This window comes from Uloborus diversus, chromosome 1 (assembly GCF_026930045.1).
Source record: "Uloborus diversus isolate 005 chromosome 1, Udiv.v.3.1, whole genome shotgun sequence".
Classification (NCBI taxonomy): Eukaryota; Metazoa; Arthropoda; class Arachnida; order Araneae; family Uloboridae; genus Uloborus; species Uloborus diversus.
Window position 1 is genome coordinate 79,599,100 of NC_072731.1, and position 72,089 is coordinate 79,671,188.

The 72,089-nt window shown below is 33.5% G+C and overlaps 1 protein-coding gene across 1 annotated transcript; it reads right to left on the minus strand.

The window, feature by feature from the left end:
• Positions 1-27,905: 27,905 nt before the first annotated feature.
• On the minus strand, positions 27,906-54,025 carry LOC129230624 (dentin sialophosphoprotein-like). The gene is made up of 2 exons (XM_054865043.1): positions 53,558-54,025; positions 27,906-36,212 (listed from the first exon to the last, which is right to left on the minus strand). Exons 1-2 carry the CDS (start codon positions 53,757-53,759, stop codon positions 35,044-35,046), a joined length of 1,371 nt encoding a protein of 456 aa, XP_054721018.1. The 5' UTR covers positions 53,760-54,025; the 3' UTR covers positions 27,906-35,043.
• Between the last annotated feature and the right edge of the window lie 18,064 nt (positions 54,026-72,089).

Genomic DNA, 72,089 nt, shown 5'->3' on the forward strand with positions numbered 1-72,089 from the left:
TAATTTTTTTTTACTTAATTTCTTTGTTACATAGTTTTTCAAGAATTTCTTTCTTTTTTATTTCATTCCTTTAGTTTCTATTTATATATGAAACGAATACATAATCATTTAGTTATATTAATCTGGCATGTAAATTTAGACGTTAAAGCATAAACATATTCATCAGTCTTAGGAAACCGACCTAAATATTACATTCAAGGCAAAACTACTTTATTTTTCACATCAAGAAAAGATCAGTAGTTCTGGCTTTTCAGTTTCCTGTGTGTACTCAAGGAAGGCCTAGCAAGGTAAACCGGTAGTTTCGCCAGCAAAACGATCAACCTCAACGAAGATCACGTTTCATTGTAACCTTGTTTACAAAGTTGCGTTTTATTGTGTGTTAATGCAGTCGAATTGCTAGCTATCCATTGCTGTCAGCTTCTGAGAAGCGTCGTTAAAAACGTGTACTTCGTTATAATTGGTATGTAAGAGAGCATTTAACTTTCCATTGTTTTGCAACCGTAGTACCTTAGACACCCAGTTTAGAGGTCGTTGAAGCATAACTAAATGAAATTGGTGTAAATTAGTAGATAATTTAACAGAAATCGAGGACCCGCTTCGGCTTTCTGCGGCCCCCATATGGAGTTATATACCCTACTAGTGGTACCTGCACGGCTTTGCCCGTAGCAGAAACTTAAAAGGTCTTTTGGTTCGCCTGTATATTTAAAAATAATGTATGGTGCATTTCTCGCCAATTAGCTTGCCCGTGTTACGGTTCCACGTTATGATAACTTGGTAATTTACTCGTCCATCTTATGATAATTTTGCTCGGGAAAATGTTCTTAAAATTGGAATAGAAAAAAAAAACAGAATTTTCGAAAAATCGCTTCGAGGTGCACTCCCCCATGCTACAAACTACTTTTGTGACAAATTTCATGAAAATCGGCCGAACGGTCTAGGCGCTATGCGTGTCACAGAGATCCTGACAGACAGAGATCCAGACAGACATCCAGACAAAGAGACTTTCAGCTTTATTATTAGCAAAGAAGATAACTGCACTAATGATATGCATCTGACTAATTACTGAATCTGTGGTACCTTAAATAAACGGACTTTCGGATCACATAGATACGGATTAACGAATTTCCATTGTGTTGCAATAAAAAAAAATCATAAAACGGTTCATGCTCATCATTGCTGAGTATATTTTGAAATACTCCTCTAGTATAGAGCCCAGTTTCCCAAACTATGGTCCGCGGACCCCCAGGAGTCCGCTAGTCAATGACAGGGGTCCGCGGTGCTATCCAGCTAAAGAGTTAAATATAATTGAGATTGAAGGACGAGTAACGATATTTTAATTGAAAAAGAAAGCACATTTATGAGGGGAAAAAATGTTCTAGAATGCAGCAGCCACCCCTCCCCCCCTCCCCCACGAAACTCTCGGAAGTAAATGCACTGCACATTAATTAATTCTGTGTACATGACGAAGTTCATATTGTTACAAAACTATATAAAGTAAAATGCAAGCATTGAGGCACATTTTTTCAGGTAGGATATTATACTTTAAATAAAACTTTTACTCCAATATTTTCAAGACTCATCCATTTACATCCAGTTAATAATTGAAATCCTAATAATGCATAAAAATACAACTCATATGAAAAATTAACACGCTTAAACTAGGCTAACAGTGTTTGGTTCACTAACTTCAAAAGTTATTTTTATTTGTAAACTTGTTGTAGAAATTTGGTATTAACATTTTTATTTCTAATTGAGTTTCAAATAGAATTTTGCTTCCATAACTCAGAATAATAATGTAAGAAATGAAAACCCGACAAGAGCTCTGAAAAATATTCAGAACAATGAAGAAATTTAGAAGAAAAAAGCGTTAAAATGTATCAGAAAAGAAAATAGATTTAACTGTGTCAAACCACTTTTTTTTTTGCACGCGCCGGGGAGGGGGGGAGGAGGGGGTCCGCGAACTTAGTAATTTTTTGGGAAGGGGTCCGGGGGGGGGGGGTTCTGAAGTTTGGGAACCTCTGGTATAGAAGTTTTTTCTTTTCTTTTTTTCATCTTCTTGCTAATAAACAAAAGAAAAGAGAGTATCACTCATAATTTTCAATTCGTTATTTCAATGCGTTTTAATTATTTCGCAATGCTTCTTACTTCAGCAATTAAACATGAAATGCTTACGAACATTTCAAAAATTTTCCCTAATGGATTCTCGTAACCCTGAAACAGGTGTCTGCAATTCCTAATTGCTATTTGTTCAGTTTTAACATTGTTATAATGCTTTTAACTCTTTTCAAAGTGCAGACATTTTAGTTATTCTATGGGCAGGCATTTTAATTATATATTACTTTATCTCTCTCTCTCTCTTTTCTACTTACACCTTTAAGACTATTAGCTTTTCTCTCTTTCTCTTCGTTTGCCTTAATTGTTTTCATTTGGGACAGGTCAAAACACGACAAATAAAGTAATAATTACGCTCATTCCAATTAAATCCACTATCCCTGTGCGCAGGGGCGGCAAATAGGGGGGTCAAGAGGGGGCGGTCGCACCCCCAAATTTTTTGAGCAAAATGATAGAAAATGGGTGAATTCAATTCATGTGAGTCGGAAATCAATGTTCATTTTAAAAAAATCTCGCTGGTTCTTAGTAACTATTTGATGAAACTCTCAACACATTTTCAGACTGGAAAAAGGGTTTTTCGTTATTTGTATGATGACTTAGAAATTCATGAAGTATTTTCCGGCCCTTTCAAAACAGAGAAAACTGATAGAGAACCATGGTTAATTTTAACTAAAGAAGACATTTCCTCATATAGGCTAAATATTTTCATACTTCTGTGCCCCAGTATGGTTTGTCTAATATGAGAGGCTCGTGTAAAGTGGTGTGGCTGCAAGGTTTTCGCAAGAAAATTCCTTGATATTTTACATTCACATTTACGCTCATTTTTTAGGTGTATAAGCTCATTTTTTAAGTATATGGTTTAATGAGTGTTCATCGCTTTCTTCTGCTGGAAACACGTTTCAGCTGCTCAATGCATTATATGCTTTCATAGAAACTTCTTAAAAATGCGTGTGATTATTGAATAAAAAAAAAACATATCAACAAATACCTTTTATGAGGCTCTATAATTATGCAATCTCGCAGTGACACAAGATGGTCTTCAAGAGTTAAAACCATAAAAAGATTTCTTTATAACTTCAAAGCAGTGATTTGACGACTGGAAGAATTATTACAAAATGATTCTTTCAATGGTGAAAAAGCTCATGCCCTTTTTTCATGTATGACTTCGTTTGAATTTTTATTCAATTTGTTTGTATTGAAGAACGTTTCTGAAAAATGCTTTACTCTATCAAAACATCTTCAATCCGCTACGCTTAATTTTCGGACTATTCAAACCACAGTTCAATCCATAATTGATCTGTGCATCATACTACTATAGTTCAATCTATAATTGAAACTGAACATGGATTTTACATAGATGTATATTTCAATCCATCGTGAAACTTTTCAAAAAAAAAAAAAAAACTACCTCCGAGCCACTTTTAAAAAGGCGCAAAAAAAAAAAAAAAAAAAAAAGTGACAAAAATCCACATGATGATGTGAAGTTAAACATTGATTTTTCAATATTTTGTATGAAGTAATAGATTTAGTTTTGAATGAAATTAACACAAGATTTGATGATAATTATTTTTCTGTATGGTTGGCTCTATATTATCTGGATTGGATTTTGAAAACGAAAAATAAAATGTTTCAATTATGAGTAAAATTTTTAGCATGAGGCAGGAAAAATTACAAGCAATATACCTAAAAAATAGTTATCACATCCAGAGACTACAGTTTGTCCTTGTAATGGACTCATCAGTCTGGAATAGTGAATAACAGAGCTGGAGGCAGATGATGTCTCATTGAAGCTGAGAGCGCCCACGAGACTAGATTATTCAATGATGAAAAATTAAGCCCCTAACAATTTTTGAAGCTGCCTGAGTGATTTTGAAGAGCAAGATATAGAAGGAGTTTTCATACATAACTTTGTTACTTTAATTGTTTTTTTAACTATTCCAATCAGCTTAGCTAGTAGAGAAAGATTTTTTTTGTCTCAGCAGATTAGACTTATTTTCGAAGCACAATGGACAAAAAAAAAAAAAAAAAAAATCTATTTAGCTATACTGGCAAAACACAACGGCACTGGGCACTGATAGATTAGTAACACGATTCCATGCTATCCCGAATTCCAAAAATCATGCACTAAAAGTTTTCCAAAAGGTATAAAAAACTTTAGTATCGAGATGTTTTGTATGGTAACTTCTTAGAAAGTGAATCAAAATTTTAATTGTTTCTAAACACTAATTTTTATTCGTATTAAACCAATTTTTTTGACTACTTCCTGTTACCTAATGTGTGTTTGGGAGCGCACTGTGGTAATACATATTAAAAAAACTCGACCCCCCAAATGAAATGCTGAAATGCCGCCCCTGCCTGTGCGAATATTTGTTGGTGGTTACTTACACAGTGCAGACAAGTTGTTTTCCTCGCATTGGCACTCCGCTAGATGAAAAGCACCTTTTACAGATTTCATTGTGATTTCTATTCGGAAAATTATCACACCAGAGGCTTGGCGACAAAATTGGTTGCTAAACCAGCGATGGCAGCATCTTTCGGAAAATATGGTGGAAAACAAAATGTTGCCAGAAAAGAGACGGGGGGGGGGGAGCGGGGGGGTTTAGAATAGGAACTCTTTGTTTCACCGGTTTCCGCAAACAAATTACCCAGGTAGCACCACTTCGTTGCATAAAACGCTTTAAAATACTTGACAACCGTTTAAATCGTTTAAAGGAAACATGATTATGCGGTATTGGTATTTACTATGTTCTCTCCTCACTGTAAACACACTTTTACGTAATTGTAATTTTGCTTTTTTGATGGATCCCAGTGCTCGTAACTTGAAATTTCAGATGCCAGTCTAAAATCATTTGTTTAAATTTGAGGGGTGCTATTATTTGTATTTAGCCAAAGAAGATACCTAAATTTTCCTCTGTACGCTTAACGTTCTTAAACGCAGCCAAGAATTGCGCTTCTAAAACTTCAGTTTTTGATAAATTTTCCGGGAGGGTCCCTTCGAGCCCCCCCCCCCCCCCCCCCCCCCCAGTATCAGCAAAGATAGCTTTAAATTTCGTTTCAGAAAATTCCTCGGGAGAATCCCCGAACCTTTCTTCTTTACATACAACCTAAAAATGACTTCTTGGGAGATATTTTGGGAAGGATGGAGGCCGGTGAGTCAAGAGGAGGCAGGGGATCCTCTTTCCTCTATCTTTCCCAAACCTAAACCTTAAGTCGAATGTTTAAGACCTCAATTTTGAAAAAATTCTGGAATAAAGGTAAAACGCATCACTATTTCTTTTTCTAACTAAGAAAATAGTTTAATCGTATAATCCATGCATAAATTCTGAAGATATGTATCCCTTTTAAAAATAACTCAGAATCACAAATACGCATAGGCGACTCGCACGAGGGGGGTAAGGGGGGAAATTGCCCTCTCACTTTCAGCAGTGAAGGGATTTTGCCCTCTCCCCTTTTCTAAGTTAAAAACTAAGGGTCGAATAAAAAATGATAGTGATGATCCATTCACGTGTTTAAAGAAAGAACTGACTTAATAAGTGCTTGTTTTATGCTTTTTTCATGTTGTTATTCCGTATAAATTAAAATGGAACTTTGATTTTGTAGGGGGGGGGGGGAATCTTTTGTGGCCATCTGGTCCCGCTTTTTGAGTCCGTTCTTCTCGAATTTTTGGAAGAAGGTCAATTCATTAATAGAAAATTTTGAGTTTTAAATGTGTGTTGACCACCAAACCTGCACCTCCCCCCTCCTCCGCACCTCTTTGGATCCCCACTTTCTTGAGGCACCAGCCGCCTATGTAAATAGGAGTGTTTTGGTGTTTTATAATTAAAAATAATAATTAGCAGTTAGCAGTAACTATAATGGTCTATAATGAAATCTATTTAATTATCAATTTAACGACAAATAGTTAATGTGATAGTCTCTTTGAGATAAGAACCTGGGCTCCCTCTCAAACAGAACCTTGGCTACGCCACTCGCAAACTATTGACAAAAAACTAAGGGTTCCACGAAAAAAGTGAGCATTTAAAAGCGTTCCACTGATCAGGGAAATTAAGAAAACGCTGCCCCTAGATCATAGTTTAAGTAGCGACATGTCCGCCATATTTGGGGTTAAATGCTGGTTTCTTCCTATATCTGCTGTAATGAAGTAGCCAGTAGCGTGTTTTTCTTCTTGATTGTGGATTAAGATTGTGGACAGGAGGTAATAAGAAAGCACAATCAAAAAGCAAAACAAGCTACTTCTCCATAGTAGACATGGGAAGAAAGCATCGTTTTAGCCCCAAGATGGCGGACGTTGTCGCTACTTTTTCAACGATTCAGGGCTTTAGTTCCCCGAAATATTTTTTCCCCTAACTACGGCACTGTAATACAAGAATGTCATACGATGTCCATATCAGACATTTTTGTACGGCGTTGTATACACATCAATAAAATTTTTAATGATAGTAAGATTGACCAATACTTTGTAAAACAATGCATGAGCCCTCCAAATAAGGCATATTATATTTTATCACTCGCTTTGAGACGAAAAATAACATTTATGAGAAAAAACTATGCTAAATAAATTCATATTCTCGTCAAACAGATAAGGATATCGTATCTAATCGTGTATTCAAGAAAGTAAATGAGCCGTCTATAATGTTGTTTCATCTGACACCTGTTATTTCATGGACTTTTGGGTAGTAAAGATAATGAAATATGAAATCCATCAGATTAAGCGTTAGAAAATGGCTCTCAGTACGGAAATGTGTTATGATTAAGCACAATGTATCTGAACGTTTCCAGGGCGCTGCCTCCTTTTTCCAGTGATATTTTGCCTGAAATGTCAAGTGAGATGCTTCTATAATATTTTCTCTACGTTTATATTTTCTGACATATTGTTTGCATGATTCTAATCAGGGTTGTTTGGTTTAAACCACATTGGTTTAACACAAGTGTTTTTTTTTTTTAAGAAAACCATTTTTTTTTCGTTTTTAAAGAAACCATGTTTTTTTCCCAATTCCCTCAAAAGTTTTTTTTTTTTTAAACTTCTCCGTTTTCTCCCAAATGTTTTCATAAACTTTACAAATTTATTGCAAAGAGTAAAATCTAATTAATGCAAAGTAACTAGCAAAACTTTATTGATAAATTAGATTTAATAAATTTCGAAACTTATATTTTTTAAGGTGATGCAAGTTTGCTAAATAGTGTTTCTTTTGTTTTTGCTTTTTTTTAAATCAATGTTTTCCTATTAGGTACATAAATATACAAGGCAGACCAACTAAATTTTCTAAAATTACATGGAGAAAAATCCAAGTAGCTCTTTTTTTATTCATTCAATTATCATTCTTTTTCAATCTTTTGCATTTCAAAATAGTCCAAAAAGCATATTTCAACCAAAACTTCATTTACTACCTAATTTGCTTGATTACTTAAGATTTATTGAGATTATGTACCATTGAAGCGATGCATAGTGTATGTAAATCTTAACGTGGAAGATTTAAATGACAAGAGAAAAAAAATAACTAAAGAAGTCCAAGAACACTTAGAGTAGGCGTAAAATTTCGCTTATACCTGGACACCTTTTGCATCCCCGATAGACGATGCAGTCAGAGCAAGAAAAGGAAATGTAAAATTATGCAAACAGAAATTACGTATTCATGTAACTCAGTGCTCTTATTTAAAAAAAATTAATGCCAAATTTTTACCGTTCAAAAATTTTTTTTGATCTCAATACAATAAAAGAAGTCTCATGGTGGAAGAATCAATAAATATTAATTTTTATAACAGTCTTCATTATTAAAATATGTTAATAGATTATTTTCATGCTGATGCTTTTAATTAAAATGATTTTTTTTCTCTGATAACAAAATTATATTCCGAGATGCATTAAACCAGGAGAAATAATGTCTACAACGGAAAACATAATGATTTTCTTAAAACCTAATCGTCCTGTTTCTGTAATTGTTGTCACTGATTCATTTGGTAAATAAATTACATGATTTGTAATTTTTTTTTAAATCTTAAACACAATATGTGTTGATCTTTTGATTTTTAAAGTTCTGTAATGTACATCAGACTTGTGATTCATTTGTAGATACAGCAAAATACTTTCCATATTTAGGAATGCGTGATTTTAGATTTGCTTTTATTTTTTAATTTATCTTAGATAGCTATAGTTATGAGGAAATCAATTTAAAAGAATTTATTCTTGGTTATTTGTAATTAATAATGTCTGGACTGTCACAGTAAATTATTTCTTTGATTATTTATACCAAAGCCCATTTACGTATTGTATTTTTAAAAAGATTTTCAAACAATATTCTCCTATAGAAATCTCTACGTATGAGGAAATAAAATTGCATGATTTTGGACTTAAATATTTAATTAATTACGTAAAAATTAGGTTCAAATACGAGTATTAAACATTCCTTAACTATTAATTCATAAAATCTTCATGATTTTCCCAAAATAAAATAGTTTTTCTTACAAATAGTGTTTAAACCAAATAAACCCAGTTTAAACTTTTAAAAAAATCCTGGTTTAAAAAAAAAAAAAACTGTTCCCCCCCCCCCCTTCAAAAAAGCCTTTTTTTTCAACCAACACTGATTCTAATACGTTCTTTTAAATCAGGAGCAAACTAAAAAATGTTTCTTTTTCATAATTGCCAATATTTGAATTGTGTAAGAAATGGTATTTTGCCAATGATGCAATTAGCATGCACTCTGACCACCGATGAGATGGAAAGGCGAACATTCGGTTTGCAGAAAGAAATGGACACATTTATTAGTTTTCAAGGATGCCAGCTGATGATGCAGAACCAAGCAGTCACTCTGAATTGACGGAGCGCGTGCATCAAATTTTTACTTTTATGCAGATCGACTTCTCTTTAACTGGATATTGCCAATTCCATATCATCCGTGGGCAGACTGTAGTTAATTTTTTTTTAATTTTTATTATTTTTTAATTTTGCAATAAATTTGATAAAAACAGTGTTTCCAACCTGCGGGTTGTGACCGTAAATGGGATTTTGAGGCATTTTTTATGTGATCATGACATTATTCTTATTTTTAAAATACATAATACTACAGTTTTATAACCATTACACCAGAAAAAATAGCATTGACTTATACAGTGACTCCCAAAAGTGTTCGTACACCTTGAAATTTCGTAGTAAAACCAAAATAACGCGAAACTGAATTCGAATATTCAAACTGAACGCGAAACTGAATTGGTCCATTTTTTTTCCATATCATTCCTATGCCACTTCAAATAAAACCCAGTAGTTTTTTTTTTCTTTTTCAAAATATTGCCTGATTTTATTTTTGGAATTCGTCAAAAAACGAAGTGACAGACAAACAATACGCCGCAAAAGTCATCGTACACTGAAATATTTTCAAATAAATTCATTGTTAAAATTATCATATGTCGTTTTTTTATTATTATTATTTTTGCATTGTGTTGACCCTTAAAAGTCATTCGGCTTTAATTTTTGTTTTATTCCTTAATATTGTGCTTATTACTTTAAAATTGCTGGTATTCGTTAAAAACCACAAACACCATTCGAAATTTGAATTTCTTCCTCACAGTAGCGATAAATTGGTTTGAAATGTCTCTAAATTAGTTGTTAATTTATTCCATTCTATAGTAAAGTGCTTGTTAAAATGCTTTAAAGAAAAGAATCGAACCGAAAACAAGTTAAGAAAAGGTCAACCGGCAAAGTTGACAAAGAGTGATCGAAGATTTACAGTTAAAACATTTATGAAAAATACACATTTGAGAGCTGCAGAAGTTTCTGCAGAATTTAAATGAAAAAACTTACATTTAATTTTCACCTAAAATTGTTCGTCAAGTTCTCTGATTAGCTGGATTGAATGGGACCTCTTCCCGCAGGAATTTTCTTGGCCGTGCGAAAAACAGCTTACGCTTTTCGTCGCAAAATCAGTGATAAATAAGCTCAAAACGTTTTGGAATTAGGTCTTATTAACAGATAAAAATGAATTTAACATTTTTGGTTAAATTCTTGCATAATTCTAAATAGAAGAAAAAATTAGGAACTTAATCTTAAGAACTTAGTTGGATCAGTTAATCAGGACGGTGAAGGTGTTCTTGTGTGAGGGTGCATATCAGCTTCAGGACTTAGTAGTTTGGAATTTTTTGATGAAATAATGAATCATGCTGTTTGTTTAAATATTTTAAAAGCCAATTTTAAACTCTTAGCCAAAAATTTGGTTATCGGAAACAACTTTTTTTTTTTTAAATCAAAATAACGATAAGAAGTACACGGTTTTCAACGTTTGCGTCTAGTGCCTCAAAAATTGTCCTAAAATTTAGAAAATACCCCTTCAGTCTCCAGATTTGAACTTATGTGACATATTTAGAGATATCTAAAGGCTAGAATACGAAAATACGGCTTTGAAACTAAAATAGACCTAGAAACAGTAAGACTCGAAGTGTGGTTGAACACTTACTCAGAAATTACGCAAAAAAAAAAAAAAAAAAAAAGAATAAAATCTTTATTCTCAGACATTTAAAAGGTGTTGTTGATACAGCATGATATTCTACTAAATAATAACGTAATAAAAAGTTAGATTATTCAATAATATACAGACATTTTTTAAAGTTTAGGAAGACTTTTGTGAGATAAAATTTCCGGCACTTTTTAGTTTTTGATTTTTAAAAAATGCAAGTTTTAATATTTTTAAAAAACATTTCATGTAGTTTTGTTGAAAATTTATCATAGATCTTATAATTAAATGCCTATTCTGAAATATTAATTCTAACCAAATGGATAGGGTCCTATTTCATTGAAAGTAGTAGGTGTACGATCACTTTTGGGAGCCACTGTATTTTTCTTTGTAACGATGTTCTTTGAGGTTAATTTAATAGTACAAGTGGAATGCCTCTTTTTCCCCCACCATAAGTTTTCATTGATTCCTATTTTAATGAAAGTCATTGTTATGAGTATTATTTTTCAAGCATTTAAAATATTTCTTTTTTTTTTATTTTTTTAATTCGTATTTGGCATGTGTGGTAAATCGGAAAATGAACTGAGTACATGAATTTTGATGAGTGAAGTTATGTTATATATTATACTAGCTATATTTTATTGATTTCTGCACGCATATGGGGCGGCGGATCTTTTAGATGGTCAAAGACGGACGCGACTGCAAAAGGTTGGGAACCACGGTATTAGGATTATTCTTACAAAAAAGACAAAGGACAAAAGTTTTTTTTTTTTTTTTTTTTTTTTTTTTTTTTTTTTTTTTACATGAATACTATATGAAAGGTTTTAAAATGTTTCAACCACTCTGTTACGCATGGACCGCTAAACTTAAAAAAAAAAAAAAAAATATGTTCTGAGCACAAAGAAAATTTACAATTGGATAAATAGAAAACGAAGCAGTGATTCTAAAACTCCCTCTGATTTGCACCTTCAAGTGGGGGGGGGGGCTTCTTTTTTGTCATTAATATAAACGTAACATAGTGAATCTACGATAGCTCAAATTCAGAAAAAAAAGAGTTAAGATTGTGTTTGACGGCAGGTGGAAATTTCAAGATATCTGACTATAAATGAGCTGATGATAATTACCTGAAAACAGATTCGGCCACAAATGGCGCATGAAAGACATCCTCGTCGAAGTTTTTAACATGAAACAGCGAACATAAAATTGACTATAATAACATCAGTTTATAAATATTGGCCTGTTTAAAATACAATGTAGAATTAAATAGGTCTTGATAAAAATGAGTTTGATTTTTTTGCTGTGAGGAAGTTCAATCTATTGAAAATAAAATAAATTTTTATCTCATCAAAATCCACAAAAATAACCTTCTAGTAAGAATTGAGATTGAAAAAAAAAAAAAAATAATAATTTGAATTTTGACATCTTGAATCTAAATTATGTTTTTCGCAATCACGAGTGTGTGTATGTAGGCGTGTGTGTTTGTGTGTGGGGGTATGTGTGTTTGTGTGCAGAGGTATGTGTATGTGTGTGTAGGCACGTGTGTTTGTGTCTGTGTGCTGGCATAAGTGTGTGTATGGGTAGTTGTGTGTATGAATGTGTGTGGGGGGGATATGTATGTAGGCATATGTGTTTGTGTCTGTGTGCATGCATGAGTGTGTGGGTAGTTGTGTATGTGTAGGTGTCTGTATGTATGTGTTTGTGTGTATGTATGTGTTTGTGTATGTGTGTAGGTGTATGTATGTGTGTGTGTTTGTGTGCGTGTGTAGTTGTTTATGTATGCGGGTGTGTGTAGGACATGGATGCAACCTGGAGACGGCTTTCGCTATAGGGAGCAGCATCGTCAGGAGCCGGTCGACGGTGATGGTCCGGAGGGTGGCAGTGGGAAAATAAAATGTTAGGACGCCAAAAACAGTCAAATGAAAGCAATAAGCAATCGTGATTGCTCAAAACAAAAAAAAAAAAAAAACTCTCCAAACTCACTTGTAGTATTTATTTGAAATTACTCAATTATTACAAAACTATACATACTTAAAGAATTTCAAAGAAAGAAAAAACGATTTGAAAGTGGAATTGTAAAGCACATTTATCGACACAATTTATGCAATTGCAAGTTGCGCTGAAATGAAAACAACAAACTCATACTCTAAAGAAACGACATTTGTGAGTAATGTGGGGCAAAAGAAAACAGCGAGGCAACTTAAGATGGTAAAATTTTCATTTTGTTTTTAGCGCCATTTACCTGGTAATATTTTACGTGTAGTAAAACATGTAGGGGAGACCGGGACAAGATGACTAAGTTAACAGTTTTTGTTGTTTTTTAATTTATTTTTAAGGATAGTAAAATTAATTTTAGATGAGCTCTTAGGGTAGTCCTTTGTAATATTAAATATATTACCATTTAATTTTCAAAATAAAAATAATGTAGGATAATTTTATTTTTTCAAAACCTTAACAAATCGTCGATGACTTTGAACTAAGGAGGAGGGACAAGCCAGGCTCTTGTCCCGGGCGGCAATTTCTGGGGGCGGCAAATTTACTCTGTTTCTGTTGGATTTTTACGTTGAAATGTGGTATAAAAACTTGAAGAAAGATATATAGGGCGGCAATTTCAAGATTTGCCCTCATCGGAAAAATCGTAGATGCGACACTGCCAATTGTCCAACCAGAGAGGCAGCCATATCCGAGTCGCTTGAATCGTTTGGCACCCGGCATTTCCGGCGGGGAATTAAGACTGGCGGAATTGCATTAAGACTAGCGGAACCAAAAGGTATTTCACCAGCTAAACGAAATTCCCATGAAAAAATAAAAGATATTTTCTTTTTCTAGGGATTTAGAAGAATGTTACTGAGAAGAAATAAGTGAACTGATCCACACTAATAACCAACTATCTTTAGAGCTAATGCTATTCATATAATGATCGGGTTTCGTGCTGACTCTTTTCTTCCTTTCTGTTTTTTTTTTTTTTTCCCTGAGTAGCAATGATTGCTCTCTCTCTCTACTAGGGCTTCTTGAACTTTTTATTCAATTTAAAAGTCAGTGCTATCTAAGAAGAATGGCAAAGTGAGTGGAGGGGTGGGCCTAAGGTTTATAATATGGTGTCATAAATAATTAAGCTTCACAATATAGTCGAGCAACACCAAAGATAAAATATTCCTTTTTAAGTCTCTAAAAAAATATCCCCATCATCATTTTTAACTGTCATTATTACATTTCTGCGGGAAAGTTTTCTTCAACTTTTTCAATTATTACGACTTTTTATACTACTTTACTAACACTACTTTTATTGCTACTTTCTTACTCTTTATTAACTACGATCTGCTTTTGCTCTCCAAAAGGCTCTCGCACAGTTCTTTAGATAGTCAAATCATCTTACATTGGGACTTTTTCTAGACTCTTTCGATGTGTCGAGGATACTAATCCGATACCACAAAGTGAAGGGGTCGTGGTTCCCCCCAGTCATGACTTCATGACTGGGTCTATTTCTGAAACTGATGCGTCATATTCCATAAGTGATTTAAAAGAAAAAATCCGAAAGCTTATTTTAAATATCCATTGTGTTATTCGCGAAATTTTGGTCCTCCAATGAAGTACTGCGGAGGCTCATTTATTAGTGCCATTTCATCAAGCATTGATTTACATCAGTGTCCATTCCTCTTGAGAAACATGATTTTGATGCCATTGTATAAAGACAGTGAATGTTTCTCCTGCGTGTGGTAGATACTGTGCGTCAACCTTCTTTTTTCGTTGTATATTCTTGAGGTAAAATTACTTCATAGAAGCTGACCTTCTTGAGTGGGAGAAAAGCAAGAATTTCCTATTGTATGGCTCTGTAAATATCAGACATTTTGTAGTAATATCCATATTAATCTCATCAATATTCAGAAACACAGGAATTTTACATTATAGTGGAAAACTTTCTCTCTTGGATAATATTCCAAGAAGGAATACGTTCTCTGTTAGGAATATTTCTTCTGAAAAAAAAAAAAAAAAACGGTGCGATTGTGTAAAATGCTTGTGTCCACAATTCTTTTTGTAGATATAAGCGTCTTGATGCGTTATCTACGTGAACTTATTTAAATTCCACTCATTTATATTTTACCTTTCACCGGACACCCAATCTCTTTTGCAGATTTTCACCCGCTTGCTGCATATCTACCACCTTTGGACCGTATAACTCCTGTTCCATCGTACTCCTACAATCCTCCAGACAGCTTTGCAGCCTGGTTGGCCCTCATTTCTGTAGCCGTTTGCGTCATTGTCGTCATCTGCTTTTGCTACCTGTGTTGGAAATATTACCCATCAACCCATTTTGGCTCTCAAGCACTTTCCAGAAGGCAGTCATCTCAAGCAACATTAGTTCCGCCCTCGACCACGATTGCCACGTTTCACGCTTTCGCCACAAACGATCCCAGATCCAGCAACACTTACGATGATGTCGGTGTGGTCAACTTTGCGTTTGAAGGTCGGTTCCAAGCAGTGCTTGACAGAAATCGGCCGGCCTTAGACAGACCACCTTCTTACACAACTGTGATGGACCAACATTGCCCACCAACTGAAACCATGCCGCATTTGCAGCGAGCATGTTCGAACAAAGTTGCAGAAACTCCACCTCCTTCCTACACAACCGTGGCTCCTTTTCAGGTAGAGAAGCCCTCAAGCGAATGACATAAATTTATTTAAACTGCACAGACAGTTGGAGATTCCAGTTTACTATCATCTCCTGGAAGCAAATAACTAAAATTACGTGAGAATCAATGGGTGAAAATGACTAGTAGCTAGTTTTATGAGTCATACATTGAATCAATTTAAGCCAAAATTTAAACTGTCAACATTTTTAAACGGAGTGAGATATAGCGAAGTTCATATTTTATGGCGTCATAGGCAGGGGCAGATGCAGGATTTCATTGGGGGGGGGGGGAGGTATGGCCAGGGGTGAGAGTGGACTCAAGTAAAATTTTTTGAAGATACTCTGAAATTTTCAAAAACTATGAGAAAGTCCTTCCTCCCCCCCGTAAAAAATTCAAAATTGCTCACGATTATTATTAAAATAACCATTTTTAAAGGTTTTTTTTTTTTTTTTTTAGGTTTTAGAATGTTGTCAGCCCTAAATTTTCGGAAACGAAAACCATAGATTATGTAGTCCCACGTAAGGCACCATGTAACCAAGTCTTAAACTTGGGTTACATTTAATGAAAATAATTATAATTAAAGTAAATCACTTGGTTTGACCTCTGAGATTCACCTTATAAAAGCCGTGAAGGGATCATATGATATTTCCTGTTCTAACGGTGATCTTTGAATTTGTGCTGAAAAAAAAAGTTTTAATCCTGTTCAAATTTACATACCGACTTAGAATAAAATAGACATCTCAGGTACGAGTTGAAAAAACGTATGGGGCTTGTTGATATTTGTAGTGGAACCCGAAAGTTATAGATCTGGGCCTGAAATGAATTATTGTTTAGCATAAAAGTTGTAATTAAACATTAACTAACTGACGTAAATAAAAAGTTATTGCTCATTAAATATAATAAAATTAACATTAAGATAATAGCTTCTTACGACGGTCTCTGCTCTTTTTTATATTATATGTACTAATATCTCCGTAAAGAAGGTATCTTGTAAGCAAAAATATACTATTAATATTTCACTTAAAAATGCGGCGAAAATCTAATTGAAAATTTAATATCTTATGAACGTAATTTAGACATTGATCAATACTCACCGACTGATTCTTTTCGCTTGTAGAAAAATCGGAGGTGGATGAGAACGTCGCAGTCTCAGAGTCTGATACAGGAACTCGGGATATGTTTCCATCGGATTTGGGTTCATCAGTTGTTTTTTAACTTTGCAAAAAAAGACAACAATGTTTTGTCGACTGAAAACTTCATTGTTTTTGTTATAGATTGTCCTTTTCTAACAAAATGCGGCTTTTTTCAGCACAGTTTCCGTCTAATAATTTACGGACATCCTCGCTAACGATGTTTTGCGCTAACACGAAACTAAAATTGTACATTTTTTGCACGATACAAAATCCAAATCATTGATTTAAATTAATAAACTATTCGGAGCACATTTATAAATAAACTCAGCACGAACAAAAACGAAACTGTCTAAAAATCACAACAGAAAGGAATACTAATTTACAGAGACTTTACATAAAAAATAATTGCACAATCAACTGTTTTATCAATCGAAGCGATGCCTTACAGCTCTGGAAATATTCATATCGTCCATTAAATTTGTTGCATAAAAAGCGATCGGGCGGCAGACACTTCTCTGTTTATTTAGTTTACTAACGCCTGAAAACAGCCCCATAGAAAGACTCCCTCAAGGAAAGCTATATATCAATAGCAAATGATATGTTATACCACCAAAAAAAAAAAGAATTCAAAAATTATTTCTTTTTTCTTATGGTTCCGTTCAGGTTTTTTTTTTTTTTTTTTCAAGCAGTCATTTTCACTACTCAAATGCAATGAACCTAACACGATTACAAAGAAATTTTGCAGATTGTCGGGGGATGCGGAAGTTGTGACCCACATGACCTCCCCCCCCCCTTACTCCTTGTATCCATCCCTTCATGTAATGCCCAAAAAAAATATTGAATTTAAAAAAAAAATTCTTCATATGGTTTCGATCAAGTTTTTTTTTATTTTTTACAATACGTTCGCGATTTTGAGGGGAGGGGGGTCATGACCCCCGTGACGCCCCTCAAAAACCCCTTGTACTCACCACTGGTCATAAGGTCATTTGCATCGCTCCTGTCTCGACCAACACTCAAGTAGAACTAATAAAAGAAAGACACCCAGTGTACATTTCTCTATGAATACATGAAAGTTGTTCATGTTTTTGATTGCGGTTAGAAATTCTAAAGGTTTGGTTCCATGTACTTTAGGGTGTCCCCCCCCCCAAAAAAAAAAAAAACTTTCAAAAGTTGAAAGTCTTACCCTCTAAAAAGTTTCCTATGGTGGACTTAAACCACTCTGGTAAAATTTTATAACTCTACGAAAATATTTAGAGGTCCTCCAAAAGTGTTGAATTTTGCCAAAATGTCCCAAATTTAGCAAAATTTCACTAAAACACACACCACTAGTGCCCCTACATTATTTTAAACTGTAACCATTTATATATATACTAATAACTTAGTTGCAACCAATTTACTTAAGAAAAGGCACCAACTATTTTAACTGTAACCATATCACTGTAAACTAGTAAAGCCATTTTTCCCCCTTTGGATTCTATGCTGGTGACATCAACTGCTGGTAATAAAAAAAAGAATACATAGCTCTGATTCAAATTCCTGAATAATATTTATCAGTACTAGGAAAATGATAATGCATGACTCATTGAATCTGGAAATTAGGAAAAAATTTCATTTTAGTAGGGTTGCGGACACTTGGAACAGTTTTGCGGAAAAGGCTGTAATGAGTATGGGAGTAGATAGCTTTAAGAGGACCATTGATCTTCATTGGGGACTAAAACCAGAGTAGCGGGGCCCAGAACGTTTGTATTTGTATATTCAAATAAGAGAAATACAGGTGCACCTCTACCATCAGGAAGAGATGTAATACAAAACATCCTTTTATTTTCATCTTACCCAAAAAGCGCACAATCAAAGACAGCCTGTTCTTGTCTAGTATATGATCAAATTTTGAGAAAAATCCAGACTGCCAAGAAGTCAAAAACATGTATCAAGGAAGGTCAAGGATTTATACAAAAAGCAAGCAAACTTAATAAAGCATTGAAGCAGAAACAATCCAAGAGATCAGGTGAATCAAAAACCTGGATCAATTGCTTGATATAAACCATGCGAACTCAAAACAACTTGTAAAAAATTATGAGGATAGGCAGTTCCACAAATTGCAACTAGATTCAAGGGAAGGATGTATTGGTGCTTTAGATAAATGATTAATTATCCGTGAAAAAAGAGCAACAGAAAAATCAGAAAAACTTGCTAAGCCATTGACAATCTCATCCACGTCAGTTCATGTGCCAGCTCCTTCATCACAAGCATCCTTTTGAAATGATTACAGAGAACTTTTGATTCTTTTTCTTGATGGTTGGAATAAATGTTAAAACTTCCATTCAAAAACCAGGAGCTCTTCAAACGGCATGTTGGAAGGGCAGATTAACTTATTCCTTAAAAATAGAATTTTTAAATTGGATATTCAAATGCATATACAAATGCGATGACAAGAAACAGGCTCTGGGACCAGCTAGGCTGGTCCTAGTCAGTTTATTAGTCCTCAATGAAGATCAAAAGGCCCTCTTAAAGCTATCTACCCCCTTACTCATAGCAGCCTATCTCGCTAAACTGTTCTTAGTGTCCACAACCATACCAGAGGGAAATTTTTTCTTAATTTCCAGATTCAATGAACCATACATTATCATTTTCCTTGTACTGATAGATATTATTCAGGAATTTGAATCCGAGCTATGTATCCTTTTTTTTTATCACCAGCAGTTGATATCACCAGCATAGAATCCAAAGAGGAAAAAAAATGGTTCTACTAGTTTACAGTGATATGGTTACAGTTAAAATAGTTGGTGCCTTTTCTTAAGTAAATTCGTTGCAACTAAGGTATTAGTACATATGTATAAATGGTTACATTTTAAAATAATGTAGGGGGCGCTAGTGGATGTAAACCCTTGTTTTAGTGAAATGTTGCTAAATTTGGGACATTTTGGCAAAATTCAACGCTTTTGGGGACCTTTAAATATTTTCGTAGAGTTATAAAATTTTACCAGTGGTTAATTGTCCACCATAGCAAACTTTTTAGAAATGAGACTTTCAACTTTTAAAAGTTGTTTTTTTTTGGGGGACACCCTAATGTACTTACTTTGTGTAGGGCAGGGGAGAGTAGAGAGGATTACGATGTTTGAAAGGCGGGACAATTTGAATTATGCTTAAATCGTATTTCTTACTCTTCCACCAGATGGAACAATTATAGCACCATACTTGAAATGTAAATTGCTATGGCTGCAGGGTTCTGTAAAATTAATTTCGGTAAAAGATTATTTCACATCACCGAATGTAAGTAACGACATCTTTTTCTATGTAAGTTTAACGATAAGTTTTACATAACTGCGTCTAAAGTAAATCATATAGCATACTTCTTGTAATAAGTAACTCTTTGTTTTTACTTAATTTCAAGCTAAAATGTAGGGGATCCTTCAATTAGAAACAGTGGTTATTGTTCAACACTTGTAGTATGTCTCAAAATTTAAATCTCTTCAGGTTTTTTTTTTTTTTTTTTTTAATTTCAGCCTTACCCCGTGTAACTTCCTAAGCATCAAAGGACCTCTATGACAAATCTGGCAAAGATCCGACTTAAACAGTGGATTCGTATAAGGAACATACACACCAACATTCACATACATCCATTTTTATAAATAGATCACCAAAACTTACACGGCATTAATAATTACAATTTAGCTACTATAAACTCGCTATAATTGGAACTATTTTAATGTTGTTGTGCCTATGTTGATGCTTTTATTGTCCAGTACTTCCGCATACATTTTTTTCTTTCTTTAAAGATGTTTCATTTATTGGTTCGTTCAAAACGACCGATGTAAATTATCATTTTCGTTTCTGCCGGATTAAAAGAAAAGAGTGGGTGAGGGGGTTCTAACCATTCAGAAGAAATAGTTCTAACTGCTTCAGAAGACTACCGCCAGCGTTGTTAGAGAAGCTGTGGAAAACTCCCTTGCGTAATCATTGTCAAAGTTGCCTAACGTTACTATAAATAAACAAGGTATGTCGGAGAAATCATCTTCCTCTTCTAGTGCAGACAAAAAGTTTTGCTTTGATTTTATGGAAAATCTGCAAAATACTTCGTGTCTGGATTTCAAACCCAATAACAAAGAGGCAGACTGGTTCAAGAAAAATAAAACCCATCCCTTATTACACAAATTTTCTTAACCAACCTATTTCAATTATTTTTTTACTTTGAAAGGACATTTATCTGTATTGCTCTACATTGTACTCCAATGGTATATATAAGCCCCCGTTTGTGACCTTAACAGCAGGGCCGTATCCAGAGGGGGGGGGGGGGGGCGACGGGCCCAACCCCCCTCCCCGAAATCCGAAATGTTTTGTACTGTAAAACAGAAGTAAACTTTTTTTATTTCTAATGCCAGAAAAGGAAAATAACAAAGTTTTTTCAATTGAACGAGTGAAAATTTGAAGAAATACAGAAAAAGCAGTTCTAGTTCTCATTAGCTGCAAAGCATACTTGAAATTTAGACCCTTAATTAGGACTTCCTGCTCTCTCCCAATTCAATTCAGGGCCGTCCAGGGCCAAGGCAGGCCCCTTGTCAGTTTGGTAGACATGCCCTCCTCCAGAGGCGTGTACAGAAATTTTGGGGCCCGTCACAAATGACTTTTTTCGGGCCCCCTTCATATTGTTTACCCCTATTTTCACCCACAGTTTTAAAAATATGGGCCCCCTTCAGGCTCGGGCCTGGGCCAACAGGTGTCCCTTCTGGTGCCTTCCATGTGCACGCCCCTACCCTCCTCCCCCTAAAACTCTTATAAAACTTACACTGCACCGATTTCAAGCCTGGGACTCCCCAAGGGCCGGACCCCTAGTTTCCGATTAGGCTAGTATTTGGTTACTAAGATGTGCCAAATTCAGCTCCTTAACACATCCTGTGTAAAAAATGCAAAAATCATGATTTTAGCGTTTTTGTAGCATATTTTTCAAAATAAAATTTTGTGACTGATATGTTCCATATCTCGCCATTTATTAAATACCGAATTCAGTATTTTTGAAGTTCTTTTGTTATTGCTTGTTTTTATCTTACTTGTACTACATACTGTTAATATCTTAAGCATGAGAGAAAAAAAACTTACTCTACTCGATTTCATTTTCTGCACTACTTGTGATTGAAAAAAAAAACTGTGTTTTGAGAAATATTTCGTTACATTTATTTCTAACTCAAAGCGAGTGTGTCTTACAAAGTTATAATCATTTTGCAAGACTGTGCGATTAACTTCTGAAAAGTGCATATAGAGTGCTTTGAAGTGCTGTTCTAGAGTCTGAAAATTATTGAAGTTTTTGAAATTCCTCGAAAAGTTCTTCAATTTTGACTCTAATCAAGAAAATAAAGTATGAATTGTCCAAATGGCCAGAATATTACTCTTTCACCCTAATTTTCTGAGTCTCTACACCATTTCTTTTAAACCATTTTTATACTGTAGGGCATTTGATGAAAAAGGAGGTGGGGGGGGGGGATGTTGGGAAAGAGATAAAAAACAAACTACAGTAAAAGTCGATATCTTTTCTTCATATTTTTGGAGCCTCAATTACCCCATATAATCCCTCAAAATACAGAATTTTATAACTATTTTTCAAAAAATTTCGCGGGGGAGAAACCCACAGGATCCCGTGAAATTATGAATTTTCTGCAGCCGACTTAAGAAAACACTCTCCTGTTATCTTTACCATTACAAGGTGAATAAAAAAATAAATAAGCAATTAAAATAAAAATAAACAACAGTCAAAAAGTGGAATCATTAAAAATCAAGACAAAAAATATCTATGTTAAATATTTTTATGCGTATGTGCGTCTATATGTATATATGTTAGTGCGTGTGTGTTAGGGCAATGTGCAAATCCGGGCCCCTCTCGAAAAAACTTTCTGGATACGGCCTTGCTTAACAGTCATGTTTTCCGAGTCTCCCGCTCATCCATTTTAAAATTCATTACTTCAAGAAGACAAGGGACAAGCCTAAGTGGTTTAGCCTTCAGGTTAGGGACAAGCCTAACCTGACAGCATTGTGAAGGTTACGCAGATCCCAACAACAGCATTACGACGCTGCCAGGTTAGGTTTGCCCCAACTTATTGTATTAGATATAACAGTAATGAGCAGCAAAAAATCTGCAAAACAATTTTTTTTCTTTGTTCATTACTGAAGATGAAGAAATGTGTGCATGTATTTTTTTTTAAATTTGTTTATTTATTTTATTCATTTATTTTTTAAGGGTTTTTTTTACTATATTATTAATAACAAAACAAAAGTTTAAAAGTTCACTATATTTACATCTTATTGAAATCGCTCTGTATTTTGTGACTTGTGTGAAATTTATTGTTCATAATTTGTCAAAAATATCAAATTTAGTACAGTAAAACCTGTGTAAGTTGACCACCTGCGGTGCACTACTGTAGTGGTCAACATACAGAGGTCGATTTATATGATAAGGGCTAATTCTGTGCCTGAAAAAAGCGGTCAACTTAGACAGGTAGTCAACTTTATAGGTTTTACTGTAATTTTGTACTTATGTTCATGTTTAAATCTAGAGGTAAAGTTTCTTCGGTCTCCCGACAGTCTTTTTTTTTTTTTTTTTTGAGTGCTGTCTTTTATCCGTAATCTTCGATTTACCGAAAGAAGTGCCTCAAGTTCGTCATTTTGAATTTTTAAAGGGGAGGGGTGGGGGAGGCTGTAGATTCGTAGAGAAAATGACCGATTCTGTCACTTGAAATTTCAGAGCCTTCGACTCCGACTCTTTCATCTCAGAATCAGTCCGACACTGACTCTGACACCACAACAATGGCGGAAATGCTGACTCAAAGGAAAAATTAGGGACTCCGATTCTTGAAATTTTGGAGCCTTCAACCCCGACTCTTTTTTTTTTCTTCCAATGGCTGAGGCAATAAATCATATAGAATATCACATGACATGAGTAAAAAGAACAGCAAAAGCACCAAAAGTTTAAAGACATTAAAAAGTTCAAGTGATAATCGGAGATTATCGCCCCCGTAATGCTCCTTGCCTCCCAATATCTAGGTGCTCGATTCTCTCCATGGAGGGCACCATAGGAACGCAGGTGGCCTCTATCCAAATTTTCACTTCTGGTTACACGACATTGGGCACTTAGCCACATTAAGATTGCCGAGGCAGTTAAGATGAACGGAAGTTCTGTTATTCCGACTCTTTTACCTCAAAATCAGCCCGATTCTGACTCTGGACTCCATGACGATGGCAGAAATGCAGACTCAGAGGGAAAAAGACAGACTCCGACCCGTGGAATTTTAACGCCACCGACATCAACTCCTGTTCTCCACTAGGGAACAGTAGTTGGTGTATCCGAAGGAGGTGGGAGAGGATCATGAGTTGGTCCTGACCCCCCACCCCCCTCTGACCTTATATCATTGGTCTAAGTTTCTGACTACGCAGCTCTGGGGGCAAAGGGTATAAACTCAATGCAATTTATACCGAAAACCAAGCACACTTATAGGTGAATGCGTTAATTTCTCAAAGCCAGAGGGGCAGTTCCCTCTCCTGACCCCTCCCACCACATAAATGACGGAACCTATGTGCGCTCCCGATTACTTCGGTAAATCTATGTTCTCCTGCTTTTTGCAGGTAAATGAAACATTTTCGTAGAGACTAAAACTGAATTACGTATCCACTTCTGAATCAGGCAGGTGGTTCGTCAAAGCAGATGGTTCAGGTTAGCGACCTTACTTCAAGGTTTGCACACGATATCCTGTAGAGCCGTTTTATTTTCATTTCTAAACGAGATGATCGCTGCACATTATGAGAGCTTTTTCAATTTAACAAAAGAAAACAATTTATTTCAAGGGACGACATCCCCCTCTCTCCCTAAACTACAGCACTGGTCAGGTGTAATACTTAGTCGTAGTGTTTTGATTTGCTGTTGAAATGAATTGCTTGCGATATTTCGTCTAATGCTTTTAAGAAACAACTTTATTACTTTTTTTTTTTAATCACAGACATGATACTTGAGATGAGAAGAAGAAAACATAATGCGTAATTGAACATTTTTTGTAGTTCTTTATTGTTTTAGATATTAGTTTCCCATGGTGAAGAAAACGGTGAAGGTTTGATTTATCTCTAAAACAACGCTAAAAACAACGCAGTCATTCAAGGGAATTTTGAGTAGTTCTGGTTAAACTTACGCCACTTAATCTTTAAAAAATATTCTTGAGTTAAAAAAAAATAAATAAATAAAAGGCCCAATGCTGTCCTCACCTGGCAAGATTATGCAATAAGCTTTCTGCTCTCTATTCTACAAAATGAAAGTTGGCTGTGTTATACACAGCTCATTTCATAATGCAATACTTCTGAATTTACTTTTTGGAAGCTATTTTTGGAGTTGTTGAAAGTGCTCTTTCGACGTTGCAATAGCCTATCCAATATTATTATAAATGATAGAAATCTTGTGATGTTGCGAAGCTCAAAGAGGAATTTTTAAACACTGATAAATTTCATTTTGCTGCATTAAAGTTGCACTACTTTTATTAAAATATTTTATTTTTATCCCCCTTCTGACGTGGCTGAAATTTACCCTAAATGGTAGGACAGCTGAAAAAAAAACCAAACTAATAATTCTTTTAAATGAATTTGATAATTATGATTCCAAAATATTGGATCCCACTATATATGCGTGTCTGTCTGTTCCCCTAATTGCTTTTCATGCAAGAACCGGACTTCTCTGAAGTATTTTTTGATTGAAAGATCACCGGCTGGGATCTCTCTCTTTTTTTTTTTAATTTGAACATTTTTGTTCAACTTAACAATTCCAAAAACTTCAACACTTGAAAAAATTCAACATTTTTTATTCAAAAATAACTAATTAAAGATTTTTCTTTCTTCTTTTTTTGCACCGAAATATAGAAAATAATTGCTAATTTTGGATGTTCTTATTTTTTTTTATCTTCGAGAAACTAATACAAAAGTTATTAAAATCGAACTGCAGTTTCTCGCAGACTTGACTTCGACAGAAGTTAGGGATTGATCGATAGAGTCAAAGTAAATTGAATTCGAAGAACGAGAAAGCTGTAAACGGTTCTGTTTTTGATACAAGCGATTATGGATATTTAAAAGAGCTTATTTTCACGATAAATTTAGCTATTATGTATTATTCATTTTTGCTTTTGGGTAATGTGATTAAGAAGTGAAAGCAAAAAAAAAAAAAAACCTTGCTCTCTCTCTCTCGGTTTATTATTTTTATTGTACTGATCGGAACACCCGTGCCCCTTCAGATTTAATGACCAGAGGACAGACCCCATGGGTCCATGTAATAGTCGAGCCCCAGCCTAAACTTAATGTCCGTCATTAGTTTAGTAACAAGATTAATGTGGAATCGCAATCCGCATTGCCTTCTGAAAAACATATATTAGTCATAATTTTCTATTTTTCTTTTCAAAAATTAATAATACAAAACAAATTGTACGAATATTCCTTTAAATTATAATTGATATTGTACATTTATTTGTTCTCTATTACTACTTTTATGACAAATTTTGTATAAGATTATTATTTCTATTTTTTTTTTTTTTTTTTTTTTTTGTGTGTCAGAACAATTTGTACATCCGTAATGAATAATTAGTTAAATTATCATGACGGATATACCTATGGATCATTACTTCTCATTCTATATTCTCTTCGAAGTTTTCCATGATTTTCTTTTTCTTCCCCCGCTCTTCTCTTTATTTATTTCTTCCTGTATTCCACATGTTGATTACAACCTGTTTTTATTTATAAATTTCTTTTTCTGTTACAAATTAACTGTAAGATAAATGACGTTTTTTTCATGATTTCATGTTTTCCCTTCGACAAACGGACTGTCTTGTCGGTATTTATTTTTTTCTTCGTAATGACTTCAATAAATTGCGCATGTTTCTAACTCCAACTTATTTTTCTCTCTCTCTTTATTACTTTCTTATATATCTAATACAATAGAAGAAAGTAGTGTATTCGTGCAAATTTTGTAATGATTATTTCATGTATTATGGTATGACTTTTTAAATATTGCTATTTATGTTCTTTTTGTAAGATATTAAGTGTGAATAAAAATAATCTGTAAAATAGGCTGAAATTTATTTAAAATTATAACTTTTAGAAACATTGAGTAATCCACTTTAGAGTATAGAAATTCGAAAAGAAAAAAAAAGGTTTCAAAACAAACTGTTTCAAAATTTAAATACAACTTTTGATTCCGGACACTGTAATCTTTAATTTATCAGAAACAACTTTTCTTTTCTTTAAATTAATTACGTTGCTTAATACTTTAACAAATCCACAGATTTGCATAAAACAACTAATCTGTATCAGCATGCGCAATTTAGAACGTTACACTTACGAACGTTTAGGATCTCACGCTATTATGGGTAATAATGGTAAATTAGGTCAGCCAAAGTTATTAGAACTAAAGTTGCTACTTCAACTTAAAATTTTCCTACAGCAACCTCAAGAAGTTTTTAAGCATTTGACTTTAACTTAAATACCCGTAACAATTGTGTTTAAGCTGGAGGAATAGTCGAGAAAAAGCAGGACATTTTGTGTTAAAAAGTTTTTTTTTTTCTTTTCAATCAGTTTATTTCTGAAAAATAGAAAATTATGAATTTTCTGGCATAAAAGTAAGCATTCAGAAATATATAGTATTCACATTCCAATACTTCTTTACTTTTCGTATTTTTTGCCATTTAGTATTTCGCATGAAACTAATAATTTCAATGCGAGATGTATAAGATATATATTAGTGTAATTTTAATTTCCCTGTAGTACATCCAAGTATTATTTGCTGCTTTTCTCACTAAAACTTTAAATAGCAGAATCATATTAATAATATCGTAGAAATGTTTAAGGCAAAATTTTAATACATGTTTATTTAATGTTTGTGTATATATGTATACCCACATTAGTACAAATACGTGTAACAACTTTAACAGAAAAGTCAGCTTTATGTTTAAAAAATTCACAAAATTGATTTAACACTTTCGAAAATCTCATCCTAGCCAAAATAATAACAAAAATACTAACAAAAGCTATAAAAAAAAAAAAAAAAAAAAAATGCCCTAATTTTCGCGTTCTAAATAAGGTAAAAGCTACAGAAGTAATGAAACGGGGATGATTTTTTGTTTTAATTAAAAGTTTTATGCACAGTTCTGTTACTACAGAAAAAAGAGTATGGAGTGCATATATTTTCAAATATTTAACTCAGTGTTTTCTAAGAAAACACATAACTATGAAGAAACTATGCTCTTAATTGCAAAATAATCATTTTTTCCATTTTCAAAATTTCCGGAAATGTTACATCTCTTTGACACATCAAAATGTGTATCGACCATAGTAAAAGTGAATTAGTATCTCCTTAATGATTTTATATTCGTCCTGATTACATAAAGCCAGTTGAAAAAAAATTCCTTCAAATATTTACCTTGGAAAAATGAGTTGCTTCAATTTTATGCTAAGAGATATAATGAAATGTGATTCCATTCTGCGAAATACATTTTAAAAATATGGAAATTCACCACTTTTACAATAAACAACAAATTTGTGAAATTGACACAAACACATGAAAAAAGTAAACAAGTTTTTTTCTTCCATTTGCATTTATTATATAGATATTGCAGCTCAAATGTACAGCATATCAAAGACTGCAGAGTAATTATTTGGCATCAAGTACAAACTACGCTCGTTTGCGGTACAGATCGTTCCGCCGCTTTTCGAAACTGCAGTCAACGTGATATATATATTTTATATATATATATATGAAAAAGGCAAAAAAGAACTTTAAAGAAAGGAAAAAAATAAAAAAAACCTCATTCCAAGACAAAGTCACAGTAATTGGAAATGGTAAGGAAATGAATTCACTTCACTTTATTCAAATCAAAAATCAATGACTTTTACTTTTGTCAAAATTGTCAGATACAAAAGTTTAAAAATTTTTATACCTCCAAATACCATATAAAAATTGCATTGGTGGGGTTAGAATGTTCTTGCGCATTAAACCGCTGCCAGATTTCGCAAGCATGTGGAACAAACGTTTCAACAAACACGTTGAGCCCCATACACGCCTTTTAATAGAAAGCTACAAAAAAAAAAGGTTATTTTCCCTTTTAATTTCGACTTTTTTTCACTTAAATGGCATCAAGATATAGTTGCTCAGTTTTATTTAATATAATATATATTAATTTTCCTTCTAACATACAAACACTTGTAGCAGCGGTTTGAGACAAAAATAAAAAAATAATAAACGATTTAAAAATTGAAAGCTTCTCCCTTTCATGAGACACAAAAATCATAAATAACACAAATTAAAGAGCATATTTTTAAATGCTATTTCATAGGTCCACCTCAATCAGCGAAAACAAATCACAACGATTAAAGAAAAAATAAGTTACTGGTAAAAAACAGCACTGATTAAAAAGATTTTTTTTTGTAGAGCAAACCATAAATAATTTTTGTACATTATAAAGTATTAACAGTCCCGTTAAATTTTTGATTGATTTGAATGAAGAGCTCGAAAACGAATGTGACTAATAATTTCTGTACCATTTCCTTGCCATTACTCAACTACGTACAAAAAAAAAAAAAAAGAACACGACAAACAGATAATTTATGTTACTCATCGAATAAGGCAGACATCACTGGCTTTAGCAGCAAACCGTCAATCACTGCTTGGCAACAAATATCACAGTATTTCTCGTAAAAAATACAGCTTCTTAAAGATTCATCATCTTTTTCAAATAATGTAAGTAATTCAATCTATATGAAATAAATAATTCTGATGTTTCTTTCTGTACTAATTTATATCTCTAATACATATTATGATATATATATTTAAAAAAAATGGCAAATTTTGTGGTCAAAAGCAATCATTTTCACATATTTTTTTGATATTCATAACGGTGAAATAGTGAAAAGGCCAACTTTTGGTATCCACTCCATTTTAGTAGTAGCTTTGACAAATATTTAGAACCCAACGACACTATATTATTGCTACCGCGTGCCCATAGGCGGCGCTTTTTCAATTTATGCTTCGGATAAGAAAAAACGATGCTGAAACCAATGCAAACTCATAAGCTTTGATTTTGATAAATTTCAAGGGATAGTAACAGGGGTGCTCAAGTAAGGGTGAACGAAGCGCAGATTACGCCATTAAAATTTTTTGAGGGGGAAGGGAGGGCTCTTGCTCTTGAGTGGTTTACGCGATATTTGGGGAGGGGGGAGTCCTTACTCTTGTGGAGATTGCACCCCTGATAATAGTGAAGCTCAAAATTACCAAAAGATAAGGAGATAATTTAATTATAGATAAAAGCACTTTATTTTTAAAAAATGAATTGACAGGTTTCGATGCATTTAATATTTTATTCGAAATGCTCATACATGATGCTAAAGTGTCACCATATACATGCCTAATGTACAAATAAAACGAATACGTTTGGCAAATTTTACTATTATTTTTTCCATCACACGAAGACAATGCATGCAATTGTTATTGCGAATAAAAAATATATATATATATATAAAAAAACATTAAAAACAGCGCCTAGAATAGTGAAATTGGACACTGAACTGATTGTCAAAGCTGATACTATATTAAACAGAAAATAGAGCGCAACATTTTTTTTTATAAGTAAGATCATTTTGACGGGAAAATAATACATACTTTTTTTAAATGCAAATAAGTTTTCTATCATTAAAATTAAAAGCGTTTAAGACTGATTAAGAAAAGCACGCGTTTTCAGATTTAAGTCCCTGTATTTTTTTAAACTTTTAAAACGTAAAGTCTGATTTAGAAGTGATAATATTGATTTTAAAAATGTACTATTGCTCTATAAGTGCTTGAAAAAGATTTTGAAATTTTAAATTTAAAATTATACACGACTAGATGGGCAGCACAACTATCAAAACGTATTAACTTTAGCTGTTTACAAGCGACTTAGAAAAACTGGTAGCTAAAAGCATTGCAAAACTAATTTTTTTTCTTTTTACCGTTTTTTAAAAAATGTAAAAAATATATATAAATATTCAAATACAGAAATGTTTTATGCTGTACAATTATGCAATACATAATGCATATTTTTAACAATAAATATTTATTCAGTATTTTTAAAATAGGACAGTCTGTTGTCGTAACTATGAAAATAAGTTAATGAGGCATGCAAATCCAGCAAAACATTTAGTTTTGAGATCTCAAACAAGGAAATTCTTCCAAATTTACTTCATTTTTATTGAATATTGCAAGACATATTTTAAAAACTTATAATTTAATGATAAATACCAGGGCTGACAATTTAACTCGAAAACTTTCATAAATATATTATTGCTCAGATAAAACCGTTATCAATGAAATTAAAACTTCTGAAGGAAAAAAAAACCTTTGAATATAATAAAAATTTTACCCTTTAAAAAATAAAATAATCTTGGAAAAAAATTGAAAACTGAGGGAAAATCGAATAATCTCTTCTTATTTTATCGGTACTAATTTTTCACAAATGTATAGCCAGGAAATAAGTAGTAATTCATTTTACTAGAAAATAAACCATTTTACAATGAACTACATAATTAAAAATGAGCATAATACTACAATTAAAATTATTTAAGCAATCCTTAAGAAAATATTTGAAATACGTACCTCAGATTAATCATGCCAAAATGAAAATACATAAAATTTAACTTTTCTTTCAAAATTCATATTGAATTGGGATCTATATTGCTACAACGTACACAGGTAAGAGTTTCTGAATCACAGAAAAAAAAAGCAATATTTTATTCAAGCATAAAATCAGACCTCAATAACAAGAGAATGCGAAAGCAGAATCGACAGCTGAAAAATAAATGTACATTCTGCGTGCTCTTACAAACATACAAAATCAAAATCCTCCTTTATATATTTTGGTCCTACGCAGTATTTATAAATATACATATTTAAAATGTCAAGGACATAACAATTCAAGTTGTAAAGATGCATAGGGAAAACTAGATTGCTATAGCATTTACAAAAGAAACTATAAAATAAACTTCGTTAATTAGACCATAAAAATGTTCATTCTCGTTAAAAAGTTGAAAGGCAAAATTGGTAAGATCAAAATGTAAAAAAATTGAAACTTATTACAGAATTTATCAATTATTACTCTCACAACACTAATTCTTTTTGATTGTCGCCCTATAATGTACCATTTCATGATCTTCTATCAGCCAATTAGTTTAACACATTTATTTATTTATTTAGTTTAGTTTTTTGTTCGATTGAGGAAAAACGTTTGATCATAACACAGAGGCAAAAACAGTAATAGTTAATGCTTTCTAAATTGATATATATATCTATATATAGTAGTTGAAAATATACAAGTTGATTGCAAAACTGAAATTTTTGAATTAACATTGCAATTGTACTGCTACAGTGGCAGCTATTTGTAAGTAAAACACTCATGTTGCTTTCACACGAGCCGCGACACCCCCAAAATATGTTGTCGAAATGACTTCACATCATTGGTAACAGATTTATTATTCATTAAAATTAATTTAAAATTATGGAATAAACGAGTCAATGTATTAATTTACAATCAATGACAAGCGAGGAAAGTTTGTCGCTGCAGCAAGCAATGTGAAACCAAAATTTTGTTCCCCTGAAAGACGCAAATTAAGCTTTTGTTACGTTTTCTTCAATACAAATGTGAAAATCAAAGCATGCGTTCATTTAAATTTTATATGCCAGTCAGTACCTGTTATCGTTGCTAGTTTATAAAGTTAACATTTTTTTCCAATACCGTTAAATTCTCCGCTTCGAAAATTAAACTAAGGCACTTTTTTAGTCTCCATTTAAAACCATTCAGCTCTATTCTCTTACGCCTAGAATTAAATTCCCCATCGTTTTCAGCTCGGACACCAGACAAATGTAATATCCTAAAAAATGCGGTACAAATCTTCGTACTCTTGAAATTTAAAGATAATTTTATAGTCAAAATTTTCTTTCTTTCTTTTCTTTTTTTTTTTGCCTCAATTGAAACTAGTCTGCACGCTTTTTCAAGTATCTGCGATGAACGTCACAGCGTCATACAAGACGCGTGATGGTCGAAAACGACAGAAATCGACCAGTATCAAGGATAGCCCTAACTATATTGTGGAACTAACACATTAGCGCCCAGCGTCACATTTATAAAAACTTTTACTCAATTTTCTTAAGAAAATAAATTGCTCTCTAAAAGTCACTTCATGGTTTCTTTCTTCAACATAATTTTAAAAGAATTTGAATTTTACGCTTTTAAGTGAGTCGACGCGTTAATGCGTTAGTGACCAAACCAATGTAATCAAAGTAAAAATTGCATGGATATTGCATACATGCACTATCCCCTACAAGAAACCTCATTTTTAAAGCATAAATTGTGATCTCAGAGATATCAGTGAAAGTTGTTTTCTTGCTCCCTCCAAGATTAAGGCTTTTTGTTCAGATTACTGTATCATAATTTTTATGAATGTAACGTCTACTGATTTAAAAAAAAAAAAAAAAAAAAAATCGAAAAAGTTTAATTGCATATTTCTCGTATACTCATTAAAAAATATTCGTATAATGTTAATTGTATAGTTGTGTGTAGTGTAATTTGCTGAAAGTGAATAACTTTAATGCATATACAAATGGTACTGACTGCACATAAAAATTATATATACTATTCCTGATAAATGTTTTTAAGAGTTCAACAAATATATTCTCAGAACAAAACATTTTTTAAAAATTATTATTTTATTTATTCATTTATTTATTTATTATAAAAAGTTTTATGATTTTATCTACGTCATTTACTGCATTATTATGAAATTCATAGATAAGTATAACACGATAAGAATATCAAGAACATATAGTATTTAAAAGGGACATACTGACCATCTATTATTAGTTCTTTTTCAAAAATTGATTTCCACACTTGTGCAAAAGAATTCACAATATTAAATGTGTTTCACATACTGGCTGCTAAGTAACAAAATGGCAATATAAAGGTAACACAGAATCAAATATAACTGTACGTAATAATTCTAATGATCAATTTCTTTTTAAAATGACTTCAGCAGGATATTTTTTTACCACACTTCCACGCTAAGTACATTCACGCAAACATAATAAAAGAAAACTCTCTCAGTCTTTTCACTGCTTAAAACCAGCGAGTCAAACTAAACACATAGAAAATATGACTAACGGATTTAAGCAAGCAACAGTTACAAATAAGTCTATATACAAGTGAAACCGTAGTCCGTATTTCTTAAACCTTTATCGAACAAGTATATTTTTTCCCTTCAATTCAATCAATATACGCAAAATAAAGAAATGTTCCGAAGCTTTTGATTTGCAACAGATCGAAAATTTTGTTTCTGGTTTGGTCCCAATCGGAACTATTAGCATAGGTTTGTAATGGAGCGATTGAGATCGGTTTAGTGGTGCTTAGAGCAAGCCAGCATTGCACTAGGGACACATCGGCAATTGCATAGAAGTTTTAGGTAAAACTTTTATAATTATTTATTTGGTTGAAACGGCAGCGTTGGAGCTTGATGAGCTAAACATAAAAAAATAATCGCCAACTTTTGTTTGCATACTTCTGAAGTTCCATAGTAAAGTACCCTTAAATTGAAAACACACGCAAAAGAACTTCCAGGCAAAATTTTACTCAATCGTTTCGTTTCCGCCCTTTCCATCATCAATATTCTTCTAGAATAGTAGCTCGAATGCAAACATTTTCTTTAAAGTTGCTCGGATTTTGCCCCTCAACCAAACAGAGTGACTCTTGCGGTGTCATTGAGTTGAATAAATTACACTCTTTACCGCTACAAGATTTCAGCTCCAAAATGAGAGGGGCGAAAGACACGAAACCAATAGGTGAATAAAATAATGTAATAAATAACGAGACAACAGGTCAAATGATGATGAGTATAAATTAATCTTAAAATGTGATTACTATGACCAAAAAGAATGGCTGAGCAAAAAGTTGGCTGAAAATGTTTCTGCGTGTGATACAAGTTCAAGAAGACCTGCCAAAGTACCATCAATAGTAGACACGGAACTATTGATAGTACTTTGTAATAAGTAATACCTAGAGCGAATATAGTTGCTAAAACATGCCTAATAATATAGCTTAGTGTTTAAGAATAACTCACATTACTAAATTTTAGAATAATCTTCAGGAATTAAAATTACTCAAAGTAAAATCTTTAAAATGCAAAAAATTTACATTTGTTTTGATTAAAATTGTGAACTATAATTTGCATAACAGCTTTGAAATATTAGCTCATTTTGTTTATAAAAGCCTGTTTCTAGTTATTTCAATTAAAACATTGAATTGTTTTTTTTTAATCCTGATATCAGGTTTTCGAATTTCCAGCATTCGCCTATTGGTCAAAACATCAAGCTGAGACGCTAGATTCTCTAAACGTGCCTCCCGATTGTAGGTTGCGAAACAAGCCCTTGCATATGGTCATATTTTCAGACAGAATCATATTCTGTTCTAACCAATAACAGAATAATGCACATCAGGAATAACACACAAGTCAAAACACTGCTTCTCAGACAAGTCTTGGAACTATTGATTGCAAACTCAGTCATTACTGGTTCCAGAATGTAAAAATAAACATCTCTGAAAATGTATAAAATCTAGTTTTTGCTTTTGAATTCTGAACATTTCCTATTTCGGTGCACAAAAAATCTAAGGAAAGGGGGAAAGTATAGGAGGCGGGTGATTGTTTCTCTCAGGAGGATTCCAGAGAAGCTAGGAGGCTATGATAAACAACGGAGTCCAGTATGGGCACTCTTGGCGGGAAGATATTGTCCCCACCACTGCCAACCCCGTTAGTTCTGAATTGAGTCGCACATTGAGTACCCCCATTCACTTGGCCAACCAGACGACGAAACGACGATGACACAGAATAAGACGAAACCCCAGAGCTGGAATTGTCAGACGAGAGGGTGCTGCTGGGGGCAGTGTTTTCTGGATAGAAACGAGATGAGGCACAGTCGATGGCATTATCACAGGATGATGAGAGCTGAGGCGAAGAGTTGCTGCTGGTGTAACAAGTGGTTTGAGTGTTCGATGTCGCCACAATAGATTGCTCACTCTCGCCGCTAGCACCGTTACTAGTGTCCATGTCGGAACTGTCCGGCTGCGAGGTTGGAACAGGACTGGACACTCGTCGGTCTGGAATGGCCACTCGCAGGAAATCCTCACTGATGCCGAAGATCTCGTCACAGGATGATTCGTCGTAGAGATCAGAGCTGCTCGTACAGGACTTGGTGGGTTCGTCGTCAAGTCGACCATGGTTGTCCAACTCGGAAACAAAAGGATCGGTGGACGTTGGAGTGTCGTCACCCAAGACGTCTAATGGCTGGAATTTCTCAGCGTAGTAGTCCATCCGCTGCTGTCGCTGGCGGATCTTAGCTTGGCGCTCATTCCTGATATCAAAATGCAACCTTTTGATGGTGTTGTTGATGAGCACTGACCTCAGGAGGCAAAGTTCGGGATCTTCGATCTCCGTTAATTTGTTTACGGACATTTTTAGCACTTTCTTCCGCTCGTCTTTCCATCTCTGTCTGGAGTTCCACATTTGCGGGCCACGGCGTCGTGGCAGGTAGTCTTCGTCCTCGGCTGGAGATGCCTCTTGTTCTTCGGAGGAAGATGTGGGGGACGAGGATGTGCTATCCAAAGAAGTGTGATCGAGGTATGATGACGGGGATGTTGAAGATGACGAGGTAGTAGGCTCGTTGAAATCAATGGACAATGAAGATGAGGTGGATGATGACACGATATCGGATTGCATATGGTCCACCGAATCTTCATCATGATCTGTACGCAATTTTTTGGGCTGAGAGGGTTGAACTTCGTTATCAGAGATGGATGATTTTCTCTTAAGATCACTTGAATCTGAAATAAAAGAACTTAAAATTAGTAACGAAGAATATAAAATCACGTTATGGGATATACAGCTGAACAAATGAATTCGATTGTTGAGTTGCAGATAAAAATAACAAGGTAAAAAATTAAATGAAATGCAGTTATATTCCTGAGAACAAAGATCCAATGCAGACTGGGACAAAATATGAATACCTTACATAAAAAGACCTTCCACACTGTCAACTGAAAACAAGTCAATTAATATAAAATAGATCAAATATTCAGTTTAACATTTCGTAAGTTGTCAGAAGAAAACCACTACTTCTGCTTTGGCACTCAAAGTGAAGTTATCAGTAAAACAATCATTTTTCTCGACTTGAGTACTCGTTCTACTAAGATGGATGAAAACCAGTACAAAAAAAAGCAACATTGTGGTTAGTATCTCCAGATCGTAGCAGGGGAGTAGAGGTTCTACTCCACCCACCCCCTCCCCAAAAAAAAAATCCATTCCATAAATATTTATGTTATTGTTGCAACCGGGGCTGCGGTGTCGAAAGAAAAATTGCCGACTCTGGCTTTTTTATTATTTATTTATTTTTAATTTTTTCCAAATCCCCCTTCCTCATTGGAAGGGGTATATTGTAAACCTAAGATGTATACAACTTTAGAAATTCAATTTGAAAATCAAATTGTCCAATAGTTGCGATTTCTAAAGTGAGATTACTTAAAAATACCCTTTAAAAAAAATTGAATAGGATTAATTTGCTCCCCTTTAATGTTTAAATAACAGATGTTGATCAAATCCTATGCTTTCAATTTTTGAAAGCTGTAACTTGAGGGTGTTTTTCTTAGTCAAAAAACTTTTTTTGACGGGGGCGGTTCTACCCCTTCCCGGGTGACACCCATCTGGTGGGTACCACCTCAACTTAAATCTCAGAGTTTATAAAAATTGAAATACTCTTATTTTGAAAAACTTCCCCAAAATTATCCCCTAAATCTGAAATTTCATCTCAACAATTTCAACGAAAATATTGCACTATATTGCGGGGAGAGGTCGGGTATATGTACTTCTGGAGCAAGTTTTACCCAAAATGCGGCGGTATACAGCTTTGTACGAATAGCTTTTACTATAAAGCTACATTTCTTGGCTCAATTTTTAATTTTTAGTTTTATTAGCAGCTTTAGAATTAACTTTAATAAGATTTTAGGATTAACTACAATTATTCAGTGTTTTAACCAAGAAATCATGTACTGATTTTATTTTGAACTTTTTGGTGATAACCAAGCTTTCTTAAATAAAGTCTTAAGATTTAAAAAAAAAAAATTCATATTTTATTGGATCTTTTGGATTTGCGTTTCCGGGCCAAGCCAACACTTATTTGAATTTACTAAGCACTCTCAGAAGTTTCCCGACTTGCTCAAGCGATTCATACTTTCCTTTTACTATTTTATAACTGAGATCGAGGTAAAAAATATATTGTTATTTTTATTTGAAAGTGATTACTTAGGAAATGTTAGGCAACAAAACTGTTTGCTGACAGTTGCTATCATTTAAATAAAGTTATAAAATAAGCCAATTAGGAGACGGCGTAGGTACTGTTACAGAAAGCTCGATAAATAATCAAGCCAGCTGGTTGCTACAATGACAAGCATTTTCTTATTAGTAGCATGTAATCAAATAAATAGGTAGTCAGTTTTTTTTTAATGCAAGGAGAGTCAGTGAAAATTAAAGAAATAAAAAACCTCGGAGTCGGAACGACTCCGGCTCCTTTACCCCAAAATCAATCTGATTCCGACTCTTCGACTACGACTCCACAGCAACAATAGGAATGGGACACAAACATTCATATAATTTTCAGTTGCAATAAAACGTATAATTTCATGGGAGTTATGTCATGCAGATGGGAAGCATGGCAATTTTCGAAGTCAGAACTTGAGATATTTTGTAGTAATGGAAAAACCTGTAAAGTGGTCCGCTGTTATCAGATACAAAATTAGTCCTCTATCATATATCGTCGCCTCAGAGCAACAGTAGGCTATCTTAATGTAATTTCCAGGATTAGATATCTTAGTGTTTCTCCGACGCGACGATATATCAACCTCCGTAAGTTGACCACTAAAGTACTACACCATAAATGGTCAACTTACACAAGTTTTACTGTAACTAAATGTTAATTTTTGCATTTCTACAAGTATTGTTATTTCGACAAAAGGTTTTTGGAATCGGGTTATCAAAGGGTGGGAACAAGAGATTCAGTGAAATTGGTGGTCAATTTACACAAGTCTCACTGTAACTAACTTAATTATTACATTTCTGCAAGTAAATTGTTTTCCTCAAAAGGTTTTTGGATTATCAAAAAGTGGTAACAAGAGGTTCTCATAAATTTTTTTTTTCCGGAAGGGGGGTTGTTTCGCCAGCTTGTAAGCTATTTCCCATTAAATTCCGGCTTCTAGAAAGTAATTACTGAACTCCTCTGACTTCCTCAATACGAACACAGGTTGTGTAAAATAGAAAGGAATACCCTTGAACCAGAAAGCATTCTCACTTCATCAAAACAAGGGCACGTGAAAGATCGACAGCGTCACCCGTGAAATTGCTTGCGGGATGAGCCCTTGGGGCTGAACCGCGAACGGGGACAATGTCAAACAGTTGACTGCGTGGGAATCGGAATCAGGGCATTGTGTCAAGCAGTTCTCGAACGAGGTCACGCAAGGGAAGGTGAACCATCACACAGGTTAGACTCTACTCCCTTATACCGGGCGGCGTTTTTCAACCGGTCTTCCACGCGAAAACCAGTTGGAAGTAGAAGGTCAGGGCGCAATTGCACTTTCAGTCAGGCCTCACTGTGGTTACACGTAATGTATATCAACAGAATGTTTACATAACACCGTTCAATATCAATATTCATATTTTGAAAGCTTTTAGCGTGTTCGCACACATATCAACTTTGAACCGTCTTTATATTGGAGACAAATCTTTGGCCATAAGCTCTTTCTTATCGTAGATTTTAATATAACAGGGCGCTAAAATGGCTTGGAGGACAGCTCCAAGAAGCAGACCTCCTAAGAAAACAGACAAAAAAAAAAAAAAATCCTTAGCCTCCCCTCACTCAAAAAATCAGTGGAGAAACCTGTCACATGACTGTGCCCCTGAATACAGCAATGCCATAACATTATTCATTATTTAATACACTTAACCTAATCTTAGATGTAAAAACAAGAACCACATGAAACGTGGTTTAATTTTCATCAAACGCAAAGTTAGTGACTAGGTAAACACTTTCCAAAAACTCCCATTTTCGGCATTAATTTAAACACAGTAAAAGCTCTTTGAGGCAAGTAAAAAGAAAAGAAGCGATTTCAGAAGTTTCCACCACAGCAAATTAGACATTTGTCATTTAGGTATTTTCACAGACAATTTATATCTTATTTTTTTCTTTTTACAAACATTTCCATGGAGGGCAAAGAGGCAACTTCAAAGTTTTGATTGATATCATGAATTCTACTGCATAATCTTTAAAAATACATACATTAATGAAATGTGAAAAGAAAATTCCCTTCCAAGCTGAATGCTTCACGGTAATTTCTTTGGTAGCGAGAAAAAGGAACAAAATTAGCCGACTTTTTATCTTTTGGTGCATCCTCAGATTATAAAATGTTTTCTGTTGCATTCAATATCATTATTATTTCCAGAATCTTAAGAAATGCTTATATGTCTATTTCACTGATTTTGCACAAAATTTAAAAATTATAAAACGTTTTAAATCCAAAAACAGTACAAATTTTTATCGGAGAGCAATAGTATTTTTAACGTTTTAACGAGTCGTCTTAACGCGCGTAATAAAGCATTCAAAAATCAATCTTTTTTTTTTCAGATCAGTAACTTTACACATAAGGTTTTTTCTTTTCTTTTTTTCTTTTAAGGGGGGGGGGGAGCGAAATCCCACTCGCATTAATTTTAATAAAATGTTTTGAATTGTCCGTGAGCGATTGTTTCGGGCCCAAACTATCTTCAAAGAGAGAATCGGAGAAAATTGCCGAGGTTCGCCATTCTCCCTAAATTTTAGTCTTTTAAGATTTAAAATAATGAAACCAAAATACAAAACACCAAAAGACTTACAAAAAAAAAATCTTTTTTCTTGAAATTAAAAAACAACGGTGGCAGAGGAAAAAGCAAATCAACACGTTAATGGGCAGTTTTTTAAAAATTTCTATTGCGTCAAAAGTCATTCAAAAACAGGTTAATAAAATGAAACCAACTCTCGCAAATCACACTCCGCCTGCGTCACAACTCAAATCCTTATCTACGGAACGAAAATGACGTCGGAATACGTGACACCGGGAAAATATTTTCACAGCAATCAGTCGTCTCTTACGTCACGGAGATTCCCCTTTACGCAAGCAGTGATGCGATGAAGAAGTGAAAGTGTCGGAAAGCAGTAGAAGGCAGCGACAAATCTTCGCTTAAAATGTTGAAACTTTTTCAAACTGGCAATCGGAGTAACTTTCCCAATTAGTCATTTTAGCCAAAAAAAAAAAGGTCAACCTCGGAATGCGAGATAAGAAGCTGTAAATTCGTATGTACCTTTATTTTGACATTCTAAATACTGTCTGAAAAGTCTCATAAAATCTTGTGTCCGCGTCTTTAGATATTCAAGGTCAAAGGTCACAAAAAATCAAGGTTTTTTTTTTTTGCAAATATCTCGTTTTTTACAGGTTTAATGTTATAAACATATGTTTTAAATATCGTAGAGCATAAAACTCTCTACAATTTTTTTACAAAACATTTTTTTTTGTACCATTAACCAATTTTGAGATTTTTGAGATAGAGGCCGAAGAGCGCTCAGCGCTTATGCATTTTCAACATAATGCAAGGTCAACCGTTAGTCCCCATAAACAATATACGCCGTTTGAAGTTTGTATATCTTCAAAAAAATTTTTTTATCTATATAAAATAACCAAAACGTATCATCCTTGCTCCAAACGACGGGATCGCAGGTGTTTCACTATCATATAACGTCGATTTCGTGGTTTTTCATATTCCAACATTGTCAAATAAAGGTGTTGGATACGGGCTTAGTTAATAATGAAGATATTCCTTGGGGTTTTTTTTTTTTTTTTTTCAAAACCTGCTTCTAATTCTTTGAAAGAATAGCAATGGATCTACAGATACTCTGCAGTCGTTAATCTTCACAGATTTTGACAATTGAAACCGGTAAAACTTTATCAGAGCGTTTTAACTTTATTTCATTAAATTTTAACAATTGTCATAGTATTTAACCAGCAATCATCACCGTAAGGGCTGCGCGCTCTCTGCCTTCTATCTCAAAAACAGTAAAGTGTAAAAAAACAGTTACAAACATAATGTATAAACAATTTTCTTTAATGTATAAACAATTAAACGAACAGGTAAGTGTTAGTAAACAAATATATATTTGATTAATGAAAAATAATAAATGTGATGTAATAAGTAATAAAAAATGTAAATCATTCATAATGGGGTTGTTTCCTTCAGTCAAAAGTAGTACTTTTTGTCACTAAAATTGATAGAATAAGCAAAAAAAAAATAAAACATGGACTCAGAAAATGCTTTTATTTTCCCAACAGCTAGCTTTTAATTAATTTTTGAAAATGTCCGATTCTTCGAACAAGGCGTGGTTTTTATGACGTCACAAATGATGCACTATGGCTAATCTTTCTACCGCATTTCCACGTTATGATAATCAAGAAGCGAATTCAATTGCGCTCTACGCTTGCTATCAACCATATCGTGACCAATACACGTGAGTAAAGATGCGAATTAAATATTTTGGACTGTGAATGGCAATACTGAATGGCATTTCATCATTTTTGATGTCATCGGCAGAAGCGTTAAACGATAAAAGAGCACCGATTTAAGTAATTTTTTAAAAAAATTAAACTTAAAAAAATTATTTAAAAAATGGTCAGATTCTATGTTTTTAGCATGCTCTCTTACAGAAAAAAAAATACTTTTAAAATTTTGGAAACGACCCCATTATAAAATTTTTGAAGACATACAGACTTCAAACGGCGTATATTGTTTATGGGAACTAAGGTTGACCTTGAATTATGTTGAAAATGCAGAAGAGTTGCGCGCTCTTCGGCCACTATCTCAAAATCGGTTGTTGGTACAAAAAAAATGTTTGTTACAAAAATTGTAGAGAATTTTATGCTCTATGATATTTAAAACATATGTTTATAACATTAAACCTATAGGAAACCAGATATTTGCAAAAAAAAAAAAAAACGGATTTTTGTGACCTTTGACCTTGAATATCTAAAGACGCGGACACGAGATTTTATGAGACTTTTGAGACAGCATTTAGAATGTCAAAATAAAGGTATTTTCGAATTTACAGCTTCTTATCTCGCATTCCGAGGTGAAACCCCTAATATGACAGGCTAAATTGCTTGAAATATTCACAGAAAATGTAATTTGAGAAATTAAATAAAAAAAAAAATATTTGACACGATTTAGCATTTTAAAAATTCGATAACATCACGCTTCAGTTTTAATTCATATGCAATTTCAATGGTTAAAATGATGATTTTTGTAATAGAGTAACTGGAACATTATATTATTATGGATTAATATAATGTATATAGTTTTTAAAATGTGTAAAAAACGATCATTGAGATTATTCGGATGAAAAAAGTTTTGTAACCAGAGATTTGTTAAAAATTTAAAGTCTAGTGCATACGTTATAAGTAAGATGAGAACAGGCAGCGATCTTGGTCATCAACAAGGAAAACGACAATAGAAATTAAAATACTCTTACTAGCATCACTATTTCATTTATTATTGTCTTTTTCTTTAATTCTTAAGTTAAAAATTAAAATTTTGCGAAATTTTCAGATACCTATCAAAAGTGTAATGTAAATCAGATAGGATAGATTCCGAAAAACTTTGTTACAAATTTAACGAAAATAAAAACACGGAGAACAAACACAATAGAACGTTTAAATACACTCGGGGACTAGAGGCATGTTTTAAAAATACAAAGTTGAAATTTTGCTTATAGTTCCAACATTATTTATCTTTCAGACAGCGAAGATAAAAAGCATTTTTTGATTTAATAAAAAAAAAATATTGTTACGAATTAAAATCATGTAGTTACGTTAAAACTTCATGACGTACCGAGTTCGAAAAAATAAATAAAAGATGCAAAAGCACTTTTTAGATTTTCATTCTCTTAGAATGTCTCGAATGGGATAGAGCTAACTGTAACAATAAGCATTAATTCAAAAAATCATTAATCCAACGTCAGAAAGCACAAATATTGCAAGATATTGCAGACACGTGTTTCGGTGTTACAAGGAACACCTTTTTCAATGCAAAGAAATGTGAGCTTCTGGATGAAAAAACTTATTCATTCATAAATAAGTGAGTACACAAAATTGGAAAGGAACAACTTTTTGAAAAATCAAAAAGTAAGGATTTGACTCCATTGAATATTTATGCTCCTCGATTGAACGATATCCTTGATGTAACGATAACTTTTTCAGTCCCTTGACGATCGTTAAATCGGGGTTATACTATACATTTCATGCGATATTTTTGAAGTGACTTTTTATGCGAGAGCTTTGAAAGTCTGATCGGCAAACGTTTTGTGTGACGGAAGTGACGTAGTTGTTTCTTAATTGTTGCCAGAAACAATGAAAAGTATGAGTAATTACTGTCCAACCACGGATTGTATGGAATTTTCAAACGTCCAAATAAGACGAATCTATCTGAATGAGGGGGAAAAGTAAAAAATTGATGCCGGTATTTTGCTTATTTGAATGAGACTCTGCTTCTACAAAAGCTGGCCTCGCTAAAAAATAATGAGTTCGTCCATTTCCGGCTGTAAAACGGATGTTTGTCTTTCCATACAATCCGTGGTCAGACAGTATGAAGTTAGTTTTGTTAATAAACTTAACAAATTAATTCCAAAGCTGAATTTAAGCAGGTATATATATTTGGATTTAAACTTTACAAACAATGCGGGCTTCTTCGATTCCAGTCAAGTCATCAGTAACTTTTATTAACAAATTTAACTTAATAATTTATATTATTGTTCATTGTTTTTGGCGACAATTGAAAAGCGGAATTCGAGTTTTGTTTAGTTTTCTAGTTTATAATTCATTTTCGTCATTTAAATGAAAAATATTGTTGTGAATATGCTTAAGTCAGGCCCAGAAAGAACAAGAGCGTCGCTTGAGATAAAACGTGCATGTGAAGCAATCGTTCAGAATGTAAAAAAAAGAGAGAGAAAGAAAAGATAAAAGCTTCACTTCTGTCGAGTGTCTGTACGACACAATTCTTTTTTTTTTTTTTTTTAACACGCTTTTATTAGCTTCACTTGTATGTTTGTGAGTAACTCTCCTTTGGACTAAGAGCTAATGGCTTATTACTGTTAGTACATTCCACCACTTTGTGAGCGTTCGTAGCCGAGCGGTCTAAGGCCCAGGTCTTCGCTGACGTCCACCTCCGGGAATCATCGGGAGTGCATTCTAATCCCGTCTACACCGAAATTAAATTTATAATCTTGCAAATCAATTTTCGCCCACTTTTTGTGATCGGATTCTTTTAAAATTTGGAATGCAACCCCAGACCCGATGACAATGCAATATACAAAAATCAAATTAATTTATAAACGATAAGTTATTAGTTTATTCTAGTTAACACGCTTTTATTAGCTTAACTTGTATGTTTGTGGGTCCAACTTTCCTTTGGACAAATAGCCAGTGGCTTATTAAAATTACTTACAACGTACAAATCAGAGATGCGGAGTGTAACAATGTTTGCACATGAATTTACCAGAAAGCATTCAAAATGTCTGATGCAAATAATGCAATAGAATACTAAGATACATTCCATTATAATATATAATAAAATAATAGTTTAAAAGTTGTCTTAAATTTCTTCCACTTGTTATCCATGCAAAAAATGTAAATAGGCAGCCCCCCCCCCTCCCCACCCCACGCTTTTTTTATTACAGTAAAATTAAGTGTTTGGTCAATTACTTTATATACCTGTCATTCAAAGATTATTTTTACCTTTTTAGTTCATTTTGCTTCTAAAGCGTGTTTCTTTAGATTTTTAAACTTTAATTTTGTGAGTTCTTTTCATAATTGTCTGATATTTTGTCAAAGGTTTATTTACTTATATGTATGATAGTTGCAATATTTATTCAGACATATTGAAATTATTTTTGTTTAAAAAATCGTATAATTAACATATGTATAATAGTTCCTTAATACCCAGTGTGCGTGTGTGTTTGTAAAAAAAAATGCAAAGATTTCACCAGTCTGTAAAAAAAAATTACTATTTTTTAATCAGGGGAGCCAGCGGCGGGGGGGGGGGGGCATGGCACAGATTGCGCATTTAAATTTTTAGGAGTATTTTTCTCTTTCCATGAAGGTCTGGTTATTGAGGGGGGGGGACTCGTTCTAGGGAGGATGGGAACTACTGCTGTCTAAGAAATTACATGCCTAGCTCTAAGATAGTAATGAGTTATTTAGATGAACTTAAGTCTTTTCGCTCCAAAATAAATCGAAAAAATGGATTCATTTGCATGTTTTCTGATACTTTTTAAATAAATGATACCTTGAGTAATTTTTCTAACAACCAAAAGTTTCACTATTATTTTTCAAGTGTCAAAAGTTTCCTTATTACCGTACGCATTGAAAAATATATACTGAAGAAAAGAGTCAAGTCTTACATGTATCGCATAAAAATAGTGCAGGGAAAAAACATGAGCAAAAAAAAAGTTTCACCTAACAGCTTTGACAGCTCTCCCGTTGTTAAAATAAACACCTAGCCAAAAAAATTATTCCGCCAAGCATGGTAAGTAGTACCCAGAAGCCCACTCGACTTGACGTCACGTGATCACACGGTTGGATTAGAGCGCCCGAATTGTTAGCAATTTGTTCCTGACAGCTTTGACAGTCACATGCGGTTAGATACAAACATCGAAAAACATGCCTCTAGGTCACGTGAGTATTCTATAGATAGCAGAGTTTTTATTTCCTTCTCGAGGATTATATAATGTTGAAGATGTCAAAAGGAAAAATAATGGAAGGAGGGAACGTGAATTAAAAAATGATCTCGAACATCATGAAATAATAAAATAAAAATATAAATAGCACTTTTTATTTATTTATTTAATTTTTTGACAGTATAAAAAGTAATACATTTTAGTTCAAAGCTTTAGTTTGAAGTAAATAAATATTCTTAATTTCACAAGCACAAATGAAAATTCACTGTATGTTTCGGAATGAAGACACAAAGGGTAAAATTAGCGCTCGCCACCGGCTGCAGTGTGACTAAATTGCGAAATAGCCATTAAAAAAATCAACTTTATCAAGCGACAACTCAAAAAATGAATTTATGTTCTTAAGATGTACGAAAGATATGAAGTAATTAGTAAAACTTTTTTCACAAAATCATCATGCAACCTTTAAGAACTTAAATTATTTTCAAAAACTTAATTACATTTTTAGGATTTTTTTCTTCTAACAAATTTAATAATATACATAAAAATCGTTTAGAACTTGAAAAAATTGTTGCTACTAACGAATAATGTAATTGTTACGACCGGCCTCTGTCTAGTACAGACTTTCCCAGTTTCGCACTTTAAGAACACGTATTTGAAACGAAAATCATACTTCATGACATACATATAACTGAAAAAAATTATATATTTTCGAATTGAAAATTCAGAATATGAACATGTTTATGCGCTCTACAAAATTCAGCAAAATGAAAACAACTGTAAGATTTGCATTTATGTAACGTATTGTACTGAAGTGCATAATGTTTTACAAATTAGAACGCGTAAAACTTCTATGCCGTTTTTCGTTCACATTAATAATATGTAAAATAATTGTTATTTCACTGCTCATAAACGTTCAAATTCAAGACCAATATTTATTCACAAAATAATTTAAATGAATTTAAATGTTTCCAGGTAACATTTTAATGAATTTATATGCAAGGTTGAAACGACCAAAAAAAAAAGTAATTTGAATTCTTAAATTTTGAATTCAAATTATGTTTTTCGCAATCACGAGTTGCGACAGGACCCTACTCATTGGTTACTACTCTACTCACTTGTTTCTAGACACGGCTCTTGTCCCTCCAACTCTACCCTCCTGTTGAACGGAGACGTGTGTATTAGTTGTGTATGTATAGGCTTTTGTGTGTGCGTAGACCTGTCTGTATGCACGTTGGCGTGTGTGTATGTGTGTGAGTGCGTATGTGTATGAGCGTGCGTGTGTCTAGGACATGGACGCACCGACCAGGAGCGGCTACCGGAGGACGGAGCCGCGCCAGCAGGTGACGGTGGTGGTTGAAAAAGGCACGGAACATCAAAGACGGTCTAATAAGAACAATAAGCAATTGTGATTGCTCAAAAAATCCACGGGGGGAATTTTAAAACGGATTGCCTTTTTAAAACTGGTGAGAACGACCTATTGGTACTGATTAAAGACAAAAATGCAATCAAGTTGTTTTAAAAATTTCAAAAAGTTACCTAATTCTAACGTATATTCTTAATGTTCCTCAAATAAATACTTATATCCGAATGAATTTCTGAAGGGATTTTTAGTCAGCAAAAACTAAGAAAGATAAAGATATTGAAGAAACATAACAATCGTTGAAGTTCGATGTACATACTCCTTTCGCAAATTTATCAGTTTTTAAAGCATAATAAATAAAATTATTTTAATTTATTAAATTGCATAGCAATAATAATAGATTAGTAATATTTTTTTTTTGTAATTTGCGAAATAATCTATTGTTGCAATTACGTGCCAAAAGAAAATAGTAAGACTGGTAACGTTTCCTAAACTTTCATTTAAAAATAAATATCCCCCCCCCCAAAAAAAAAAAGTGTCGTAGTAACGAAATAAAATAAACCATTCAATTACAAAGCAGGAGGGGGGGGGGGGGAGCAATGTAAGAGAGAGAGAAAAAAGGTTCGCTAATAAAGCGGAAGAAAAAAAAATCCCGCTTGCCGGCTGCCGTACGGGGCAGGTACGGCGGTGGTACGGGGGATTCTTCCGAATTCAGGGGATCAGTGACCTTGGTGCAGAGCAACCGCAACCCAGATTTGAATAACTTGTTGCGCACACGACCTTATTTTCTTCAGCGAGGTTACGCGTGTCGGTCGTACTTTGTTCCCTTTTACCCCCTCACGAGAGAGAATCTTCTTCCCTCTCTTTCCACCTTTTTTTTTCCTTTCAATTTTCCTTTCAAAATTTCGAAAGTGCATACATATTTATGTGGACGATGGTACTATCGGTTCAATAGACTGTATGAAAAACTTATTAATTCTTATGCAATAATATAACATTTTTTCGAGAAGTTTTCTTTAAATAACTGAAACAGAAGATGGATTGTAATGAATAATTTAAAAACGTACGACTTTAATGGGGCTAACAATTCGCAGTTTTTCCTTGAGAATGTAAACAGAATAAGTTTTAGAATCACTGTTTCATTTATGTTCGTTCTGCAACTGTAACTTTTCTAATTGATTAGAACGAATTTTTAAAGCCGTAGCCATCCACTCAATCATACTTCCATGAGTTACAGAGAGTCCCGACATTTGGGCAATCAGGAGGGTCAAATAACCCCCTCTGGATTTTAGAAACACAGGCATTTTTGTACGTATTTTGCTGTTTTTACCCTATAAAATGTACTGAACACAAACCTTTGCAACCCCCCCTTCCCCCCCCCAGAATATTCTGAAATGACGGGTCTGATTACAGTGGTCAATATATCTTTAAACCTTTTATAAATTATTTACGTACAAACAAAAATTCAACAGTACGGATATGAACTGTGCTATTTTTGCGAGTGACCCACATCCCAAACGAAATATAAGATAAATACAAAATAGTATCACTGAAGTTGACGCTGTTACTCTTAAAAATATAAAATAAAAGATTCTGAATTAAATTAAGAAAGTAACAACACAGTTCTCAAGTAGATAATCTATCCAAAATATGTGAGCAAACTAGCATGAAAAGAGCAGCAATTGAAAACCAACGAAGCGCTAAAGAATAAACAAAGAAACTACACCCGTCCGACCTCCACACAACACCGTTCAGTGGAGCTAGTTAAAACTAGCTGATACATTTCCGACCCAATACACGCGCAGCGGATCTCTTTTTTGTTCCAAGGTTGAGCGAGATCTTGGCAAATCGGCTTTGCGATCAACTGTCACTTTCCCCGCACGTTTCCACCGATTATTCATCGATATTCCGCCAGTGGACTAGTATCGCTTTCGCTATCGATGACTGATTTAAATGAAACCACAAGAAGTTTTTTTTCCTCTCAATTGGAGATGAAGGACAATATGCAATCCTTAATTTGTGATCCTTTTCTTTTTGCTAACATTAAACATGCGTAACATTAGGCATTTCCACTATGTATCAGAGGAAGGGGAGAAAATTTAGGCGTCAAAATTCTATATTTTTCGTGTGGTGTCCAACTTTTCCCCTTGTTTGAGAGAAAAAAAAAACTTGTACTTTCGTGCAGTAAAATGTCGTCAATGATACATTCTGAATTAATATCAGTATTTGAGTAAAATTATAATGAATTGTACAACATACAATTACCAGAGGAAAAGGAAAGTTGATTTGATTTGAAGATTTTCAAAGTTTGAAACCAGATCTTATGCAAAATAAATTATAAATATGTAACTGACTGTGTTCACCAACAGCTTTTTCTCTCTCTCAAAAAAAAAAAAAAAAATCACAATGGACAACATTCTACCAACAAAGGTTCTAATTCTTCTAAACTGAAGATTCTAATTCTAAAAATACTAAATGCTATTTCTTTCGGAAAATGTATAGCTGTTCAAAATTTTAAATCCAAGAAACGCAAAAAATTATCATCATCTAAAATAATAATAATAATTTTGTAAGGGAAGGTCACATTGATTTTCGAAACTAACTCCGATATAAAGTAAGAACTAACAATGTCAAAAAAGCACAAATTGCAGATTACTACAGACACGTGTTTCGGCGTTGAAAAGGTCTTTTCATCCATAAACTCATTACTTTTTGCATTGAAAAAGGCGTTCCTTGTAACGCCAAAACACGTGTATGCAGTGATCTGCAACTGGTGCTTTTTGGACGTTGTTATTTCTTACTTTATTCTTCAGCACAAAGGTATTTATTTATCTTAACTTCGATATATTTTGGGAAATTTATTCTAACAATGACATTTAAAACTTTCAATATATTCTAGCACAAAACATATTGTGCATTATTACCAAAATAAAACAAATTATCGATATGTCTTCACACCTACGCTTCGCAAAGGACATTTCCCCGAAACCTTAATTTGGAAAACTGTGTGGGGCACCATTGTATGGTATTTGCACGATGGATAAGGTGACGAAATCGAATTGGAGATGGAGGGGGCGTAAGCAAGTCAACAACCCACGCGAATAAAGGGCGCTGCCCTTCGGAACAGACGTTCGAATTTAGGATCGTGGGCGGATGTCACACAAAGAGTGAGATATGAAAATAGAGTTCTAAAATTGAGGAATTCATTTAAGAAATATTCGCAAATCAAAACCTTCATGCATTACGCTAAATAAAATAACTCCATGGAAAAGTTTAAATTTCAGAAGTTTAAAGTTGAAGAAAGGGGTTTTTTGTAATTCAAGATGCCTTTAACAATTCTATTTTCACCTTATATCGAACTTCTATTTGTACTTATGTCTTAAATTCAATTGTTTTAACATGCTTTCTAGAAGAAAAAAAACGACAACTCTGATTGTTCATGAAGCCAATCAACTATGTTATAAAACATTAGAAAACGCCTCGCAAGTATGTTACTGCGACAAAATCACACGACGGGATTGATTGACTGAACGAAAGCGCATTCTCATGCATTTAGCGTTCCGTTTGTTTTTGATTTTGTTTATTGGGAGCAGTTTGCAAAGAAACGCATTATTTGATTTCCTTCAAATAGGGTACAAATGCAAGGTCATTAATAACTACACTAAAAGAGATTTTCTTGCTTTCTTCGGATATGCAACGCGCATGCACAAGAGATTTTTTCTATCGGCAAAGCTTTGGTGATCAACAGGGCTAAATGCTTTTGTGTGTGTGTGCACATATATATATTTAGGGCATTTAATCATGATTCTCGGGAATTGGAGGGGGGATAATTATTTTCATACATTATTAGGTCTTTTTTCGTTCCTTTTAGGGTTTTTTTTTAAATTATCATTTTAAACGATATTTTTCATTGAAGCCAAAAGCATTGTGCTTGGTTAAACTGTTGCATTTCATACTTTGAAGTACATTTTAACTGGAGAAAGAGCAAGAATTAAAATAGAAGACACTTCTGTGAGTTCGTGTAGGTTTTTTTAATAGCCTCGAGGAAAAAATGCTGATGTTGGGCGAAATTTTCTAAGATTATTTGAAAATAAATATTAGAAAGAAAAAACGACGCATTCAAGAATAAATATAATTAGTTCAATTAAGTTGTAGTAAATAACTTCAATTTTTCAAATTTATACTAAAGAACGTTCACATAATACAATGGAACGCAATTCAGTAATTTTTTTTAACGTGCATGGACAATCTGTATAAAAAAAATAGGGATAAGTTTCTATTATTTATTTTTGAATGTTTTGTACGAATCTTAATAAAAATTTTAGTGGTAATTTTAACACGATGCAAAAATACAATAATGTGACAAAAATTCACAAAACGTTTCACAATTTTTGCAATGTTTTCTGAAGTTGTCAATTTAATCAAACATCGAGTAACTCTTCTGTAAATAAAGACCCGCCCTTCCCCTCCTGCCATCTCCCCGGCGTAACATAAATAACAAATCTCTCTTCGGGAAGATGGCTAAAATATTATTCGTAAAACATTTCGGCACGTGTAGAACGGTAGAACTAGGTCTTGAATGTGAACTATTTCCGCTTGCTTGACGCTGCCCTTTTGGCACTTCCTACTTCCTAAAGCCGGCGAAGTAGCGACACCTACCGGCAGTTCAGATCAACGGAAGCACGCGCGAATAACTTTCCCTTCCCCTCGATAATTTCAATACAATTTAGCAGAATTAAGGACCGCCCCAAGTCCGATTCGACAAACAATGCTTGGGAAATATGTGTTTATTTGTTTTTCACTTCTCTACCAAATTCAAAACTATTCTAATTAGTTGTAGATAGGAGAGCACATATTTATTTTCAGTTTTAACACACAAACATAAAAGACTGAAAAAAAAAAAAAAATTCATATTGTGCAAATTGTAAATTTGAGGGGAAATTAGTTTCCTAAAGCTAACTGGATCTTTAAAATTAGCATGCATAACACAACTCTCTCTCTCTCTCAAAAAACACACACACACACACACACACAAAATCTCAACTTTATTATCTACACTCAAATATGCAATAACTAAGACACTGTATTGTCCATCCTCGAAGCACTATAATTAAGTCAAAACTTAAGCTTTCCTTTACAAAAATAAGACAAAATTCACAACATTAAGATTATGATATTGAAATAGTCACACTACAAAACAGTTAAGTTAAATTTAAAAACTAGAGATTGTTTTTAAAATTAAAAAAAAAAAAAAAGCAGAATAGGCATTTTAAATGGATATTTGAAGAGGCCATTCAAAAAATTAATTTTAGTACAAGCAACGATGGGATAAAACAAATGTCCAAACTAAAAGGGATCTTCCCCCAAAAACAATTACGTCAAATTAACTTTGTATGTACATTGCATACATGAACATTTTCCACCATTTTTAATCTTGTCGCAAAAAGAAAAATAAAAGAAAGATATCCAAGCTTCCTATATCCAAATAACTAAATGGCACGAAATTGCCCTTAACCGATTCCAGGAAGCAACCAATGAAAGCTGTTTTTTCAATTGTGTACATCATGCAACAGCCCCAAAAAATGTAACTGAAAAAAGTATGCATGTATAAACTCAGTCATTTCATAAAAATAAACTACAATTACTTTTGTGAATGTCAGTAAAAGAAAGTAAACAAAAAGGATTATGATGAAAAAGTAGCACTATAATTGCATTTTACAAAATCGGGAAAAGTAATTCTTCGTGATAAGGTATTTTTATCTCCTCTCCCCCTGTATGCCATTAAAAATACGAATTGAATCCAAATTGCTAAAGGGGGGGGGGATTCAAGCCTGTCGATTCAATAGAGCTCAATTAGCATTGCTTTTTTTAAAGAATTTTTGAGTAAAAAAAAAAATGCAATCGAATTTCGAGTGCAACCAAATGCCAATCTTAAATCTGTCATTTCCTTGAGGATGCTTACAAAACATTTGAGGGAATGTTGAAATACTTAAGGACGTTGCAATGTTACTCACCAGATGGCGCTGGCGTCGTGAAATCATCAGCTGGAGTACTGTAATCGCTTATGTCTGATGTCCAATCCGTCATCAATGCTGATTCAAAGTCTAATGCTTCTCCATCAAACACGCAAGGCATGCTGGAATTGCGACTACTTCCGGTGCCAGAAAACAACGAGTTATTTATTTGATCACCACCGAAAGGCAACACGAGAGTCATTTTGAAACAACAATGGGCTCATCGATGTTTCCAAAACGCATGAACCAATAAAAAAAAGTTTTCGATGAATGCAAAAAAAATATATATATAATTAAGTTTTAAAATCGTCAAAAAGTAATCCAATGCGCACTATTTTGCACAGACACTCTTGAGAAGTTTGCAAAAGTAATCCAGAGAAAAGGAACAGGAAACTGAACCGCACTTTATTCCTCTCTTTCCTACCTTCCGAACGGAGCAGCGGCGCGAAAATACAACCAATCACGTCTACGTCACTGACTCAACTGACGACTGCCCTGCAGTCGCACCACCAGCTGGTTGAGTGCAATTACTTGCGTGGGCGCGTGCGCGAGCTACTGGAAGTAGCGCCCTCTCTCGGTCGGTTTACCAACACTACAGGTTGTCCCTACGGTTGTCTATGCAAGATAAACAGGCTCTTACACGGATCATGTGTTAAAAGTTTCTTTTTTGTCTTTACGATTTCACAATTTTATCGCTTGCGTTTAGCTCGGGAAAAGAGACGTTTCGAGTAAATAACACTCTAATTCGGCACTTAGTAGTTTGTTACTGGAATTACATTTGTCAAGGAAGATTCTGTCTTCAATGACTTTTTGGCATGACTTTGAAAATAATCAAATGAAGAGTTAACATACAGCATTATTTTGTAAAAAAAATTATTGGAAACCTATTTGCTTTTAAGCTCAACACGACATAAAATGTATTTTCTTTCTTCTTTTCCTTTTTATTTTTTATTGCTGAATGTGACAGTTATTACAGATTTTTATTGATCATGAATGCAGTTGAAAAATCCACTTCACAACTATTTTCGTTGTGAAAAAGACGGAAAAGTTCTGATTATTTTTTCCCCTCCAAAACTTGTTTTCCTCCGAAACGCATTTGTTTTGTTTGTGCAATGCAAAAATTGAATAACTGTGTGCTGATTTCATTGCACAACAAATTACTTTTGTGTAGAAAATAAGATATAAGACGAATTTGCGAAGAAAAAAAAGATTTTCGTTTTATTTTCACTGCATAACTTTCCTTCTGGACATTAACATGACAATTTGCTTTGTAAATCTTCTATCTAAATGCGATTTTATTTTGAAAATATGATGTTTTGATATTTTCCAAATTTATTTTTGCAGCTAGGTATTTTCAATATGAAATTACATAGTAATATTGTTTATTTTTTATTAAAAATAACCAAAAAGTTATGTACTATATTTTTATGATGTATTAATTCATCATTAATATAACAAAGTAATTTAATCTTTTTTTTAAATTTTATATTCATGAAATTATTAGAAATGTAACAATTTTAATTCATATTAAAAGTGCCTAGTTAAGTATTAAACCTTGGTCAGAAAAACCGAAAATGTCTTATAACTGTGCACCGATCAATGCATATTCTTTATTTCTGAATCAAACTGTGTAAAACTAGCTATCAAAAGAAAAATGAGTAAAACAGCTAATGCTAAATTAACTCCATTATATAATTGATAAAAATATTAGATAAAAATAAAATAAAACCTTAATTTTAAGTCTAATTATTGTAATAACAAAATAAGAATGGAAAGAGGGATTTGAGGATGCATTTAATATTTTGAAGTAATTAATATGTGCCGATTGAAAATATCAGATATATATATCAAAGTATCCGATAAATATCAATCGGATATTTTCGATATTTTCGAAACTATCATGACATTTTTAAACCCCGAATTATAATCAACATGTTTAAAAAAATTAACGATGATCGTAACAATGAATAAAGCTTTATCAAATGCTTGCGCAAAATACTCAAAAGATCTGTCATAAATAATGAAACAACACAAGGAAATTCATCATGCATAATACTAGAACTTGAGGAGAAAAAATGTAGAGTTTAAAGAACGTTCCACTCGCAGAGAGAAACAATTTGTCACACTGTCAAAGAGGAAAAACCTATTATAAGTTACTTGATTCGTGTGCATGGCGAATCAACTAATGTAATGTACCAAATATATAGTTAAGTTGGGAAATTTTATATTTGTTTGTTTGTTCTTTTTTAATTGTCAACTGTTGAAAAATAATTAAAACACTTGAACCCTGAACCCATTCAGAGCCCCTGTTCAAGAGAAAGTTCTTGCCGATGTACTGTACTTGGATTAAATATCTCCGAAGAATAAATAAATATTTCATTGGGTATTTCAGCAAATATCAGCCGAAAATAATGTACGTTATGTTAAAAAAAAAAAAAATAAAAAAAAGTCATTAAACCCAAGTGGGGGTATTTTGGCAAAGTGATTGAAAATATGAATATTTTATCAACACGACGAAGAAATAAGTGTGCCCTATTTCATAATTTCCATGCTGATGAAACAAACCATCAACTCATAAACATCAACGGTTTATATGAAGAAGAAAAAAAATCTTTCTACCATAATCAACCCCACGTAGCTCTGAAATTTGATCGTGATTCATGATTGTGATTTATAGTTAGGCAATCTCTTACGAATCACTCATCAATTAATTGTCATAAATCCCATCGATTTCTCCGAAAATCTCTTTCGAACACACGAAATTGAACACAGATCGTTTTGCCACCAGCGAGTCTTTTCAGAGCCGCCGTCTGCTAACCTTGGTCGGATTTTGGTCTGTCTCGAAAAACATCTGCGATCAGGTTGGTGAAACTCCGATCTCCCTCCCTCCCTCCCGGCTCTCACTCATTCTAAAAGGAAACTGAGGAAGTGCTTATTTGAATAAAGTTATCTATCCATTCCTAAAAAGGATCTGCATTTATTTAATGAGGCAAATTATTTGTAACAGGGCGCAGGGGCGTCCTGAAGTTAAATTTGCGGGAGGGCAGAAATTCTCAATTTGCCGAAAAGAACTAAAAATTTTGCCGAATGATGATTTTTGCCGAATGGAACTCCAAATTTCGCCGAATGATGATAATTTTGCCGAATAGAATTCAAAATTTTTCCGAATGATGATAATTTTTCCGAATCGTCACACAAAATTAGTCGAAAAAGGAAATTTGTGGAAGGTCACCGTGACCTCTCATTGGGGCACCCCTGAACTAGGGCAAGGGTGAATCCAGAAATTTTTAAAGGGAGAGGTGGTTGATTTTTACTTCTCTTTTTTACTTAGTATAATGTGTACAGGTTTACAAAGATGATCACAAAGGACTTCAAATCCGAAACAATTCCTCGGGAAATATTGAAAATTCCCTTCCCCAACCCCACAAAATCATTAAAACTCGTCTAAAATTATATTTTTTTAGGCTTTAATTTCGAAAAATTTCCGGTCGAGTTTCCCTTTAGGGAAGGGGCGATCGTCCCTGAACAGGGGTGACCAACAGTTCGGTAGAGAAACCATTTTTAATCGATCTACGTATGTTATTGGATAACCTTCTCCTTGTTTATTTACGCAAATATACTACATATACTTATCTAAAAATTAAAAATAATACGGAGTACACATTAAACGGTATTCAAGCTTATTACGCACGAAAAGAAGTTCTAAAGACAGCAGGACTCCCTCATTGTTGTTTTTATACTAATCAATAGAAAAATCCAGGTTCAATGTATGTAGCAGTAAAACCTCGTTTAGATAGAGGGAATTTTTCAAGTTAATGAACTTTTGGGGAGTTTAAAAGAATCCCTATGTTTCAGTGTTAAATATAATATAATTAAAGAATTTTCAACTCAACCAAGATTTTAAACAAGTGAATACGTTTTCCACTAAAACCGCTTCTTTGTTGATTTTCTTGGAATAAATCTTCAAACCGTGTTCTCACATTATCATTGAAACTTTATTCCGTTTCCAACTGTTCTTTTTTATCTTTTCTATTCGATTTTTCTTTTCCTTCTCGAATTTTCCTTTTCTTGGCAGAAGGATTTCAACTCACCATATACTTAATAATTTTAAACGTATGGGAGGCTGATAAAAAAAGAGGAAACGCCAACAACGAAACTGGCTTGATTATCTTGAAAAAATGTTGAATCAGCTACTGCTACTGTAATTTAAGTGGAGGTGGCACGGTATAAATAAATGTTAGTAAAGAACAATACTTGATCCGAAATTCTTTGATTGAGCAATTGAAGTTTCTTGATTGTTGTCATTGGATCTTGACCGGTCGAGTTATTGACTCCTGTTATAACTGTTTACAGATTTCTCGAGTGAGGCGAAGTGCCCCATTTTTCGTCAAGGCAAACAGTTTCATTGAAACCATGAGATTCGAAAGGATTTCATTTCGATAGGCTGTTTAATAGTTCATAGAGATTTTCTTGAGCAGAGAAAAATCTGATGGGTAGGGGGTGGGGGGAAAGGGCACGCAAAGCAGCCGTTTTCCCATTATCATAACGTGTGGGCAGAGTACTACAAATAACTGCAAATTTGGAAAAATAAGAATGTTTCACTTTAGTTGAAACCTTTTGTTCGAAAGACGACTTAAAAATTTCAAATAAAGTGAATTTAGAAATAGTGGTTCAAAGTTTTCCAACTAGAACACTGTAAGACAAATAAAACAAAATTGATCGTTTGATTTAAGAAAATAAACAGAGGATGCGTTAAACTATCTTGCTCATAAACTATTTTGGTACAAAATTCGCCAAATGAAGCAATATTTAAGTGTAACTTGCAGGTCATTTATTTGTTCTTGAGAATATTCACGATTTGTTACTGTTCACAAAAGTGTGGTGTCAAAATGGGAACACTCAACTGTATCAACTTTGAAAAACAATGTGGAGAAAAAAACGTTTCAAATGTTATGAAATTGCAATTAAATGTTACAAAAAAGTTTTTACAAACTGACTATACTTTAATTGAATCATAATAATAACAGCAGTAAAATCTCAATTATCCAAAACTCTTTGAACCGAGACCTCGTTTAACCGAAGTCAGTTTTCATAAATTTATTTTTTAGTAAGTGAAAAATGTCTAATATATCTTGGTTGGGAAGTATGTCGTAACCGAATTATCTTAATCCGCACCTGAAAAACCATACCTTAAAAAATAATTCTTCGTATCGCTCCATCATAACAGTTTAGAAAAAAAAAAATTAAAATCTTCCGTGAAATACGAACCTGTACTCCTGTACACTTACTGAAAGTTACACAATCTACAAGTCTTTGGCTGATGATCTCTTAAACATCGTCGATCAGGTGATTCAAAGAAACGGCTACTTTACCAGTTTTAGGGACTTGTTATTGGTCATGGCCGTGGAAGAAAGTCAAAATGTAAAGGAATTGAATTAGAGAAAGGCTTACGGGGGGGGGGGGAGGCAAAAGATCAGGTAGACGCAAAAGATGGATTTATAAGAAAAATTCTATACTAACGACAGTGCCAAAACTGAGTCATTAGTACAAGTTCAAACCCTGATACAAACGTTGAAATTCGTTTGAAATGATACAGTAAGTGTAAATGTAAAATATATTACAAATGTATTAGGCCTGCAATGACTCTTTCTTAGTTGAGTGGATGGGAAGGGCGGAGTGGAGCATGAGATAAAACAATCTCTTTGCGGTGGGTCCTCGGTTCTTCAAGCAATAAAATATATTTGAATTTCCAACATAGAGCTGCATAGTGCACATTTCTTATCTTGCGGGAATATTTTTTTTACTGAATTGCTAGGGAAGACTGCAATGTACGAAAAAAGCTTTAAAAAAAATTGATTTGGGGTTGATTTCACGAAAATGTACGGATTATTCGCGAACTAAAAACTAAAAGAATGTACGTGAAATACACCGCCAGCTCAGTCATTTCCAGCCGAGGACTGCAGTTTCGTGCTTATTAGCACTCAACAGCCCGGCATAGGAAAGTGACTGAACTGGAGATGGAAAACCTCTTAAGGAAGCCAAGAGTGCGAAACAAACTGGTAGCTAATATAGAATTAGCAGACAGAGTGCTAATAAGCACGAAACTGCAGTCCTCGGCTGGAAATGACTGAGCTGGCGGTGTATTTCACGTATTTCTGCTTTAGCCCTGGCTAATTGGGCGGTAAATTACTGAATAAAAGAATGTAGTTGACCACGAAGACATTTGAAAAGAGTGTTAAAAAGAAGCATTTAAATGGTATCTGAACAAGAGTTTTGAATATTTGTATTTTCACAAAAAAAATTTTGGAAATTTACTATTTTTTACCTTTTTTCAGACATTTAAGTTCATTTCTCGGTAGGTAAACCGTATTTAAAAATTAAAAAAAAAAAAAAACCCACACACACACAAACGCATGACATATTTTAGTGGGCAGGTAAACTGCTGTAACTGTAAATTTTTAGCTCTTTTTTTTTTTTTTTACATTTTTGTCATTTATTGTACGTTATAGCTTTATCGTTTAAGCTTACTCATTGATTCTAGTTAAGTTATCTTCGCGAGTTTAATTTTTTTTAAAGGCTAAACATTTGATCTGGATAATCCAGATATCCGGATAAACGAGGTTCTACTGTACTTTAAAAAAAAGCGTAATTATTTCCGTGGTTTTAGAAACTTGTTCATCATCCAAGCAATTTCATATGTTTACGTATCTGCAGTATCAAAAGAAAAATTCAAAATCCAACTGCCCGCGATTGTTACACTACCTTCTACGAAATAAAAGTAATTTAAATCGAAATGATGCGTTAGCTTCCCGGTAAATAGAAGTGATCTGTCACCCGATGCTCTGTTTACTAACTCTTAAATCCGGTGTCGAACTGATAGTTTCGAAATGCTTCGAGCTCATTCTTATTCAAGTTTTTTTTTTTTTCCTCTCCTGCGCAATTGCGTCCATCCCAGTCGGTATCTGTGACGTTTCGAAATCTATTTCTGTTTTTTTTTTTTTTTTTTTTTTTTTTTTGATATTTGAAGGTGAAATCAAACGTGCAACGTGCTCTATGATTGCCTCGGAGCAAGATATAAAATTTGTACTCGCGTCGTTAATGAACAACGAACTGTGTTTTCGCTTCTATTCATGCAGTGTGTTTAGCACATTTCCCCCTCTCTCTGCCGTTATCTGTTATTATTATTAATGTTACGAAATGCATGCTTCATTCATTGCTTAATTTTGGGCATCATATTCAGATTTTTATTTTACGAGACTTTTACGAAGAAAATTTTAATTTTATTCCATTTTAGAGTCGCTAAAATTTGGAGCCACACTTAAAAGAAATTTCAATTGTAATAAAAAAAAAGCTTAGCAAGAGGTGGTATTATGATTGTGTATTGTGCATTGCACTTAAAATCATATACTATATTATTTTTATTCAAAGGTGGTTTTTTTTTTTTTTTTTTTTTGTGGTTACGCCATAATTTTGTCAATAGTTTATCAAACTTCTTATGTAAGACATCATTTTAAAGATTTTTTGCACCACTTTTGGCAAAAAATGCACAGAAAACTCAGTTACGGTATTTCGAAAAGATTGTTTATTATAAGTAGTATTATTGTTGTTGTTGTTATTATTAAGCATTTCTTCAATGTATAGCGCACCGCAAGTGAGACCGTGAGGGTATGTCTCAGATGGTTAGAGTGTCGTGCTAGAAATAAGAACATTATGGGTTCGATCCCACCATGGATTTGTCATTTTTGAATGACTTTTTTCCTTGGGTTGATCTTGATCCAAATTTCCGAGAATATATTATCTAAACTCACCGCAGAGATTCTGAACCACAGTCGTACTGTTGCATAAAATTCAGAAATGAAAATGTTTATTTTAGCATGGTAAATCGCAGTATCATGAATAGTATTTCATAAAAGTTCTTTTTCTTAATTTAATTTTTGGAGCTTTTTTTAAAATCCTCCATAAAATTATAAAAGTAAAGCATCATTTTACTCTATTTTTTAACGCCATCGGTGTAAACAGTTCACATTGTGACTGTTTTTTCGAAATATTAGGACCATTAAAAAAATCGAATTTTTGAATTACCACTGTCAAAAGAGAGAACGTTTCGCCCGGGTCAACTAAGCTCTTGAAAATTGTAGTTTCCTTTAGTATAGAGGGGCTATCCTTAAATGATGTCACTTTCCCCCCTTCCATTTGCCTCATTTTGAGAATGAATAAGGAAAGAGAAGAATAAAGAAAAAGAAACATATTTGGAATATTTTTACATTCAAATAATATCCTCATATATATAATAGCATATGCTCGAGTAACGCTCCTGACGCCATCAACAATGAAACTCGCGCCATGGCATGATTATTTGACAATATGTTTTGGGAATGTTTAAAATGCAGGGAAAGGCTTTATTGTGACAAGGCCAAACTGGATCCGGTTACTAAACTGTTTTACTGCTAAGACTGTCATTTCAGGGGAATGAACTAACGAAAAAGTGGTCAGCAATGAACGCTTCTACTTGAGTTTAGGATTAATCCACTGGAGTTAGGGTTAAAATTGCAACTATCAAACTGTCACCAAACAGGCAATTGTTGCGTTCAAATGTGGAAGCAATTTTCACCCGTTATATCTTGACGGGCGATTTTCTAGTTTTGATAATAAAGAAGAAAAACTGAGTTAAGTACATATTTTTTGACTTTTGAAGACACATTATTACATAGATTTTGCCACCTTAATAAAACCAGGGCTGCGGAGTCGGAAGGAAAATGGCCGACTCCGACCCCGACTCCGACTCCTGGATTTTGAAGCGCCCGACTCCGACTCCAACTCCGACTCCGACTCCGGATGTTTTTGATTTTTTTAATTGTATTTTTTCAACTCCCTCTCTCCCTTCAGGGGAAGGGGGAAAACCTCTAAACAGAGATTGAAATATTGATTCCTTTTCATGAAAATTTCGCATTTTGTTTATTGTAAACCCAAGACGCATACAACGTTAGAAATTCAATTTAAAAATCAAATTTTCCAGCAGTTACGAGTTAAGAAGTGAGATGACTTAAAAATCCCTTTTAAAAAATTTGAAAAGGATTATCTGCAATTTGCCCCCCTTTAATGTTTAACAAATAAATATTGATCAAATCGTGTGCTTTCAATTTTTGAAAGCTGTAACTTGAGAGAAAAAAAGTTTTTTTTTTTCTAAATCCAAGTTCTTGAGAGGGGGTGGTTTTCCCTGGGTGACACCCATCAGGTAGATGACACCCAAAGTTAATTTCAGAGTTTATAAATACTTTAATTATGAAAATTTTCGCGAATATATTTTAAATTATATTTCATCAATCAAATTTCAACGAAAATAGGACACATATACATCAGGAGCTAATTTTACACAAAATGCGGCCGGTATACAAATTTATACGAATAGCTTTTACTATACCTATATTTCTTCTTCGCTAAATTTTTAATTTAAATTTTATTGTCTGCTTTAGAATTAACCTTAATATTAAGATTTTAAGATTAGCTGCAATCATTGAGTGTTGCAATCAAGAAATCATTTACACTTATTTTGTTCTATACTTTTTAGTGAGAACCAAGCTTATAGAAATAGTCTTAATAAAGAAAAAAACATTAGATTATTTTTCATCGGATCTTTTGGATTCGTGCTTTCGCGCCAGAACGTTTTTGAATTTGTCGATCACCCTTAAACGTTTCAACCTTAGCTACGGGCCTCGACTTATTAATTTGTTACGTTTCTTTCGCTATTTTACAACTGAGATCGAACAAAACACTATATTTCTATTTTTATTTGAAAGTGATTACTTGAAAATGTTAGGCAACAAAACCGTTTGCTGACAGTCGCTATTAGTTAAGTTAAAAAGCAAGCAAACTAGAGGACGGCTACAGTAAGTTCGGTAAGCATTCAGGCTAGCTGATTGCCATAATGGCAGTTATTTTCTCATTAGTATCTTTTTATACATGTAATTGAACCAATTGGTAGTCAGTTTTTAAAAAATGCAAGGAGAGTCAGTGAAAAGGAAAGAAAAAAAGAAACCCGGAGTCGGAGTCGGAGTCGGCAAGTTTTCTAACAACTCCGACTCCGACTCCTTTACCCCAAAATCAGTCCGACTCCGACTCTTCGACTCCGACTCCACAGCCCTGAATAAAACACTTGATTTGAGGCGTAGCAAAATTCACTTGTAGCTATTTCTGCAGCTAAAGGTGCCGCAAGAAATAAAATAGGTGCACATTTACGATGCGATAGATTCTACGGCGCTTTGCAGCTATTTAGGAAGAACAGCTGTTTTACGAATACCTCGAAGACAGGTGTTTCTACGATATCGGCGCACAAGCTATCGGCATGTTGACTTTATTAAAGACTCGCGTTTTTCTTTGCCGTCCCCGATCTCGAGCTATCAGTCTATTTTTATTGCGACCTTCTGCGACGGTTTGCACGACATGATCGACCAGTAAAGATGTTCGTAGTGAAAGAAAGTCGAATTGCGATTAGTTTAAGTCTGCTAGTGAAATAAAAGATTTGGTAGTTTAAATTTGAAAGTTAAATAAAAGATTTAGCATTACAGCAGAGCCTCGATTATCCGAACTAATTGGGGGTACAGCTACTGCCTCGGATGTCGGAAATCTCAGTTAATAAAAACTTTGCATAAAAACTTGTAGGGATCGCAAATCTTAAAAATGTATTTACCTAGTAAGAATAAAATAGAATATTTTTAAAGGGGAAAGTAAACTTATAAAAAATATTGCTTCACAGTTCAAAAACTAAAATTGAAATATTACTTGTACTAAGTTTGAAAAAGTCAATTGATTTGTTTTTACTGTGCCAAGTTTAATATTGAAAGATGCATAATATATATATATATATATTAGGGTGGTCCTTATTTTTGAAGTTGTTGATATTTTACGCGACGCCCCCTCAGTTTGTTCCATTATACAAATAAATGATCCTTGCAAAATTTTAAGTCAATCCATGAATATTAACACGTGCCCCTAGGGCCCTCTTTTTTGAGTTTTGAAGAAAAAATTGCGCATTTTCTCACTTTTTACGCACACTTATTCTTACGTTTCATATTTACAGTAATTTGGAACCTCAATATATGCTGCTACTTCCAGACTGACCATTTTCTCACTTTCATTCCGTAAAACTTTACATGTTACAGAGGGTACATGCACAACAATGACTTAGGGTCAGATATACCGTTCTTCTGAGCTCATTCCAAACTAAGCGGCAGGGGAACATTTCTTTCCACCAAGATAGATACAAAGGATTCTGAAGGCCATTAATGAATGGCCTAGGCCGTTAATAAATGATCTTTGACAATAACAGATTGCCTCCTCAATTCTTAGGGGGTGTTGCTTTACAAAAGTTTCTGCGTATGTAATAGGTGTGTCAAACAGGGTCGCTAGGTTTCAATGCTATAAATGTAAAAAAATGACAATAGTATTTTAATTTTCTGTTCTTTAGTTATAAATATACTTAAATGTTTATGCAATTTTTTATTTTTAAAATATAAATTTTGAAAAATCCTCGATACTATATTTTCTATATCTAAAATATACATTTTAAACAGTTCCAGATCGGAATAACGCAAAAATCTATACTTTAAATTAATTTTCTTCTATTTCAGAACGTAGTCCTTATATGTAGATCCTAACTTGTAACCCTTTTTCTACATCTTGTCTACTACAACGCAAAAAAGCTTGACAATTATTGATATCTTCTCGCCTTTCATCACTGTTAGACGAATGCCATATAGGGATAAAGATGCTGTTCATTTGTTAACAGTCTATGTAGATGTAGTCAATTTAAATCGAAATGACCTTGTGATCAATCGTACATCCCTTAAAAGACCAAGAAAAAGCTTCTAGAGGAAAAATCAAATTTCATGAATTTAAGTTCAGATTTTGTATTTATTCACTGGGATACAAAGCTACATCCAGATGTAACTGCAAAACGAACGCCGATAGGCTTACCGTGATAGCTTTAGGTCCCAATGTTGAACAGCTATTCGAAATTCCTGATATATTTCTTCAATTGTGTATGATATTTTAGATGATTGCTCTTTATTTCTAACTGTTCAAGTTGTAGTGTTTGATACAACGGCTTGCAATACTGGCCGCATAAATTGTGCATGCATTTTTTAGAGCAAATACTGAACGGTGATATATTGAATTTGGATTGCCATCATCATGCACTTGAAATTGTACTACAGAGTGTGTCTTTAAAGAAGTTCTTGCCTTTCTTAGTTCTAGACCCGATATTCCATTGTTAAGCATTTTGTGGAAATATCTCCATCATTCAAAACTTATAAAATTTCAATCAAGTACACACACCACTTACATTCTTAAAGACGAAGTCAATGATATATTGTTGTTTGTAAAAAATGAATATTGAGAAATAACTTTCCCATTACGATTACAGAGACTTCTATAGCTTGTAATAATATCTAGTGGTAAAGACCCTCCTAGAGGGATGTTTCCGGCAACCTGGAGCTTATCCCTGAGCCAGATGGGTGGCAAAAGAAATTTATTGTTTAAAAATTTATATATTTAGAAAACAATTTAAATTGACCTTACATGAGGAAAAAGCCCTTAATTGCTGTTTTTGCAATTAAATGCTGTGTGAAGATACAGTTTTTCGCAGCAACCCAATCGAAGCTCATTTAAATAATATAATGCGCCAAAAAAAAAAAAAAAAAAAAAACTAGCAGCGTGCAAAATGATAACAAACAAGCAGCAAATGGAAAATTCATAAATCACTTGTGGTATTTAGGGGATGAACTAGTAGCTTTGAACGTATTGGATGAAGGAATTAACTTTCAAGATACGAAAAGACTACTTCAAAAATTGCTTGCTGATAAGGAAGACGTGCCTGATGATTGTATAAAAAATTTCATGTAACGGTAGATGATTTGAAATACTGTTTTAATAAAGATTTTCCTCTTTATAGAATCAATTACAAGTCAATAAAAACTGTTTGATAAGTTACAAATACCAAAAGATGTTTTCCTACTTGATCCTGGTTTATGGCAAAATGAAGGAAGCTATTTAAAGGGAAGAGAGATTGTTAAAATGCTGAAAGTTGTGAATCATGCATCTGAAAGAGGAGCACAATTTATCGAAGAATTTCACAAACAATTTACCAAACATGAGTTACAAAAGTAATTTATTTTACAGAAACCGGAAAAAATACACACGATTGAGATACATTAAGAAAAGCGTACGATTAAAGTAAAGTTTTTAAAGCATTATTTCATTCTTATTAAATGTAAAATGCTTAAATGATACAAAGTAATTAAAAAGATCAATTTCAATGCTACCTCACTGTAAAACTATTTTGCTAACCTAGGATAAACTATGAACTGGGTCTGAAGTAAAAACTCGAAGATTTGTGGGAAAATTATCAAAAGTGTTCAAGTTCAACGTCCTAGAGGCACGTGTTATTATTAACCTATCGAGTTCAAATTTTTCACACGTTAATTTTTATTAAAGTGTCACAAAACTAGGGGGCGTCACTTACTGAATTCCGAGAAAAAAATTTTCCCATATAAATAAGGACCACCCTAATATATATATATATATATATATATATATATATATATATATATATATATATATATATATATATATATATATATATATATATATATATATATATATATATATATATATATATAAATAATTTCAAGAAAATATTTTTATTTTCAAATTGAAATCCCATCATTTTATTAAGTTTATAATATTTTTTTTTTTAAAAGAAACAAAACTTCTGAAAAACAGAGAAATAAAACGCCTTGTCTTTTCACATGAAGACTATGAATGATGAAGAAGGAAGATGGAGAAGAAATATTTGATGACAAATCAGAGAGTCAGGTAGTCAGGTGACTCACATGGGATGTTTGCAGATACGTGAAAATTTTACATTAAAAATGACTCAACGCTTTATCCATTTTATAATTATGAGTTCAGATTTTCGCTTGGACTATTTATTTCTTGGACAAGTCTGCACGAAAGTAAACAGGAAAATACGGAAGTTTTGGCGAAATTTCCAAGTTACTGAAATCGTGTCTGATAGTTTATCGCTGATTGTGTGGTGAAATTTCAGGCTGACCTTCAACAGATGCACTTTGACCTCAACAATGCTGCCTAGATAGTGCACACAATAATCGGGGCGCGTGCTATTTTTCCTCTCGTCCTCCCCACCTAGACTCCGGGGGTGTGGTGAGTGCCGGGGTCTAATAAATGAGGTATGTGCCACTCGATAGCCTTGGGTGGTAAGCAAGTTTAGGCAGTTATGAACACGGTTTTTGTGCCGACGGGGATCGTGAGTATCCGATTGGACGATATGCTGATTTTCGAAAATAGGATAATAAGATATTATCGAAGAATATCACTGTCGAATTATATTAGGGTATTGCTGACAAATTGCTGATTTTAGGTATATTTAAATGTTGAAACGTTGGCACATTAAGATATTACCGACACCGGACCGTTTTAGGTGTATTAAGAGTAAAACATTGCGATAATTGTCTAATTGTGACGCTACCACCCGCCTTTGACGACCAGCTGGTCGCCTGCCATATTAATTTAGTTAGAAAATAAGCATTATATATAGTATAAGTAATTATATTCTATACATTACTTAACACATCTAAAACGAATATTTTTTGTTTAAATAATACGCATAAAGAGACATGAAAACTCTTAGGTTCCTTTTTAAGTACACCACCTTTGTTGCCAATTTGTCCGAATAAAATTGATGGAATAACTGCTGATTTTAGATTTAGGGTATTATTTGAGAAATGTATTGACGAATTATGTCAAAGTATCTTATGATGCAGACATTATATTTTAAAGTGTATTATGCCATTATTAATGAAATGATGAGTGATCTATCAAGACACTATTGATACATTTACGACAATTCGTACGGATACTATTGACGATCGGGAGATTTGATAACAAACATTATGCAATATTAAAACAAACGGAAACGTATTTAAAAAAACAGTTAGGAATTGATTTATACTAGAACGAGCAACGTGATGCAATGAGGAAAATAAAAGCCTCATTTCCAGAATATCAGATAATATATAACATAGCACACTGGATTTAAATGATGAAATATTTTGAAAATGAAATTTTACACTTTCGTTTCAAAATATTAAATAATGTTGCGTGTTGAGTTCCTGTAACTGCATCAATCTATACTAATAATATAAAGCTGTAGATTTTGTTTGTTTGAACGCGCTAAGCTCAAGGACTACTGGTTCGAATAGAAAAATTCTTTTTGTGTTGAATAATCCATTCCTCGATGAAGGCTATAACATCACGCTATGACTAATAGGAGTGAAGCAGCAATAAAAAATGCTATGAAAACGAGAAAATTTATACTATACAGTCGACTCCCGCTACAATGACTTACGCGAAATGGCTATAACGCGATTTTTTCAACAGTAAAGAATTTTAGACCTAGCGCAAATTCTTCGCCTGCAACGTGAAAATTTTCGGAAAGGAATCGCAGTGTGTAATTTTCCGCTTTGTTATGGGCTACTATTTTTTTTTTCTTCGTGTATGGATCTTCATCCCTTTAGAATCAGTGAGAGCGGAAGTACCCACACCGTACTAGTCTTTTATCGTTTATACAAATAACTACTTTTCATTTTCCATTAGTTTTTTCATTATAAATGCGAAAGTTAAAGAATTATAATGACATCTAAGAGCGCTGTTTCATCTAAAGTTGGTGAAGATAGAAAGAAAAAGAGAACGTTTCTGACAATTAAAGAAAAGCTTCTCGAAAAGCTGAAGCTCGACCAAAAAATGCTTCGAAGGGTCGCACAACAATTGGGTATGACGATATGAGTGAATCTTCCATACGTACAATTACAAATCAAGAAAAGGAAATCCATAAAAGTTCACCTAGTAATAGTATCTAGGCAAAATGCAAAAATTATGAAAATGGAAGCTGCCCTTTATTGCGAATTAAAGAAACCAGGAAGAGGGTAATGCCCTAGATAGAAACATTTGCAAGAACTAATGAAGCAACTGTATTTAAAAATATATTAGAATAACGGTTTGATGACGCAGCATAAATCGTCTTCGCTTTTTTTAAGTTACAAATATCATTATTGGACCAACTGTACTTTACTTTTATATGGTATTTGTTTTTCATATTACATACTGTGCGTGCAGTACTGGTTTATTTTGTCTCTTTTTCCCGTTGATCATTGATTTTGTGCATCATAGCAGTATTTTATGTTGAATAAAACGGGTTTTTTAAGAAAATACAAACAAAAATTTAGTTTTTTATGTAAGAAACAGTAATGTGTAGTTATGAAATGGTTTTTAACTGTTTAAGGTGGTGTTTACGAGTGTCAAAAATGATTGATTATGTTTATAAAAGTGTTTACACATACTTTTTTCCACTACGCGAAATTTCGACTTAAGCGAGTGATGTTGGAAAGCATCCCTCGCGTAAGTCGGGATTCGACTGTAATCTAAAATACTTGGAAAAAAAAAAAAAAAAAAAACGCAGTATATGCGTAACCACGGCGGCTCGACCTGAAGGTGCGGGCTTCGCGATCCAGTGGGCGTAGGTTCGAGGCCTCTATGAGGCAAATCTCGAGGGTACTTTTCAGAGAAAATCCTAAACGATGCTAAATACTATATATATATATATATATATATATATATATATATATATATATATATATATATATATATATATATATATATATATATATATATATATATATATATATATATATATATATATATATGCGTATCATTGTCTTATTTTTCTTATTAATTAAGTAAATAATAATTTAAAGCTGAAGAGTTTGTTTGTTTGAACGCGCTAATCTCAGGAACTACTGGCTCGAATTGAAAAACTATTTTTGTGTTGAATAGTCCATTTATTGAGGAAGGCTATTGGCTTTTTTTTTTAAATCAGATTGACCGAAATATTTTTAATTGCCAATTAAATGTTTAATTAATTGTTTAGTTCTATGAATTTCTAATAGATGGCAGGTTAAGTTAACTCTTCGAGAGGGCGCTGGCCGACAGTGTCGATAGCTGTGAGGAACCATGCCCATGCTACGCTGTTGCAATCAGCGAACAGATTTTCGAATGCGTTTTTTTTTTTTTTTTTTCAAGTACATAATTTGATTTTGTAGGATTTTTTTAATGGATTTTGTTTTCCTTATTTCTTCAACGTTTGTTTTTGTTCTTATAGTTGAAGATAGCTACATATCTAAGTAAATAATTTGATTTGTCGTATTATTCAATTGTGAGTGTTCTTTATAACGTTTTTATTATAGCATTTGCGAAACACTTTAAACTGCAGGGGGGGGGGACCGCTTCACTCTTCAAAGGGCAGGGTTACGGTAGCGTGGTTGCTTGGCGCATTAAGCGATGAACTATGTAGTTGAAGGATTATTTTGAGTTTTAAAGCTACTGTTAATATTCTTATGTGTTTTGGCAAATTTGTTTTAAATTCTAAACAGATTTTAATAGGTCTTTTGAAAAGGTGCGTACGCATTTTAGTTGGAGAAAAATGATCTTTTCACATCAGATGGGAGGCGCGGTTTTTTTTTTTTTTTTTTTTTTTTTTTTTTGTTTAACGGACTTCCTTTAACTTCTTAGCACGGGCATTGCCGTGCGGGTACTGCTAATGCAACAATAAAACTATGACCCTAAACATATTTTGAAACTCTACATAACTCTTGTCGATTTTAAATACAAAAATATTTACTCCAACAGATAACTTTTTTAAATGTTAACATTGTTTATTTAAAACGGTTTATTTATTTCCTTTCAGTGGAATTCAGAGAAGGTTCTATTTCAAGAGCGTTTACGAATCGTTTGGGGGAGCGCGTCATTCTCCTAACTCCTGACTCAGTGTTTCGTTCGAAACTCGAAAGAAATTAGTGATGTGAAGCAACATTGAAAAATTTCAGGTGAAAAAAATATACATTCAATTCTAAAACTTCCGTTTAGACGTTGAAAGAAAACCGTGAAAGTAAAATCAAAACATGTTTTTACACCAAAATAACCTTCATGCATAAACACTCGTACGGGAAGGGGGCAATTGTCCCCTCACTTTAAAAAGTATAGGGCCTTGCATACTCACTTTTCAGTTTAGAATGAATAATCGATTGAAAAATAATTTTTTATAGGGTGGATTGATTTATTTTACGAATGTAAAAAGTAAAAATTCCAAATTAATGAGCTTTTCTTATTTTATTTCACAGGAATGGAACTTTAAAATGGAAGTAGAAAGTCTACGGTGGGGGCCCTCCGTCCTGATTTGTGAAGCCATATTCCACATTTTTAGAAGTTTTTAAATCAATAATATTAAAAGCTAGTAATTGAAGAAACCCAATGCCCAATTTTACCAACAAAAAAAAAAAGCCTCAGAGGCCAACCTCCCTTACTTGCACTTCGTTTGACGCCCCCCCCCCCCTAACTGTTTTCGTGTACCAACCGCCCATGCCTTCATGTATGTTTTTATGCGAGTCGGAACTTTAAATCT

Coding starts and splice junctions, on each gene's coding strand:
- LOC129230624 (XM_054865043.1), bottom strand. CDS start 53,759: ATGACTCTCGTGTTGCCTTTCGGTGGTGATCAAATAAATAACTCGTTG. Junction 36,213..53,557: donor CACGACGCCAGCGCCATCTG/GTGAGTAACATT, acceptor CTTTTATTTCAG/ATTCAAGTGATCTTAAGAGA.